Source organism: Loxodonta africana, chromosome 7, assembly GCF_030014295.1.
Source record: "Loxodonta africana isolate mLoxAfr1 chromosome 7, mLoxAfr1.hap2, whole genome shotgun sequence".
Lineage (NCBI taxonomy): Eukaryota > Metazoa > Chordata > Mammalia > Proboscidea > Elephantidae > Loxodonta > Loxodonta africana.
Genome location: NC_087348.1, coordinates 84311987 through 84384075, shown reverse-complemented (window position 1 = coordinate 84384075; position 72089 = coordinate 84311987). Strand labels below are relative to the sequence as shown.

General features: G+C 36.8%; 5 protein-coding genes and 1 pseudogene across 5 annotated transcripts; 3 read left to right on the top strand and 3 right to left on the bottom strand.

The window, feature by feature from the left end:
• Positions 1-16582: 16582 nt before the first annotated feature.
• On the top strand, positions 16583-17572 carry LOC100673240 (olfactory receptor 52E2-like). The gene has a single exon (XM_003421542.3). The coding sequence runs from the start codon at positions 16637-16639 to the stop codon at positions 17570-17572; it is 936 nt and encodes a 311-aa protein (XP_003421590.2). The 5' UTR covers positions 16583-16636.
• A 10356-nt stretch (positions 17573-27928) lies between these two features.
• On the bottom strand, positions 27929-29718 carry LOC100673533 (olfactory receptor 52E2-like). Its single transcript, XM_003421543.3, is given in 1 exon segment — positions 27929-29718. A coding segment is annotated over 1 exon segment (1044 nt). The 5' UTR covers positions 29413-29718; the 3' UTR covers positions 27929-28368.
• A 9817-nt stretch (positions 29719-39535) lies between these two features.
• On the top strand, positions 39536-40674 carry LOC100673828 (olfactory receptor 52E2-like). Its single transcript, XM_003421544.2, has one exon. It carries the CDS (start codon positions 39573-39575, stop codon positions 40506-40508), a length of 936 nt encoding a protein of 311 aa, XP_003421592.1. The 5' UTR covers positions 39536-39572; the 3' UTR covers positions 40509-40674.
• Positions 40675-44887: 4213 nt separating this feature from the next.
• Positions 44888-45833, bottom strand: LOC100656254 (olfactory receptor 52A5-like). Its single transcript, XM_003421443.3, has one exon. The coding sequence runs from the start codon at positions 45830-45832 to the stop codon at positions 44888-44890; it is 945 nt and encodes a 314-aa protein (XP_003421491.2). The 5' UTR covers position 45833.
• Positions 45834-61726: 15893 nt separating this feature from the next.
• Positions 61727-63123, top strand: LOC100674108 (olfactory receptor 52E4-like). Its single transcript, XM_003421545.3, has one exon. The coding sequence runs from the start codon at positions 62033-62035 to the stop codon at positions 62969-62971; it is 939 nt and encodes a 312-aa protein (XP_003421593.2). The 5' UTR covers positions 61727-62032; the 3' UTR covers positions 62972-63123.
• An 8102-nt stretch (positions 63124-71225) lies between these two features.
• The window catches only part of LOC100656541 (olfactory receptor 52E4-like), a 1191-nt pseudogene continuing 327 nt past the window's right edge, over positions 71226-72089 (bottom strand).

Below are 72089 nucleotides of genomic sequence, written 5' to 3'. Positions count from 1 at the left end.
CCATAGAAGAAAAAATAGGATCAACACTAGAGGCCCTAATACACAGCATTATCAGGATACAAACCATAACCAACACCACACAAACTCTAGAAGGTAAGCTAGATAACTGGGATCTTCTAATAATTAAACACTTATGCTCATCAAAGACTTCACCAAAAGAGTAAAAAGAGAACCTACAGACTGGAAAAAAATTTTAGGCTACTACAAATCAGACCAAGGTCTAATCTCTAAAATCTACAGGAGAATCGAACACCTCTACAACAGAAAGACAAATAATTCAATTAAAAATAGGCAAATGAGGGATGGGAGGATAGAGTGAGTTGGAAGCTGGCAAAATTGTCACAAAAGGAGAGACTGGAAGGGCTGACTCATTAGGGGGAGAGCAAGTGGGAGTACGGAGTAAGGTGTATATAAACTTATATATGACAGTCTGACTTGATTTGTAAACGTTCATTTGAAGCTCAATAAAACTTAATAAAAAAAATAGGCAAAGGAAATGAACCGACACTTCATCAAAGAAGTTATTAAAGTGGCCAACAGTCACAAGAGGAAATGCTCCAGATCACTGAACGTTAGAGAAATGCAAATCAAAACCAAAATGAGATACCATCTCACTCTGGCATTACTGGCAAGAATCAAAAATACAGGAAATAAGTGTTGGAGAGGTTGTGGGGAGATCAGAACTCTAATGCACTGCTGGTGGGAATGCAAAACGCTACAAACGTTTTGGAAAATGATATGGCGCTTCCTTAGAAAGCTAGAAATAGAAAAACCATATGATCTAGCAATCCCACTCCTAGAAATATACCAAACCAAAATAAATAAATAAACCCAGTGCCATCGAGTCAATTCCAACTCACAGCAACTGTATAGGACAGAGTAGAACTGCCCCATAGAGTGTCCAAGGAGCGCCTGGCGGATTCGAACTGCCGACCCTTTGGTTAGCAGCGGTAGCACTTAACCACCATGCCACCAGGGTTTACCCTAGAAATATGTCCTAGAGAAATTAGTTGTCACACAAAGAAAGATATGCGCACCCATGTTGATTGCAGCATTGTTCACAATAGCAAAAAGATGGAAACAATCCAGATGTCCATCAACTGATGAATGCATAGACAAATTATGGTATATATACACAATGGAGTACTACACAATGATAAAGAACAATGATGAATCTGTGGAGCATCTCATAACATGGATGAATTTGGAGGGCATCAGGCTGAGTTAAATAAGTTAATCACAAAAGGACAAATATATGAGATCACTACTGTAAAAATTCATGGAAATGTTTACACACAAAAAGAAACAATATTTGATGGTTATCAGGGAGGGGAGAGGTGGGGATGGAAAAACACTAAATAGACAATAATTAAGTGATAACTTTGTTGAAGGGTAAGACACTATACAATACTGGGGAAGCCAGCACAACTTGTACAAGGCGAGGTCATGGAAGCTCCGTAGGCACACCCAAACTCCCTGAGGGACATAATTGCTGGGCTGAGGACCTAAAGGATCGTGATCTCAAGGAATATCTAGCTCAATTGGCATAACATAATTTTTAAATAAAATGTTCTACATTCTACTTTGGTGAGTGGCATCTCTGGTCTCAAAAGCCTGTGAGCTGCCATCTAAGATACTCCACAGGTCTCACCTTGTCGGGAGCAAGGGAGAATGAAGAAAACTAAAGATACAAGGGAAAGATTAGTCCAAAGCACTAATGGACCATAGCTACCATGGCCTCCACCAGACTGAGTCCAGTAAAACTAGATGGTGCCTGGCTACCACCATTGACTGCTCTGACAGGGATCACAATACAGGGTCCCAGACAGAGCTGGGCAAAATGTAGAACAAAATTCTAACTCATAAAAAAAGACCAGATTTACTGGCCTGAAAGAGACGAGAAACTCTGGACACCCTTTTAGCTCAGTAATGAAGTCATTTCCAAGGTTCGTTCTTCATCCAAAGATTAGCCAGGCCCATAAAACAAAATGAGGCTGAAAGTGCACACCAGCCTAGGGCGAGGGCTAGAACGCAGGAGAGGACAGTCATGCAGGTAATAAGAAACCCAAGGTTGAGAAGGCAGTGTGTTGACATGTCATCGGGTTGTTAACCAATGTCATAAAACAATAGGTGTACTAACTGTTTAATAAGAAACTAGTTTGCTCCGTAAACCTTCATCTAAAATACAATTTAAAAAGTTTTCAAGGAGAGGCGGGGCCAAGATGGCGGACTAGGTGGGCGCTACCGCAGATCCCTCTTGCAACAAAGACTCAGAAAAACAAGTGAATCAATCACATACGTAACAATCTACAAACCCTGAACAACAAACACAGATTTAGAGATGGAGAACGAACAAATACGGGGAGGCAGCGATTGTTTTCAGAGCCTGGAGCCAGCGTACCAGTCAGGTGACCTTCAGCGCCCGATTTGGGGCAGAGCCCAGGGGGGCAGACTGCACAAATAAGGGGCCCAGCCCTGGCCCCCGAACTCATTCCGGGAGGGGGCCCAGCTGGTTCGCGCGGGCGGTGTGGCAACGCAGCCGGTGGGAGAAGTCCCCAGGAGGCAGTGACTGGTCTTGGAGCGGGGAGAGCAGCGTCCTGGCCGGGGAACCATCCCGCTGGGATTTTGGCGGGGCGCGGTACGGCATAAACGCGGGGAGCAGCTCCACCCCCCTGAACTGACCCGGGGGGGGCCCAGCCAGTTAGCGTGGGCTGCGTGGCGATGCGGCCGGTGGGGGAGGTCCCGGGGGGCAGCGACTGGTCTTGGAGCGGGGAAAGCGGCGTCCCAGCCGCGACGCACGGTTGCGGTGCAGGCGCAGGGAGCTGCTCCGCTCTCCTGAGCTGACCGCGGGGGGGTCCCAGCCGGTTCTCAGGGGCAGTGTGGCGACGCGGCTGGCGGGACGGGGAGTCCCTGGGAGGCAGAGACTGATTTTGGAGTCAGGAGTGCACCATCCCAGTAGGGGAACCTTGGTGTTGGGCGTGGGGCTGGCAACAGAGGATCTGATCGTGACTCCAGCGGGACAGACCCCCCGGGGGCAATCTCCACACAGCCAGCACACATAGGCGACGCGCCCCACAGAAATCTCAGATATAATAGTCATTCCAAGCAAGACAAGCAACTCTGGCTATATTCTGAGGTGCTACTCTCCTATCTCTGTGATCCCTCCCCCACCCTCCCCAGGCAGCTTCATTAACATCCGAATAGCCTGAGCCAGAGGGAGAACTCTGATAGGGGTCTGACTGCATTTTTTTTTAGCGGATTTTCTGGAAAAACTAGTTTCCCAGTGATGGCTCGGAGACAGCAGTCAATATCAAACCACATAAAGAAGCAGACCATGACAGCTTCTCCAACCCCCCAAACAAAAGAATCAAAATCTTTCCCAAATGAAGATACAATCCTGGAATTATCAGATACAGAATATAAAAAACTAATTTACAGAATGCTTCAAGACATCACAAACGAAATAAGACAAACTGCAGAAAAAGCCAAGGAACACACTGATAAAACTGTTGAAGAACTCAAAAATATTATTCAAGAACATAGTGGAAAAATTAATAAGTTGCAAGAATCCATAGAGAGACAGCATGTAGAAATCCAAAAGATTAACAATAAAATTACAGAATTAGACAACGCAATAGGAAGTCAGAGGAGCAGACTCGAGCAATTAGAATGCAGACTGGGACATCTGGAGGACCAGGGAATCAACACAAACATAGCTGAAAAAAAATCAGATAAAAGAATTAAAAAAATGAAGAAACCCTAAGAATCATGTGGGACTCTATCAAGAAGGATAACTTGCTGGTGATTGGAGTCCCAGAACAGGGAGCGGGGACAGAAAACACAGAGAAAATAGTTGAAGAACTCCTGACAGAAAACTTCCCTGACATCATGAAAGACGAAAGGATATCTATCCAAGATGCTCATCGAACCCCATTTAAGATTGATCCAAAAAGAAAAACACCAAGACATATTATCATCAAACTCGCCAAAACCAAAGATAAACAGAAAATTTTAAAAGCAGCCAGGGAGAAAAGAAAGGTTTCCTTCAAGGGAGAATCAATAAGAATAAGTTCAGACTACTCAGCAGAAACCACGCAGGCAAGAAGGGAATGGGACGACGTATACAGAGCACTGAAGGAGAAAAACTGCCAGCCAAGGATCATATATCCAGCAAAACTCTCTCCGAAATATGAAGGCAAAATTAAGATATTTACAGACAAACACAAGTTTAGAGAATTTGCAAAAACCAAACCAAAGCTACAAGAAATACTAAAGGATATTGTTTGGTCAGAAGACCAATAATATCAGATACCAGCACAATACAAGGTCACAAAACAGAACGTCCTGATATCAACTCAAATAGGGAAATCACAAAAACAAACAAATTAAGATTAATTAAAAAAAATAATAATACACATAACAGGGAATCATGGAAGTCAATAGGTAAAAGATCACAATAATCAAAAAGAGGGACTAAATACAGGAGGCATTGAACTGCCAAATGGAGAGTGACACAAGGCGGTATAGAACCATACAAGTTAGGTTTTTACTTAGAAAAATAGGGGTAAATAATAAGGTAACCACAAAAAGGTGTAACAACTCCATAACTCAAGATAAAAGCCAAGAAAAACGTAACGACTAAACTAACATAAAGTCAAACACTATGAAAATGAGGATCTCACAATTTACTAAGAAAAACGCCTCAGCACAAAAAAATATGTGGAAAAACGAAATTGTCAACAACAGACATGAAAAGGCATCAAAATGACAGCACTAAAAACTTATTTATCTATAATTACCCTGAATGTAAATGGACTAAATGCACCAATAAAGAGACAGAGAGTCACGGACTGGATAAAGAAACACGATCCATCTATATGCTGCCTACAAGAGACACACCTTAGACTTAGAAACACAAACAAACTAAAACTCAAAGGATGGAAAAAAATATATCAAGCAAACAATAAGCAAAAAAGAAGAGGAGTAGCAATATTAATTTCCGACAAAAGAGACTTTAGACTTAAACCGACCACAAAGGATAAAGAAGGACACTATATAATGATAAAAAGGACAATTGATCAGGAAGACATAACCATATTAAATATTTATGCACCCAATGGCAGGGCTGCAAGATACATAAATCAAATTTTAACAGAATTGAAAAGTGAGATAGACACCTCCACAATTATAGTAGGAGACTTCAACACAACACTTTCGGAGAAGGACAGGACATCCAGTAAGAAGCTCAATAGAGACACGGAAGACCTAATTACAACAATCAACCAACTTGACCTCATTGACTTATACAGAACTCTCCACCCAACTGCTGCAAAGTATACTTTTTTTTCTAGCGCACTTGGAACATTCTCTAGAATAGACCACATATTAGGTCATAAAACAAACATTTGCAGAGTCCAAAACATCGAAATATTACAAAGCATCTTCTCAGACCACAAGGCAATAAAACTAGAAATCAATAACAGAAAAACTAGGGAAAAGAAATCAAATACTTGGAAACTGAACAATACCCTCCTGAAAAAAGACTGGGTTATAGAAGACATCAAGGAGGGAATAAGGAAATTCATAGAATGCAACGAGAATGAAAATACTTCCTATCAAAACCTCTGCGACACAGCAAAAGCAGTGCTCAGAGGCCAATTTATATCGATAAATACACACATACAAAAAGAAGAAAGAGCCAAAAGCAGAGAACTGTCCCTACAACTTGAACAAATAGAAAGTGAGCAATAAAAGAATCCATCAGGCACCAGAAGAAAACAAAGAATAAAAATTAGAGCTGAACTAAATGAATTTAGAGAACAGAAAAACAACTGAAAGAATTAACAAAGCCAAAAGCTGGTTCTTTGAAAAAATTAACAAAATTGATAAACCATTGGCTAAGACTGACTAAAGAAAAACAGGAAAGGAAACAAATAACCCGAATAAGAAACGAGAAGGACCACATCACAACAGAACCAAATGAAATTAAAAGAATCATTTCAGATTACTATGAAAAATTGTACTCTAACAAATTTGAAAACCTAGAAGAAATGGATGAATTCTTGAAAAAACACTACCTACCTAAACTAACACATTCAGAAGTAGAACAACTAAATAGACCCATAACAAAAAAAGAGATTGAAATGGTAATCAAAAAACTGCCAACAAAAAAGAGCCCTGGCCTGGACGGCTTCACTGCAGGGTTCTACCAAACTTTCAGAGAAGAGTTAACACCACTACTACTGAAGGTATTTCAAAGCACAGAAAATGACGGAATACTACCCAACTCATTCTATGAAGCCACCATCTCCCTGTTACCAAAACCAGGTAAAGACATTACAAAAAAAGAAAATTATAGACCTATATCCCTCATGAACATAGATGCAAAAATCCTCAACAAAATTCTAGCCAATAAAATCCAACAACACATCAAAAACATAATTCACCATGATCAAGTGGGATTTATACCAGGTATGCAAGGCTGGTTTAATATCAGAAAAACCATTAATGTAATCCATCACATAAATAAAACAAAAGACAAAAACCACATGATCTTATCAATCGATGCAGAAAAGGCATTTGACAAAGTCCAACACCCACTTATGATAAAAACTCTTACCAAAATAGGAATTGAAGGAAAATTCCTCAACATAATAAAGGGCATCTATGCAAAGCCAACAGCCAATATCACTCTAAATGGAGAGAACCTGAAAGCATTTCCCTTGAGAACGGGAACCAGACAAGGATGCCCTTTATCACCGCTCTTATTCAACATCGTACTTGAAGTCCTAGCCAGGGCAATTAGGCTAGACAAAGAAATAAAAGGCATCCAGATTGGCAAGGAGGAAGTAAAGTTATCACTATTTGCAGATGACATGATCTTATGCACAGAAAAACCTAAGGAATCCTTCAGAAATCTACTGAAACTAATAGAAGAGTTTGGTAGAGTCTCAGGTTATAAAATAAACATACAAAAATCACTTGGATTCCTCTACATCAACAAAAAGAACACCGAAGAGGAAATAACCAAATCAATACCATTCACAGTAGCCCCCAAGAAGATAAAATACTTAGGAATAAATCTTACCAAAGATGTAAAAGACCTATACAAAGAAAACTACAAAGCTCTACTATAAGAAATTCAAAAGGACATACTTAAGTGGAAAAACATACCCTGCTCATGGATAGGAAGACTTAACATAGTAAAATTGTCTATTCTACCAAAAGCCATCTATACATATAACGAACTTCCGATCCAAATTTCAATGTCATATTTTAAGGGGATAGAGAAACAAATCACTAATTTCATATGGAAGGGAAAGAAGCCCCGGATAAGCAAAGCATTACTGAAAAAGAAGAAGAAAGTGGGAGGCCTCACTCTACCTAATTTCAGAACCGATTATACACCCACAGTAGTCAAAACAGCCTGGTACTGGTACAACAACAGGCACATAGACCAATGGAACAGAATTGAGAACCCAGATAAAAATCCATCCATGTATGAGCAGCTGATATTTGACAAAGGCCCAGTGTCAGTTAATTGGGGAAAAGATAGTCTTTTTAACAAATGGTGCTGGCATAACTGGATATCCATTTGCAAAAAAATGAAACAGAACCCATACCTCACACCATGCACAAAAACTAACTCCAAGTGGATCAAAGACATAAACATAAAGACTAAAACGATAAAGATCATGGAAGAAAAAATAGGGACAACCCTAGGAGCCCTAATACAAGGCATAAACAGAATACAAAACATTACCAAAAATGATGAAGAGAAACCAGATAACTGGGAGCTCCTAAAAATCAAACACCTATGCTCATCTAAAGACTTCACCAAAAGAGTAAAAAGACCACCTACAGACTGGGAAAGAATTTTCAGCTATGACATCTCAGACCAGCGCCTGTCTCTAAAATCTACATGATTCTGTCAAAACTCAACCACAAAAAGACAAACAACCCAATCAAGAAGTGGGCAAAGGATATGAACACACATTTCACTAAAGAAGATATTCAGGCAGCCAACAGATACATGAGAAAATGCTCCCGATCATTAGCCATTAGAGAAATGCAAATTAAAACTACGATGAGATTCCATCTCACACCAACAAGGCTGGCATTAATCCAAAAAACACAAAATAATAAATGTTGGAGAGGCTGCGGAGAGATTAGAACTCTTATACACTGCTGGTGGGAATGTAAAATGGTACAACCACTTTGGAAATCTATCTGGCATTATCTTAAACAGTTAGAAATAGAACTACCATACAACCCAGAAATCCCACTCCTCGGAATATACCCTAGAGATACAAGAGCCTTCACACAAACAGATATATGCACACCCATGTTTATTGCAGCTCTGTTTACAATAGCAAAAAGCTGGAAGCAACCAAGGTGTCCATCAATGGATGAATGGGTAAATAAATTGTGGTATATTCACACAATAGAATACTACGCATCGATAAAGAACAGTGACGAATCTCTGAAACATTTCATAACATGGAGGAACCTGGAAGGCATTATGCTGAGCGAAATGAGTCAGAGGCAAAAGGACAAATATTGTATAAGACCACTATTATAAGATCTTGAGAAATAGTAAAAACTGAGAAGAACACATACTTTTGTGGTTACGAGGAGGGGAGGGAGGGAGGGAGGGAGAGGGTTTTTTATTGATTGATTAATCAGTAGATAAGAACTGCTTTAGGTGAAGGGAAAGAGAACACTCAATACATGGAAGGTCAGCTCAACTGGACTGGACCAAAAGCAAAGAAGTTTCCGGGATAAAATGAATGCTTCAAAGGTCAGTGGAGCAGTGGCGGAGAGTCTGGGGAACATGGTTTGAGGGGACTTCTAAGTCAATTGGCAAAATAATTCTAGTATGAAAACATTCTGCATCCCACTTTGAAATGTGACGTCTGGGGACTTAAATGCTAACAAGCGGCCATCTAAGATTCATCAATTGGTCTCAACCCACCTGGAGCAAAGGAAAATGAAGAACACCAAGGTCACACGACAACTAAGAGCCCAAGAGACAGAAAGGGCCACATGAACCAGAGACCTACATCACCCGGAGACCAGAAGAACTAGTTGGTGCCCGGCCACAACCGATGACTGCCCTGACAGGGAGCACAACAGAGAACTCCTGAGGGAACAGGAGATCAGTGGGATGCAGACCCCAAATTCTCATAAAAAGACCCTACTGAATGGTCTGACTGAGACTAGAGGAATCCCGGCGGCCATGGTCCCCAGACCTTCTGTTGGCACAGGACAGGAACCATCCCCGAAGACAACTCATCAGACGTGAAAGGGACTGGACAGTGGGTAGGAGAGAGATGCTGATGAAGAGTGAGCTAATTATATCAGGTGGTCACTTGAGAGTGTGTTGGCAACTCTTGTCTGGAGGGGGGATGGGAGGACAGAGAGAGAGGGAAGCTGGCAAAATTGTCACGAAAGGAGAGACTGAAAGGGCTGACTCAATAGGGGGAGAGCAAGTGGGAGTACGGAGTAAGATGTATGTCAACTTATATGTGACAGACTGATTGGATTTGTAAACGTTCACTTGAAGCTTAATAAAAGTTAATAAAAAAAAGTTTTCAAAAAAATAAAGTTATTTTGAAAAAAGTAGATAATATTCAGTAACAGATGAATAAAGTAAGCAGAGAGATGGAAACTCTAAGAAAGAATCAAAAGAAAATAATGGAAATTAAAAATTAAAAAAAAAGAGCCCCCTTCCTCTCACTGTATAACAGAAATAAAAATGTTCTTCATGCAAGCTCGGCTCTGCCTAGGAAAGAATCAGTGAACTTGAAGATATGAACAGAAACTTCTTAAACCAAACGGCAATATATATATATATATATATAACAACAATAATGAAACAGAATATTGAACTGTGTGACAGTTTCAAAAGTTGTAACATAAATGTAACTGGCGTGCCAGAGGGAAAAAAAGGAAAGAATGCAGCAGAATATATTTCATGGTAAAATTGGTTGAAATTTTCCAAAATTATTTATTTATTTATTTTTTACCAAAGGACAGGTCCAGAAGACCGAGATAACACCAGGCAGGGTAAATACCAAAATATCTACATCTATACTTTTCATATTTAAACTACAGAAAACCAAAGACAACAAGAAAATCTTAAAATCAGTTCAGAGGGGAGGCTTTTATGGAGAAAGAGTGATTAAAATTAAGTACGATTTCAAAGCAAATCAGAAGACAGAGTAGTAATATACGTAAAGTATCAAAAGAAAGTAAACATCATCCTAAAATTCTACATACAGAAAAAATTATCCTTCAGAAGTCAACGAGAGATAGACTTTCTCAGAAAAACAAAAATTGAGAAAATTCATCACCAGTAGATCTGCCCTGCAAATAATGTTAAAAGCTCTTTAGGGAAATGAAAAAAATGTATACAATGAAGGCAAGAATGTCAGAGTAAGAAAAGTGAATACAAAATAAAATATTTTATTTTCTTACTTTTAAGAAAGTCAAGTTCAGATTAGTAGTAGAACTGTATACAAATGGAATAGGCAGCAGAGAATTAGTGGCGTGTTAAATTGCATTTGGTAGCTCAGCACTTTTTTTACTCTGAAGAAAACATGAAGGTATTTATTTGAAATAAAATGAATGGCCAACATCTACAAAGCCAGGGGAATTTTCTAATTATGGTAATATCTAATATTTATTATGTACTGTAGCACAGCACTCAGCTGCTAATCCAAAGATCGGTGGTTCAAACCCACCCCCCTCTCTGTGGGTGAAAGACGTGCCAGTCTGCTTTCATAAAGATTTATAGCCTTGGAAACCCAGTGGGACAGTTCTCCTCTGTCCTGTCGGGTTGCTATGAGTTGGGATTCACTCGATGGCAGTAGGTTTGGTTTGGTATGGTATTATGTACTCATTGTGTAAAAGGCATAGTATCAGGGGCACTACATGTTACTTCTCATTTAAACTTTACATAAACACCATGAGATAGGTATGCTTTTATTCCTTTTCTCCTTTATAAGAATATTAGATCTTAGAGATATTAAAGTAGCTTACTCAATGCCACATGGGTAGTAAAGCAGACAAGCTCGGATGGGGACATAGGCAATTAAATTCCACTGTGTTAGAGCCCTGGTGGCGCCGTGGTTAAAGCGATTGACTGCTAACTGAAATGTTGGTGGTTTGAAGCCACCAGTGGCTCCACAGGAGAAAGATATGGCAGTCTGCTTCTGTAGAGGTTTAGAGCCTTGGAAAGCCTGTGGGGTCACTATGAGTTGGAATCAACTAGATAGCACTAGATTTTTAATTTTGGTTCTTGGTCTCAATCATATTACCATACTGGCTTTGAGGTGCTGAGTATTTCGTGATTTATTATGTGCTATCTTCCTTCCAGACAAGAAGCATTTGAATTGTGGCATTGGCAAAGAATATTGACTATACAGCAGTCTGCAAGAAGAATGAACAAATCAGTCTTGGAGGAAGTATAGCCAGAATGCTTTTTATAAGTGAGGTTCCTCTTGCTTACTTTGGACACATCATCAGGAAAGGCTAATTGTTAGAAAAGGACATCATGTTTGGTTAAGTAGCGAGTCAGCAAAAACGAGGGAAACCCTCCAGAAAAGGATTGACATAATAGCCGCAACAATGGACTCAAACATACCAACAATTGTGAGGATGGCGTAGCACCTGGCAATGTTTCATTCTGTTGTACGTAAGGTTGTCATGAGGCAGAGTCAACTTGATGGGTGGCAACCAACAACAACAACACATTCCAGGCAAGAAGTAGATTTGATTGACATAGGCTCAGATGAGCATCACTGATTCTGAATGGTCTGCCTTCTTAGCTCGGGAGGAGGGCAGAACTCCCTGGTGGACTCACCTACTCTGCTCAGAGCCTGGATGAGAAACAGGCACCTCTGGGCCTGCCTGCCCTTCACAAATATGGCCTCAGGGAGTTTTGTTTAGAAGCTCCTCCTCCAGAAGCATCAGCTAAAGAAAAAATCCTTCATTCCTCATTTGGCTATGTGTGAAAATATAGCAACCAAGGCAGGCTCAGGATTGCTTATGGTACACAGCTTGGTGAGTCTACTACAGCTTGGTGAGTCTACTACATCTTTTTTCCAGGCTGCAGCCAGGATGACAGACAGAGAAGATGGAAGGAGAGGATGTAGAAACGTCAGAAAGTAGAGGAGAACATAGGGTCTGAGACTAGGTTTATGACATAAACGAACTGATACGTTTATATGTGGCAGCAAAAATATCACTAATTCCTGTTTGAATTTGTATCTGTTCAGCCATTACAAGGTCAGATGTTCCAATCCAGGAAGATCTGATAATCGTTTTTTATTAGGATGAAGTTAAGGACAACAAAACAAAAACCCTAAATAAGTACTCTCAAGTCTTAAGTCCAATGTTATTACAAGTAAATTGCTGTTGTTCTTAGGTGCTGCCCAGTAGATACTGACTCACCATGACGCCATGTGACAGAGTAGAACTGCCCCATAGGGGTTTCTAGGCTGTAATCTTTACTGGAGCAGATCGATAGGTCTTTCTCCTGTGGAGTCTCTGGGTGAGTTGGACTTGCCAATCTTTTGTTTAGCAGCTAAGTACTTAACTTTTGGGCCACCAAGGCTCTTATTATAAGTAAAGGAAGTATAAACTAACCATAGAAATAGCTAGCACATTTCCGAGCACCACTTTATGCAGTGCAGATCAAGATTCAATCCACCATCAAGAGAGGGCATGGTGCTGTATAAACAGTACAGCAGATGTGGACACTAGAAAATATCATGTTACATCTCTAGAAGTCACAAGGTTTTGCTAAGAAATTTCCTTGTCTTCTCTAACTCTTAAGATCCATGATTTTGAGTTTTCAGTTCTTTGGAGCAGGCGTCCTGTATCTCAAATATTTACTGTTTCCTGAAATGTAAATACTTCCCTCTTTTATATTATTTTGAATATCCAAGGTAGGCAATAAAACTTGGGCCCTCTTTACTGATTATCGTACAAGTTTTAAGTCTCTCTTAGAAGATGTTCTATAATAATTGGGATATATTTTATACATTTTTCTCCAAAAAAACTTATAAATTATTTCTTTTGTTATTTACTTGAGTGAATAACAGAATAAAAAGGTCACAGTTAAGTAATCACTGAATTGGACCACTTTGCATTCACTTAAAAAAAATTCCCTTAAAATATGTATTCATGTTTTCTGTAACTAGCATGGAAAGCTGAGTACTAGATTTTGGTGTCAAAAGATAATGTATCAAAGATGCCAATAAGATAAGATCTTTTTAACATTAAAGAGTTCACTGCCTAAAAATTAAAGAGATAGGTAAATACAATTTTAATTAATTTTGTTAAATGCAATTCTAAAGTTAACAGGTATGTAGAGGAGACCTACACTCTCACTATTCCAGTCTCTCCAAGTTTACATGGTATTTATTTCTTCTCTCTTTCTCTCTACCTGAAGCTACCACTGAGTCTCCCTATATTGCTTTTCTCTTCTTTCATAATCATACATGGCACACATTTGCGTGAAGTACTTCCTTTGTGATAAACTTGTGCTCTTTTTAAAAATCATCGACTGACTCTACATCCTGCTAAGGAGGAGATTGTAAGAAAAGCAGCTAAAACAAAACAAACAAAAAACAAAGAACTCAAAGGGATAAATTTTTCTTTTACCCTGAGAGAAAAGAGGGAAAGTTTATTTGAGTATCATTTAGCAGGTGTCTTTCATCAAGTGAAGCTTCTTTTATCCTTATCATGTCATTGTTCAGCTCAAGTTTATAGGCAGGGGCTTAAAAAAAAAGATGTGGTTAATGGTGTTATCTACCTCCTCTGCATTGCACATAAGTGAAAGATGTAGAGAGAGTTCCATAAATTCAACAAATGTGAAAAAGCATACATAATGCTGACAGACTGATTAAACCCCAATATCAAACTTGTAGCTGTCAAGTAAATTCTGACTCGTAGTGATCCTACAGGACAGAGCAGAACTTCCTCATAGAGTTTCCAAGGAGTGTCTGTGGATTCGAACTGCCAACCTTTTGGTCAGCTGCTGTAGCTCTTAACCACTACACCACCAGGGTTTCCACAGACTGATTAGTAAGGCTAAAAAGCAGAAGTTTCCCTTCTGGCATCACGATAAGGAGCTAAGTATTCTAAGCTCTGCTGAATCATAGAAAGATATGGAAAAACACACACACAAATTGTTTTTCCTTTGGAATTATATTAAAAACGGTTAAAAACGCTCTAGAGAGCATTTAAAAACACATCTGAGGGCGAAACTGTTTAAATGAATCATCTTTAAACAATGATCCTCAAAGCTTTTAATGTAGTCATCTCCAAAGCAGGCTACATTCAAAATCGAGTGATACATGAAATTTTAATATGTTGTTTTTCTCATTTATGCACATTAGGTGCCAGTGGTTCAAATATACTTAGCCTCCTAACCAAGGCATTAAAGAGGAGATCAAGTGAAGAAAATATTGAAGATGCTGAACTATGAAGGACTTTCTGTCTCATAATATTTATGCAGCGTATGATCTACTTCAGATATGATCTACTTAGAGCTAGTAAAATGTCCCAAATCTGAAGAGGGTCATTATAAGGCTCTCACTGTTATAGTGGAAAGCCAGGTAAAGCAAGATCCCCTCTTCCAATATTTGGAGGTTTTTCATCCTATTTTTTTTAGGCAAAGTAAATATGACAGACATTCTTGGAACAGAAAAACATGGTGTGCAATTGAAAGTCAAGGAAACTGAGTCAAAAGAAAAAAGGCTCCCCACCTCCCAAAAAGGTTTTGTTTAGATGCTTAATCATGATAAGCTTGGTGGTTTGAGAAATGTTTTCAGAGAGAGAGAAATAAATGGAAATTGGAGTGATTTTAATGGAGTCTTTTCATTGTGAGCCAGTATTGAGTGTGTCAGATGGCTGAAAAACGTGTGCTTCCTGCCAAGAACATGGAGTGGTAAGAAGGGAGGCTAGAGGAATAGAAGGGGTATTCACCATTGGGTAACAGAAAATTACAATAGTACAGCACCAGGCAGTGATTCCCTCTGTTGCACAGAGGGTAATTATGGGTTGGAGCCCACTCGAGGGCACCTAACAACAACAACATCAAGGTTAAGTGAAACAATACTCTATCACAGGTCTTTCTGTGTGTGGGGGGGGGAGTACTCTTTTCCTGCTGGTTTGGTTTCCATTACTCTGAATTCTAGGTCAACGTCTTGCACTTTTAAACTTCAAATTTTGTAAACTTCAAATTTGTAAACTTCAAACCATAATTTTGTCTATTGAGAGTCGAAAGAATTCTTTAGGCAAAAAGAACTTCAAGAGGGGGTAATGTATGGTGGTCATCATCCATTCCAGTTTGTAACTTTGTCTCTAAGGAATCTCCTCTTGAGAGCCTTGAACATGTTTCTTGGCCTCTTAAAGCCATTTGTTTCTAATTTGAAAAAATAAATGTGCTAACATTATTTTCTTATTATTTTTGTCTTGTGCTCATTGGTTATTCTGTACCCCATTTTAGAGATTACTGCCTCAGAATCACCAATTAATTGATGCTTAACTTCAACATTTTAACATACATTTTTAATTAAATTTTAAAAGCAAATATATTATTATTCACTTATTTAAATGTGTCCCAAGAGGTAAGTAAATATCTGTATTCAGAACAGAAACACTCAATCCATCCAGAGGTATTAATGGGTTTGAGAAACAGCTTACTGTGAGGTTTGGTTTGCACAGAGGGATTCTACTGGTAACTCATCAATTTGTGATATTGAAGTTTAGGATTGAGACCTAATTGACAATCGTAATGGAAGATCAATATACTACTGATGAAATAAGGTAAAAATAAAAATGTATAAAATAAAATGGAAGAGGATCAAGTATGGTCATATTAAAATTTTAAAAATCAAGAATCATATTAATCTAAATATTTGAGACATCCATAAAAAGTGTACATGGACAGAGATATAACAATATGAAACAGTATAGATGAGGTTTGTGGTGAAGAAGATGGTTAAAAAAATGAGTAGTTACATAGGCATTAGTATTATTTTTTTTAATTTTCTGCAAATACCATGCTACTCATTCCATTTCTTGATCAATCAGTATTTACAAATATGGAGGGTGAACTTTAATGGCTGAGGTCCCTGGGTGGCTAGAACAGTTAACGTGCTCAGCTGCTAACAGAAAGTTTGGTGGTTCACATTCTGCCAGTGGTACCACAGAAAAAAGGCTTGGTGATCAACTTGCAGAAGATTACAGCCGATGAAAACTCTACGAAGTGCAGTCCTACTCGGAAACTCGTGGGGTTGCTGTGTGTAAGAATCCACTCGATTGACAATCTGCTATCTGTAATGGCTTAAAAAAAATGAGAAATTTGCGTTGGTACATGTCACAATTGCTCAGATCTTTTTCTTGGGCCTCTGTCTTTGGCAGGTCCTAGAACTCTGCATATGTATATGATGTGTGTGTAAGTTTTAATTTTTAGGTAATTGAGAACTTAATTTTATAAAGACATAAGATGGAGTAATATCTCTGTTCCTTTTTAGGATTAATCTGAAAATATCAGGGTGACTGGTTCCTCTATAGTGGAATAGCAACCCTAACAACATGTTCATATGCCATTTTGGAGAAGATGTCCCTACCAAATGACAGCCAGTTTCACCCACCCTCCTTCCTACTGCTGGGAATCCCAGGACTGGAAAACATCCACATCTGGATCGGCTTTCCCTTTTGTGCCGTGTATTTGATTGCGCTCGTTGGAAACTTCACCATCTTGTTTGTGATCCAGACTGAGCACAGCCTCAACCAGCCCATGTTCTACTTCCTGGCTATGCTGGCTACCATTGACCTGGGCCTGTCCACAGCCACCATCCCGAAGATGCTCGGCATATTCTGGTTCAGCCTCAAGGAGATACTTTTTGATGCCTGCCTCACTCAGATGTTTTTCATCCACATCTTTACTGGCATGGAATCTGTAGTCCTCCTTGCCATGGCTTATGACCGCTATGTAGCTGTTTGTAACCCTCTTCGCTATAGCACAATCCTTACTGACAAGATAGTATCTCTCATTGGTTTTGGAGTAATGGGGAGATCTTTCCTCTGTGTATTCCCCCTTGTATTTCTCATCCTGAGATTACCTTTCTGTGGGCACTATGTCATCCCCCACACCTACTGTGAGCACATGGGTCTTTCTCGCCTGGCCTGTGCCAGTATCAGGGTCAACATTATATATGGGCTGGTAACCATTGCTATCTTGGGGTTTGACATCACGGCCATTGCCCTTTCCTATGTCCAGATTCTCTATGCTGTTTTCCGTCTTCCCTCCTATGAGGCCAGACTCAAGTCTCCCGGTACCTGTGGTTCCCATGTCTGTGTAATTTTAGCATTTTACACTCCAGCCTTCTTCTCTTTTATGACTCACCGCTTTGGCCGAAATGTTCCCCGTTACATCCACATCCTTCTGGCCAATCTGTATGTAGTTATTCCACCTATGCTGAGCCCTGTCATTTATGGAGTCAGGACTAAGCAGATCCGTGAAAGAGTGCTCAGAATATTTCTTCAGAAATAAGGAATAAAAAGAGAACTCCAGCTTTTGTCTAAAGGATTAAAAGCAAATATATGTAAGTCTGAGGAAGGAGGAGAGGTCTTTGAAAGGGTAAATGAAATAAGGACATACTGATTAATGGAAAAGATGCTTTTTTGTTCATTTCATTCATTTAGTTGGTGAGAATAGAAACTTTGGAGTTTAAGTCTCAAGGTGGAGAACCAGTGGATATGATTATTTTGACAGTGAACATGAACTATATTCATAACACCCAGGGATCTAAGCCTTGCCTCTTTCCCTTTTGGCACCAGGTATTTCCCCATTCTCGTCTTCCTTCTTTTGTTGCATCTCCTTCCCTTCATTTACCACCTTGTTGTTGTTGTTCTTCTTCTCTGCCTCTTTCTTAATCCCTCCTTCCCAAAATTTTCTGCTCTATTGGACTTTCATGTATTTGTTCCCTTTTTTCTCTCTAGCTTCCTACCTTCATTTATGATTTTATTTCATACACTTTTAAAGTATAAAAAACTATGTAGTAGTTGATTTCCTGTGTAACTTGATTGAGTTACTAGATCATCTGATTTGATAAAAAAAATTTTCCATTATGATCTAAGTGCCCAAAATGAGGAACTCTCCACAAGAGTCATGGCGGTCACATGGAACAAAATACCAATACAGACAAAGATCAATATTGAAGAGCTATATCAGGAGGATTTTGATACAAGAAGATAAAAGTAAAGGCAAGAGACCTGAGGACTAAGCAGAATGTTGTTAGGTGCTGTCGAGTGTATTCCGACTCATAGTGACCTTATGTACAACAGAACGAAACACTGCCTGGTCCTGTGCCGTCCTCACAATCCTTGTTATGCTTGATGCCATTGTTGCAGCCACTGTGTCAATCCATCTCATTGAAGGTCTTCATCTTTTTCACTGACCCTCTACTTTATCAGCATGATGTCCTTCTCCAGGGACTGATCCCTCCTGATAACATGTCCAAAGTATGTGAGATGAAATCTCCCCATCCTTGCTTCTAAGGAGCATTCTGATTATACTTTTACAAGACATATTTGTTAGCACTTTTGGCAGTCCATGGTGTATTCAATATTCTTCACCAATACCACAATTCAAAAACATCAATTCTTCTTCAGTCTTCCTTATTCATTGTCCAGCTTTCACATGCATATGAAGAGACTAAAACCACCATAGCTGGGGTCAGGCACACTTTAGTCTTCAGGGTGACATCTTTTTTTTTTTTTTAACATTTTAAAGAGGTCTCTAGTTGCAGATTTGATCAATGCAATGCATTATTCTTTGATTTCTTGACTGCTGCCTACATGTGTGTTTTTGTAGATCCAGGTAAAATGAAATCCTTGACAATGTCAATCTCTTCTCTGTTTACCATAATGTTGTTTATTGGTCCAATCATGAGAATTTTTGTTTTCTTGGAGTGAAGGTGTAACCTATACTGAAGACTGTGGTCTTTGATCTTCATCAGCAAGTGCTTCATGTCCTCTTCACTTTCAGCAAGCAAGGTTGAGTCATTTGCATAACGTGGGTTGTTAATGAGTCTTCCTCCAATCTTGATACCTTGTTCTTCTTCATATAGTCTAGATTCTTGGATTGGTTGCTCAGCATACAGACTGAATAAGTATAGTGAAAGGATACAACTCTGATACACACCTTTCCTGACTTTAAACCAAGCAGTATCCCCCTGCTGTTTGAACAACTGCCTCTTGATCTATGTTCCTCATGAGCACAATTAAGTGTTCTGGAACTCCCATTCTCCACAATGTTATCAATAATTTGTTATGATCCACACAATTGAATGCCTTTGCACAGTCAGTAAAACACAGGTAAACATCTTTCTGATAGTCCCTGCTTTCAGTGAGGGTCCATATGACAGAATGTTAAGAGATAACTATTACAGCATAAAAAGTTCTCCTATTCTGGTTTTCCTCTTACTTTTGTGACCACTTTTTTTCAGTTTTCTTTAGATGCTTCTCTTCATCTACACTCCTTTCCTTCATGGTTTGATATTCCCAAGTTCAATCTTTGTAACTCCAGCTACATTCTCACAGACATCGAAGTTCCGCATATACAAACGTAAACATCCACTCCACTAAAAAAAAAAAAAAAAACAGTTTCTTACATGATTTATAGAGGCATTATTGATTTAGAAGTCAGTTCTGGATGTGCTTTTGTTCATATCAATTATCAATTTGATTTGAAACAGCATTTCAGAATATTTGTCCATAAATAAGGAATGGAAAAAGAACTGCAGGGTTTGTCTAGTCATTTTTAAAATAATTTCTCAGTTGCCTGGTGTTATTTGTACACTTTGGTTGAGAATTAACTTGCCTCCCCAAATTGGCTGTAGGTTTCTTAAGAAAACATAGAATCTATGAAGTGAAGTATGTTGACAAGCAAATACATACAAATCTATGAAATATTCCTGGGTCTGAATAGGGAGAGGTTAGTTCTGTTAACAGAGTAAATCACCACCCATGGAAGCATCATACATAAGTTACTGATTTATGTAGGTTCTATAACAGGACTTTCATGAAGGGAAAATATTGCGAGGATTATAAGACAGGTTTGATAAAACCTTGTGTTTATATATCCACATGTAGGTTAGAGCACTATCATTAATAAAGAGGGTGAAATGGGGACCAAGGATGGTCAAGGGGAATAGATGAGGTCGTGTATCACTTTTTCATGGCAAAGCATTTGGTATTTAATCTGCAATAATTAGGTCTGTATCATTGTAAATTGTTTCAACTGTGATCTAGGGTCAAATTGTATTTGTTGTGAGAAGAGATAATAGAAACCAAAAGTTTAATACTGAATCTGACACATAAGCTCAACTTAAAATGCAAAATATCATTATTTTCATGATCTCAGAATCCATGCTTCTTTTGGTTGAAGATTATTGCTTTTACATTATTCCCATATAATTGGAAAATTATTTTCTGTTTTATTTTTAGTTAAAACTATATGTAAGTAGATGTTCTACTGTCCTGTGAAGTACCATGATGCCCTTTAAAGACTGATGGTCAGGGGTGAAAGAGAGGTGGCCAAATATTTATATGAAACCAGGACGATCTTAAATCTGTGATTAATAAAAAAAAGAAATAAATCATTTGAAATTAGGTAATAACAAATGCTTCTAAAACAATCATTGTGTATCAGACACTGTTCCAAACACTACATATATTAACTGAAATAACTTTCATAACAATCCTATGATTTAGGTGCTATTTTGATTCTTGTTTAACAGTTGGGGAAACTTAGGGACAGAGACATTAAGCACTTTGCCCAAGGTCACATAACTACTAATATGTTGGACTTGGATTTCACACCAGGCTGTGTGGTTCCACAGTTTGTGTTTTACAACTATGCTATAATGTAGAAATATGTATGATATTTTAAAAATTACTCTAAAATATTTTATTTGCATTGGAAATTTTACATGACTCAGTGTTAAGTAAAGAATGTTATAAAGTTATATACAGTATGCAAAATATCAAGAAAAATAATACTTTTGCAATTAAATTGATGAGATAGTAAATTATTTATACCCAGATAACGACATTTGTTTTTTATATATTACTGATTTTATAGAATGTCTACTGCTGAGAATATGTAATCTTTATTATTACAAAATATCACTAAGCCACAAAAAATTAAGAAGAAAAAAACACTAAAAGAAAATAAAACTGAATATCTAATGTTTCATTATAGCTTTCTTTCCACATCTGTCTGGTCTCTTTTAAACTTCACTTATACAATAAAGACTGTTAATGCCAAGGTACCTAAATACACATGACACCTTTTATTTTCATTATGAATTGTTAATAATTACTATTTTATTTCTAATTTACTAATAAAAATAAAACGTGGAGCAATCCTTAAATTCATATTAAAAAAATAAAAACTATCATATAATCTCATTAACTCTACCTTCAAAACAGAGCCAAGAATCTGAGTATTTTCATCCACTACTCTCTGGCAAATGTTGTCCAAGCCATCATCACTTCTTGCCAGCCTTTCTGAAATAGCCTATTACTTGATTTCCCTGTGCTTATCTTGCTTCATCTATCCCCGTACTCTATTCTCAAAACAGCAACCACAGTCATCCTTTTCAAACATAAGTCGTATAATGCCATTGTTCTCCACTCTCAACCTTCCAATGGAAAACCATCTATTTGCAGTAAATTCTCATCTGTTTATTGCAACTGGCTCTCCTTATTTCTCTGATTTCTTCTCCTGTTGTAACTCTTCCCTGTATTCATCCTACTCCATTCCACACAGAACTCCTGCTGTTCTTTGGACATAGTAGTTATGGTCCATGAATAAGGAAGACCGAAGAAGAATTACTGCCTTTGAATTGTGGTATTGGCAAAGAATATTGAATATATACCATGGACTGCCAAAAGAATGAACAAATCTGTCTTGGAAGAAGTATAACCAGAATGCTCCTTGGAAACAAGGATGGCAAGACTGCATCTCACATACTTAGGACATGTTGTCAGGAGGGATCAGTCCCTGGAGAAGGACATCATGTTTGGTAAGGCAGAGGGTCATCCTAATAGAGGAAGACCCTAGATGAGATGGATTGATACAGTGGCTGCAACAATGGGCTCATGTACAGCAACAATTGTGAGGATGGTGCAGGACCAGGCAGCGTTTTGTTTTGTTGTGCATAGGGTTGCTATGAATCGGAACCGACCGTCGGCATCTAACAACAGCAACAACCGTTATGCTCCTGTCTCAATACGTTTTCACTAGCTATCCCCTGGAATGCTCTTCCATAGTTTATCCATGTGGCTTGCTCCTTAAACTCATATCATTTCTCAAATGTGACTTTCTCAGTGAAGCTTTTCTTGATTACTCTATTAAAATCTAAATCCTCACCCTCTTTTATGGATTGAATTGTATCCATCCAAAATATATGTTGAATTCCTGACCTTCTGACCTTTGTACCTTTGGGTATGATCCTGTTCCAAAATACAGTTTTACTCGTGTTATGTTAAGGAGGGAATGCCAGCATAAGGTGGATCTTAAACTTAATCACTTCTGAGATATTTCCTGCCTGTGTTAAGTAAACTTGAAATGTTTAAATATCGGGAACACATTCCAAAATTGATGAAATTATTAGACATCGAAAGCTCAGTCATGAGAATTTGCTGTAGAGAGTATGAACAAATATAGGAAGGACCAAAACAAAGAAGACATCCACTGTGCTAAAGGTCTCCTGCACTTAACTTTCACATATTTTTCAAATCATGACAGTCTCTTCTCCTGTTTTTTTCTCTGTTATCCATTACTACATAATTTTATTTTTCCAAGATCTGTCATTTTTATCTATACTTTTCATTACATATATTCTATGATACATGACATTTTTTTCTAATCCTAAGGTTTGAATGCAGTCAATTGTGCTAGATTACTGAGTTTCTCATGGCACTTTTTTCTTCCTCTCTTAATATAATCAAGATGTTTTAATCAGTCAATTTTCCAAACAGTTTAATGCTGAGAATACAATGATGATTAGACCAGTTCCCCTGATCTCAAGGAATTTATGTAGTTTCAAATTATTTTGCTAAAATGTAACATAGCAAAGGTGCAATGGATGTGATTGCAAACATTTGGAGAATGGTGAGTAAATTAATTCAGCTGAGGTACAGGGTAGACAATCAAAGAAGCTGAGCATTTGACCTGGGTTGGGAAGGATGTCTAGGTTTCAACTTAGGCTAAAACAATGTTCCACGGTGAGTGAAAATATGAGGGAACAGGAATTATGACAGCTCTGGTTATGTTTGAAGTGCAGCCAACCCTCGGGGTCCCGCACCAGTCGGTTCCGCACCCACGCAGATTAGAAAATATTCTGAAATAAAAAGTTCCAAAGAGCAAAGCTTGAATTTGCCATGCTGTGAGCACTACACTGAATCCACATGAATGAAGTCATGTATAGACATACCCTGCTGTAGCCTCCTCTTATTTCACAGATCCTCAATCTCCAGCACTTTTCTTTGAGCATTGTTCACCTAAGTCTCACTCATTTGCTACTTGAGTCGTGTGCACCCTTAGTTTAGTGCAAATTGCTAGAAGAAGTTTCAGGCTAGTAAGAGGTGGCTAGCTAGTTATATGTAAAGTTCTACAGCTTCAAGAAATTCAAGAACTTCAAGATCACAGCATGAGCCTTTCCAGAGAGCTCAAGAAACTCAGAGAAAAGAAAGGCTATCTTCCACAGCAAGTCTTCAATTGTGATGAAACAACTATTTACATAACATTTACCTTGTAGTGAGCATTATAAGTAATACAGAGATGATCTGAAGTATATGGGATGATGTGTGTAGGTTATATGCCATTTTATACAAGAGACTTTAGTATCCACAGTCCTGGAACCAATCCCCTGAGGAAACTGAGGGACAACAGTATTTCATTTATTGAATGATATCTTTAGAAAAGGTTTCAGGAGGTAATAAAACTGATTAAGAGGAGAAATGACGCTTGCCATGGTAAAGAATGTAAGCTTTTCATCATAATAAAGCGTTGTATCACCTCTTGTGTAGCCAAATTACTTAACCTTTCTGAGTTTATATTTTTTCATTTCATATATCAGGATAATAACAGTAACCATTAGAGTTGTTCAAATGTTTTTTAATATACTTATTGCACAACACATACTATAGTACATGCTACATTAAAAAAAAAACACCAAAAACTAATGTTTTTTTATTTACCATAAATTTTGAGACAGCTAAAAAAAAAAATTTTTTTTTTTTAATGTTCTGAGACATCTCCATAAAACAGCATTTTCTTCACTTCAAGCCTTCACATACTCTTTCATTTTTCCACATTCGATTCAACAATTAACAGTTTTACTATATTATGCCTACCATCAAGTACAGTTTTAAGAATATTTCAGTCCTGCCTCAGTCATACAACTGCAAAGAACTAGAATCTTCCAAGAACCTAGATGAGCAGATTCTTCTCCAAATCTCCAGATGAGAGCCCAGGCCAGTTGATACCTTGATTCTGGCTATAGGAGACCCTAAGCAGAGAGCCCAGAGCTTCTGGACTTCTCACCTATATAACTGTGGGGTACTAATGGCTGTTTTATTTTTTGTTTGTTTGTTTCATTTTGTTTTTTTAAACTCTGGGGTTGTGGTAATTTGTTATCATGCCGCAATAGAAAACTAATACAGCTGTGGCCTTTTCACCTCTTATGCTTTCTATGGGACATAGTTCCTGAGTTATTGTAAGTACTCAACAAATGTTTGTCCATGGAATATTAGATTACTTCTTCAATTTCTGTACTTACCCTTCAAGAAAAGCCTTCTTTTCATTATTTGTTATGGATCTTACTGATGAAACTTTAGGTTTGCAAAAACTCAAAGAAACATATTTCTGTATCATTATCTAGAGACACTACTGCTGGTTTCCTCTGTATATTCAGATTTTTAAATAAGCCAGTTCAAAGGTACCTTGATATAATTCCTGATATACCTCACACTATCTAGTATATCTAAATTTTTTATCTAGTATATCTAAATTATATGTAAGTAAAGTTTCAATTCTAAAGTTAAAAAAATAAAAGAATATTTCAGTCCTGTACAAGAGATTAAATTAATTAACTTTATTGTAATGTTTTTATTATGCTGCTCATTATATTACCATACCACGACCTGTCTGCCATTTTGTTGTTCTGTGGTGGCTTGCCTCTGGCTATCGTGCTGAAACCTATACCACTGGTATTTTAAATACCGGCAGGGTCACCCCTGATGGTTTCAGTAGAGCTTCCAGGCTAAGACAGGTTAGGAAAGAACACCTTAGTCATCTACTTTGGAAAATGCTCATTGCTGTCGAGTTGATTGTGACTCATAGAAACCCTATAGGACGGAGTAGAACTGTTCCATAAGGTTTCCAAGAAGCGCCTGGTGGATTTGAACTGCCTACAATTTAGTTAGCAGCCGAACTCTTAATCACTATGCCACCATGGTTTCTGCTTTAGAAAATAGTCAATAAAAACCCTATGGATCACAGCAGATATATAGTGCTGGAAGATGAGACCTCTTGGTTGGAAGGCACTCAAAATACACAGTGGCTAAAACAATGGCCCTGAGCATACCAATGATTGTGAAGATGATGCAGGACCAGGCAACATTTTGTTCTGTTGTACATAAGATTACCATGAGTCAGGGACAGCTCAGGCAATTAATAACAACAACATACTAATGAGCAATGCAGAAGGGGAAAATCATGGTGTGATAGCAATCCATGATGTTTCAGTTCAGAAACACTTCATAAGTTATGAGACTAGTAAATATAGATAGTTGTGATGCTGATTTGATAGAAGAAGATAATTTAATGATGGTGAAATAGATAAGTGACATAAGTTTTTACACCAAGAAAAAACTAGAAACCAAGCTAAAAGTCTCTGAAGGCAAACAGGAATAAAAGCATTAAATAATCACAGAGTCAAGTTATAGGAGAACAGTAACACAGAGAGTTAAGTCTAGCAAGTAGGATACCATTATCTCTAGGGGAAATGGACAATTACAAAAGAGCAAGTTGAGAGGATGAAAGGCTGAGCAGAAATTTGTACAGAGTTATTGGACAGGGGTGATTAAAATTGGAAATCAGCATCTGGGAAACAACCCAGGTGTTGGACCTGAGCCCTGCCGGGCTAAACCACAGGAGTAAGGAAGATGCCAAATGGTTCAGCCCCTACAGAGGCTGAAGTGATTCAGGAAACCTGAGTCCTCTAGTCTTCTACAAGAAAGCAAGAATGAAGATGTTTTGAAGGAATATGACATTCCTCTAAGTCTCAAAGAACGTCTGTATTTTTAATATACCATATCTAGAACAACCTAAAAAATCCAGTTATACAATGAGACAATAATAATAATAATAATATATCAAAAAGAGAAAACATAAGCAATAGATTTATATGCACAGGTCATATGTATAACAGAGAAAACAGATTTTTAAAATGTATGTATTTAAATTACAGAAAATAAAATATTAAAATTATTGGCAGAGATTTGGAACTATGGTAAAATAAAGGATTTAGGAAAATATCTCAGAATAAAACAGGTTGGTTTAACCACATATTAGACACAGGTTAAGTGAGAATTAGGAAAATAGAATATGCGTTATAAAACATGTACCTAGAGTTTCAGATACAAAAGGGTGGGAATTTTAAAATGTTGATAGAGTAATGGAGAGAATGAAATCTATCTGTGAACTTGTAAGTCAAATAGGAAAACACATAGAAAATGGAATGGGGGAATATTTATGGAAAAAATGACTAAGCATTTAGTGAAACTTTCAAAAGAAATTAAGTAAAATATTCTATAAGGAATAAAAACTTAAAAAAGAAAAATACAAATAAATCCACACCACAAAAGATATTATAAATGCAAACAAAGGGAAAAGATATATTATCTTTAAAACAGCAACGTTAAAATTGACACCTGACACCTCACCAAAAAAAGGAAAGCCAGAATGCAAGAAAATAATATTTTCAAAGTTCTTAAAGAAAGGACAAACCAAAAATCTAAGTTAGGATTCTATAACATCAAAATGACTTTAAAATAAAGATGAAATAAAGCCATTTTTAGGCAAACAAAATTTATTACCAGCAAAATAATATCAAAGGAAGTATCAAAGTTTATTTCTCAGGCATGAGTAAGATTGTTACAAGATAGGAGTTTAGAGATCAGGGAGGAATGAGTAACAATGGAGAAGTAAATACGCACAACCGTTGAAATGAGCACTGACTATATAAAACAATAACTATAATGTGTTTAAGGTATAAACTTTATAAGAAGCAAAATGCTCCACCAATATTATATGTAAGAAAGTGGGTAAATGGGCTAAAATTGTTCTAAGATCCTTTCTTCACCCAAAGGGGTAATACTACTAATTTATATTAGACGTTGTTTGTTTGACAAGTTATGTGGGGATCTCTATGACAGTGGCTAAAATAAGTGTAAAATGATGTATAAAATCAAAGCAAAGGGGTATGCTGTAGTAACAATAAGAAAATAATCCTAAAATGGAAAATCATCGTTGTGACAATGGCTCACAGGTCATGTGGGTGTAACAGACTGTAAATATATAAGGTAAGATATTAGATAGAAAACACGAGTAACTATCTTAAATGTACATAAGTAGTCTATTTTTAAAAGTAAAAAAAAAATTTTTAAAGTAGCACATTTAAAAGACAAAAACTGTCAGATTGCCTTAAATAGGAATTCAATGCTGCTTTATTTTTTTGTAAGGGGAGGCAAATAAAATATAATTATATAAAAAATGCTAAAAGGAAAATATGGATGTTTATAAGTTAAGATGGCTGATCAATTTTAAACTCTGTAAATTCAACAAAATCAGGAAAGCAACATAGTCACCATTGTATTCCTACTATACTGCACTTCTGAAAAAAAAGAGACACTTTAAAAATGATCTTAATTATATTGGGAGAAGAAAAAAAGCTCCACGAAAAACCAATTAATCTAGCAACAATGTGTCCATTCAAATCTGTTGATATCAAAACATCAAAAAGGCATTGAAACGAATAAAATGGTCAAATAAAAGGAATAGAATATGGTCAAGAGAATGTAGCAAAAGTAATAAGAAAAGTAGTTGGAAATACAGATGGGAATTTGGTGCATTGAAATACTTATAGAAGGCAGCAATCATAAATACCCACTGAATATGTTTCTATAACAAATCATTTCTCTGCCTAAAGTTCCATAAAAGTGCATACCGAATCTCATCCATATCGAATAATACTCCTCGTGTTTTCCTTTTTTCTACATTAATATTTTCTTCACATGGTCATAAATCTGCTTGGTTCTGACTCCATAGATAACAGGATTGAGCATCGGTGGCACTATGACATAGAGATTGGCCAGAAGTATGTGGATACAGTGGGGGACATTCTGGCCAAAACGATGTGTCATAAAGGAAAACAGGGCTGGTGTATAGAAGGCAAGAATTACAAAAACATGTGAACCACACGTTCTGAGAGACTTGAGGCGGGCTTCATGGGAAGGTAGATGGAAAACAGCACTGAGTATTTGGACATAGGAAATAGTAATGGTTATGATGTCAAACAGGAGATTACAAATGGCACATAAACCATAAATAATATTGATCTTGATACTGGCACAAGACAAGCGAGCAAGACCCATGTGTTCACAATAGGTGTGGGGGATGATGTGATTCCCACAGAAGGGCAATCGTATAATAAGAAATATAAATGGAAACACAAAAACAAATGACCTCACTAATATGCCAAGACCAATGACAGAAACAACCTTGTTAGTGAGAATGGTGCTATATCAGAGTGGGTTGCAGATGGCCACATGGCGGTCATAAGCCATTGCCAAGAGAAGTGCTGATTCCATAACTGTGAAGTTGTGGATAAAAAACATCTGGGTGAGGCAGGCATTAAAAATGATCTCTCTAAGGTTGAACCAGAAGATACCGAGCATCTTAGGGACGGTAGCTGTGGAGAGGCCCAAGTCAATGGTGGCCAACATGGCTAGGAAGTAGAACATGGGCTGATGGAGGCTGTTCTCAGCCCGGATCACAAACAGAATGGTGATGTTCCCTAAGAGTGCAATCATGTACACAGCACAGAAGGGAAAGCCGATCCAGATGGGGAGCGTTTCCATTCCTGGGATTCCCAGCAGCAGGAAAGACGAGGGGTGGAATTGAGTGTCATTGATAGGCAACATTCTATATGGTAATGGATAAGTTTCAGTTGTCAGAAATGTGTGCTCACCCAGTCTGCAAGGCACCAGATATAATCCTGCAGTGTCGGAGACGTAAAGATAACATAATAACATCATAAAATTATGTACATTCTCTTCTGCAGACAATTCTATCAACTTGAAATTTATTATGTACAGAGCACTAGCTATGAGTGAAATCTCAAGGATAAGGCCCTAAAGAAAGTTGTATAGTGAATTAAAATAAAATGTTCTACACGGTACTTTCAATTTTGCTAGCATCCTCTTCTCTGTTAGTTTAATAAAAAAGTCTTATCACTGATACTACACAAAAATTTTTCCTGAACATTCCATTCTTTAGTTACCTTCTCTAATCACCAACATCATCACTAACAAAATCCCTTTTAAATTTTGAACAACTTGATATTCTCCTATCCCCTAAATATAAAACCAAAAAAAAAAAAAGAATACCCTTTGCTGTCAAGTCAATTCCAACTCATAGGAACCCTATGGCACAGAGTAGAACTGCCCCATAGAGCTTCCAAGGAGCGCCTGGTAGATTTGAACTGCCGACCATTTGGTTAGCAGCCATAGCAGTTGACCACTACGCCACCAGGGTCTTAAATATAAAGGTGGCCATTATTTTCGGTTGATTGAATAACAGTACACAGGGATTAACATACAAGACGTATAATAAATATTCAATAAATGTGCAGGCTGGTAAAAATTTATACCAAAATGTTAAAAATCATTTTAAATAATTAAAATTGGTCCTCTTTTAATATTTGATCATTACAGAATACCACAACCCATTTGTCACTTTCTTGTACCTTGATGGCTTGTGTGTTGCTATGATGCCGGAAGCTGTACCACCAATATTTCAAGTACCAGCAGGGTTACTCAAGATGGATAAGTTTCAGAAGAGTTTCCAAACTAAGACTAGGAAGAAAGGCCTGTTAGTATACTTCTGAAAAGTAGCCAAATAAGCCCTGGGTCTCACGACACAATATTGTCTAGTATAGTACTGGAAGATGAATCCACTGTGTTAGAAGACACTCAAAACACATAGTAGCTGAAACAGTGGACTTGAATATGCCAACTACCTTGAAGATGGTGCAGGACTGGGCAACATTATGTTCTGTTAGACATGGGATCACCGTAAGTCAGAGCTGACTTGAGGGCAACAACAACAAATTAGTAGTCTCAAAGCCTGATTCTAGAACTCAGAGCTTTCCAAATATTCATATAGGCTATTAGGAAAATAAAGGAGCCCTGAGGTCTTTATCAGAATGCATTGTATATTTGGGGACCTGGTATTTGCCACTGTGCCAAACATTCACGGAAATGATTCTGATTATACAAATATTCACTATGTTCAAACAGGGAATTGCATTTTATTTATTTTAATGAAATTTAATGAGATAATTACATATGGAGTTATGAGAAATGATACAGAAACATCCCTTGTAATTATAATCACGTTTTCATAAAGCTACTACAACTTAAATACTTCTAAAATTTAATTTCTTACCGTGCCTTTGACAAACCCAATCCTAAATTTAATTTTACTTTTGCTGTTGTCTGTCTAAACAAACATCATTACCATTCAATGAATTGTACAATTCAGACATATGAAAATCGTCTTTTCCCTTCTCCACCCATTTGAATTGAAGCCTTTGAATTATGGTGTTGGTGAAGAATACTAAGCATACCATGGACTGCCAGAGAAAAAACAAATCTGTCTTAGAAGGAGTAGAGCCAGAATGCTCCTTAGGAGCGAGGATGATGAGACTTCCTCTCATGTGCTTTGGACATGTTACCAGGAGGGACCAGTCCCCGGAGAAGGACATCATGCTTGGAAAAGCAGAGGATCAGCAGAGAAGAGGAAAGCCTTCAACAGGATGGATTGACAATGTGGTTGCAACAATAGGCTCAAGTGTAACAACTATTGTGAGGATGTCACAGAACAGGGCAGTGTTTCATTCTGGTGAACATATGTCTCTATGAGTCGGAACCAACTTGATGGTACCGAATAACAACCATCCATTTGAAGAAAAATACTATTGATCAATAAAATAAGTACATTTGTCTCTACCCTAATGGGATTGGTTTAAACTATAGTCGTTTCTTTGGTTGATTGTTGTTTGTTGTTGGTTGATTACAGGACAGTATTTTCTAATGCTTAAGAGTCTGCAGTCAGACTAATTGTGCTGTAGCCCAGTTTCACTATTTTCTCTGTTGTCAAAGGAAAATAAATAATAGGAATTGCTTATTAGCTGTGTGACCTTTCACAAGGAAGTTAACATCTATAATCCTCAATTTCTTTATCTGTGAAATATAAATAATAGAGATATACAACCCTTTAACTAATCGTTAATGTTAAAACAGATAATCTCTTTAAAGCACTTCAAATTATATTCTGTAGACATTGTTATCCATCGTTCTTTAGACAGCAGGCAGACTGATTTTTCTAAAATGCCCACCAAATGGATTCAGGCTGAAATCCAAATGCTTTCAGTAGTATTAGGGCCCTTTCTAATTGTGACCCTCTTCATTCCCTAAGCTTCATCCTTAGTCTTCTTTTCCCAAAGCTTGCCCCTTGTCTTCTCACCTTCTCTTCCATCTCCCCTCCTCTTTACCTTTGTTCATCAACAGGACCTAATGGTGCCCAATAGGCTGAGATACAGGGAAGACTCACCAGACTGAGCACCAGGATGGAGTCCTCTCTCCGTTTTGTCTTCCTCTTCTCAGTCTTTATGAAGACACTGCTCTTTGCCTGTGAAGAGCTTTCAAAAGAAAATTCCCTAGAGCTAGTTTTGTAAAGGCCACTGACTCTGAGAATTCTAGTTTCTAATCTGGCTCTGAGTCAGGGACGGAAAGGCATTGGGGAGCTGTCAGCCAACAGCTGACCTGTGGTGCTCTGTCCCCAGTGTGTGTGTGAGAATGCATGGCATCTGAAACAAGAGCTCCAGGTAGGATCAGCCCTTCTCACCAACACTACCAGAGTTTTTCCTCCTATCCCTAAAACCTTAGGTTTTGTTGACTAGAGATTCTGATTCCCAGGGGGTGATTACATTCACCAAGAAATGCAGGAAGGGTCAGGAGGAACTTGAAGCTGTTATTAGTACCTAGTCTGATTAGGCGGAGCCCTGGTGGTCGAGTGGTTAAGCCTTTGGCTGCTAACCAAAAGATCAGCAGTTCGAATCCACCAGGTGCTGCTTGGAAACACCGTGGAGTAGTTCCACTCTGTCTTGTAGTGTCGCTATGAGTCAGAACTAGCTTTATGACAATGGGTTTTATGGGTTAGTCTGATAGGGCACTTCTTACTATTGCCACGGGGTCAATTCTGATTCATTGCGACCCATGTGTGACAGAGGATCCACGTGTTACTGGGAAAATCTATAAGATTTTCTTGCTGTAATCTCTATGGAAGCAGATTGCCAGGCCATTCTTCATGGTGCCACTGAGTAGGTCAAACCATCAAATTTTAGGTTAGTAGTTGAGTGCAAATCATCTGCACCACCGAGGGACAAAGACAAGTAAAGGATTTGCTCTACAGGTGGTGGTAATTAACCCTAATTTTCATAAGAAGCCAGAATTGCTGCTACATAAGAGGGACAGAGAGATGTATGTCTGAAATTCTGGGAAATCATTGGGATATTTCTTGATGCTTCCATGCCCAATGATTGCAGGCAATGGGCAATTGCCAACCCCACAGCCTAACTAGTGGCACCCACCATGCAAACAACCCAGACTGTTGGACTTGCCAGCTCTGGGTCACGAAAATCTAGAATGGGTAATTGAGGGGGAGGGAGATGAATAATAATAATTACTCCCTTATTACCCTATGTATGAGCAAGGAATGCAGTTTACTTCACTAAACTTCTGCCTTGATTCTTAGACTACTTTTTTTTTTTTGCTAACTTGAAGAAGACTCTATGACTAAATAGACTGGTACTCCCACTCTTGGAAAACAAGTGAGAACATCTTGTTTTCACAAAAACTTGGCCCCATGCTGTAGCATGGATTCCAATATAATGCAAAAAAAGAAAAAGTCGGTTTGAGTGGTACAAGGAATGTACTGCATAAGGAACCTCTGTCCTTGTTTTTCTGAATAGTTTTCTCACCACTTTTTTGTTCCATCTACCACTGCAGCAACCAGCACGGTATGTGCTCCATCTCACTTCACACAACTGCAACCGGAAATAGCCACACCTTTTACCTGAGCCAAGCACCTTATGTCTCACATGTCATAGCTTCTTTGTTCGTGACATCTTGGGACTACCCCCAGTGCTTAAGGGCAGTCAGGAAGTCTGGAGGAAGTCATGCCAGTGCAACTAATTCGGCCAATTGGAGGCAGGCTTGGCTGCTTAAATCACTATCTGTTTTCACCACTTTTGTCTCTATTGTACAATCATGAGAAGAACTCTCAGGTAATTGTCTCAGAAATTGAGCTATCCTTTGCACCTGTTGTGGGCTTCTTTCTAATGCCTCCTTGTCCTATGAATCAGTGTTTTTCATTTTGTTCCTAAACTTGTATACCTTAAAGGAGCCCGAGAACTCAGTTTTTATTGGTTTGCTTGTTTTTGTTTGTTTTACTTTTCCTGTGAAATGTAGGCTAAGGCATGTATTTCTTACACATGTCTTGTAAACAGATCTATTTTAAGTCCCCATGAAATAAACCAAAAAAAAAAAAAAAGTAAGTGGATCCTATCTGTCAAGGCCAGCTAAGTCTTCTCTCATAGACCTATCAATTCATCTTACAAAATTGATCACATGGATGAGTCAATTTGGCCTCTTTTTTTTATGGTGTGACCAGGTTCAGTTCTAAGTTGGGGAAAATAGGTAGTATACTCTGATGCATTTAAGTATAAGCAAGATTATTTGAACTGGATGTATGGTTTGGCTTCTTGCTTTTTTCTTGTTTTATTTGAATTTTTCAGAGTAGGTCAAGGTGAGGACTAAGGGAAAATTGGGTAAATAAATAGGAATCTGGAGAACCAATATTAAATGGTTAATATTTGGCTGCTAACTGAAAAGCTGGTGGCTGAAGTCCTCCCAGAGGCACCTTAGAAGAAAGGCATGGCAATCTACTTCCAAAACATTAGCCATTGAAAACTCTATGAAGTACAGTCATACTTAGACACAGATGGGGTCAACAGGAGTCAGAATGGACAAGAGGTAACTGGCTTTAAATAGAGAGCTACCCTCTAAACTTAAATGCACATAGGTGTGTAACACAGATTTAAGGACTACGGAGAGTCCATGAGAAAGTGACTTTTAAAAAAAAAAAAAAACTGAAGGAGGTATAAGATATAAAGGGAGACAGGATAATACTCCAGGCAGAGTACATTGTTCAATTTTGGAAAGAGTCTTGCCAATTGGGTACATTCATATACACTCAACTTTTGATATATATTGGTAGGTTATCATTTCTGGGGAGGAAGGAATAGGAAAAAGACTGTAGGGGCATACATGCCCCTGTAAATTTTTTTTTTTTTTCAGTGTTAAGTAGTGTTTGCTGAAACAAATAAAACAAACTGCAACATCAGCTTAAACTTAGTGGTGAGTACATAGGGATTGATTATATACTTTTCTGTTATTTTTGCACATTAGAAAACATCTACAAATTTAATCACAGCATTACAAATCCTTAAAATATATGGAAGAGTAAATGATTGCAATTTGAGGTTAACCATAAATGAGAAATGGGTTAGCCAGACATAAAAAGGGAGTGACAGGAAAAAAAAAAAAAAAAAGAGAGAGGCAGCAGAGTTAAGAAATTATTACCTACCCAATGCCACTTTAGTTAGTAAAATGATAGAGCTACAAGCAGAACAGAGAATTTCTGCTCAGGTGACCTTGTTCTTGAACACACATCCCTAAATGATGGTCAGGGATGGTGAGATAATGTGCTGTGTCAATCACTGTGTGCTCTAAGCAGCGTTTAAAACTCATTCATTTCAGTTGGACTCCCTGAGGAGAATTTGCATTTTCACCCCAGATATACTATATCAAAATCTACATTTTAACAAGATCCCCAGGTGATTCTTATGGATCCTCAGGTAATTCTTATAGATCCCCAGGTGATTCTTATATATCCATTATGTACAGAATGTTAAATGTACATTCTGATTCAGTATATCTGGGGCGGAAATGCAAATTCTCAACAGGGTGTCAAAACAGAATGGACAGGTTAGAAGCCCTGGCTCTAACACAGAGTGAGTAACAAAATATCCTTGGACATATCCAAGATGATCATGAAGCATCGCTCTTCTGCCTTCGTTTCCTTAATTGCTGTGGAGTTGATTCCCATTCATAATGACCATATAGAACAGAGTAGAACTGCTCCATAGATTTTCCAGGACTATAATCTTTAAGGAAGTCGACTGCCACATCTTTCTCTTGTGGAGTGAGGCTGGTGGGTTTGAAACTGTGATCATTTCAGTTAGCAGCCAAGTGCTTAACCATTGCACCACCATGACCCCTTACTTAGAAACCAGGGCTCCCTAATAGCCTTCTGTCCCTGATTGAGAGCGAGATTAGAAATCAGAATCCTCAGAGACTCTGTGACCTTTACAAAACTAGCTCTAGGGGATTTTCTTGTGAAAATTTCTCCCAGGCAAAGTGCAGTGTCCTCATAAAGACTGAGGAGAGGGAGACAAAACGGAGACAGGACACTAGCCTGGTGCTCAGTCTGGTGAGTCTTCCCTGGCTCCCAGCTCACTGGGGCACTTCTAGGGCTTGGTGACAGACAAAGGGAAAGAGAAGGGATAGAAGAGGAGAGGAAACAAGGGGCAAGCTTTGGGAAAAGAAGACAAAGGATAAAGCTTGGGGAATGAATAGGATCACAAGTAAAAAGGACCCTAACACTACTGAAAGCATTTGGATTTCAGCCTGAATCTATTTGATACACGTTTTAGAAGAAACAGTCTGTCTGCTCTCTAAAGAATGATGGATAACATAACATTTTTGTTCTAAAGATTTTAAAATATCACCAGTTTTAAAACTAACAACGGATATACTGGTTATTTATCTTCATTATCTGTATTTTATAAATGAAAACTTTAGGAATATAGATGTTAATTTACTTTGAAAGGTCCCATAGCTAAAATGTAATGTTTGTTACTGACTTTTCTTCAACTACACATGAAAATCTAGTAAAACTGGGTTTCACCACGAGTTGTCTGACAGCAGAGCTCATGGTCTGAAGCGCTAGAAAATACTGTGCTGTTATCAACCCAAGAAATGGTGGTGCTTTAAACTAGCCCATTAGGATGAGACAGATGTACCATTTTCTTTTTTTGCTCTGATGATAAATTTATTTATTTTAATAGCTTTATTAAGATACAATTTACAATTTAAAGTGTACAAGTCAATGGCTTTTAGTGTATTCACAAAGTTGTGAGTTCATCACCACAATCAATTTTAGAACAAACTTATTACCCCTGAAAGAAATCTCACACTCCTTAGCCATCAACACCTAAATCCCCTACACCACTTCATCTCCTGGGAACCACTAATCTACTTTATACCTCTGTGAATTTGCCTATTGTGGACATTTTATATAAGTGGAATCCTGCAATATGTGATTCTCTCTGTGTCTGGCTTCTTTCACTTAGCAAAATGTTTTCAAGATTCATGTTATAGAATATATCAGTACTTCACTTATTTTTATTGCTCAGTGATATTCCACTGTATGGGTACACCACGTTTTATTTATGTTTATCAGTTGATGGACTTTTGTGTTTTTTTGAGTTTTGGCTATTTTGGGTAATTTTTATTATTTAAAAAAATATTTTGTTGAGAATATACACAACAAGACATACCACTTCAAGAGTTTCTACAAGTACTTTTTAGTGACATTGATTACATTCTTTGAGTTGTGCAACAATGCTCACCCTCCTTTTCTGAGTTATTGGTCCTCCATTAATACAAATTCACTGCCCCCCAAGGTTCCCATCTAATCTTTTGAGCTGCTGTTGTCACTTTGATCCTGTGTAAGTAGTTCTTAAAAGAGCATAATGCTCAAGGCAGACATTTTGTACTAAACTATTGCTTGGTTTTAAGAAGACATTGGTGGATATTTTTGATTTAAGGTTTAATGATTATCTCAGGGCAATACTTACAGGGGTTCTTCCAACCTTCATGGCTCCAGGGGGACTGGAGTCTTTTGAAAGATACGGGAGAAGTGAAATCAGTAGTATACTTTTGAATGTATGGGAAGTGGGGAAGACATATGTTCAGAATTCTGATTTAGTCAGTTCACTAAATGCTAATGACATAAAACAGACAACCTCAAAATTTCCTCGGTCTGTAATTATCTTCCAATTATTTCTGCTTGGTTATTCATATAATGCTCTCCCTGTATACCAACTGCTCACATGCTGCCCCATTTTAGAATATAATTATCTGAATTGAGAGACATAATTTCCCCATATTTTACTTACAAACACAGATTATAGGGTTATATCTCTTACAAAAAACCAGAGCCGTTTCTTATTTTTCTCCTTTTCTGCATCTGTTACCTAAATTTTCCATGAACTGAGAATCTACTGTGTATATGTATGCTGAAAAAAGGAAAAACACTAGTGTTTATAACTTTCTCAGACTAATGTCTAGATTTATGGTCTTCAGAGATGTCATTCAAAGAATACAGAAAATTTTAATTAATAAGACAGCCTGTCATTGATACTTATATTAATAATTTTCAGAAAATTTTGCCTCAATGAGTGAATCCTTTTGTTATCCTTCATTACACCTTTTAAAAATATTTAGTATTCCATTAAAAGGCCATAAAATTATGGAATAAACTTCTGTTCCTATGGAACTTCCACAGGGTGTCTTCTGCAAATAGCATCTCCTGCTCTTAGCTTTGCTAATGTTCAACATTTCCTACTAGGAGTTTCCTGCTTCCCTATCTACATTGTATGTTTCTTCTATTACCTATTTCTTCTATTACTCTTCTTGGCTTTGCTTCCCACATATCAATGACTAGGTAATCACCTGATCATCTTACTGAAATTGTGGTCATAATTAATATGGCTCCCATGGAATCCTCACATGACCTGAGATGATCAGAAGAGATAATTTTGTACTACAAAATAGTTGCACATACTGGATGATTAAATGCTTTGGAAATACCCATCTAGCAAACACTAAGGTGTATGAAAACATGTAAGAACCATTTAGGTAACTTTGAAAATGATAGATTTGGCTTCCTCCTGATAATTTATAGCTCAGGTTTTTTTTTTTTTTTTTTCCTATGTAGTCTTTTCTTCAAACTTTTTGCCATGTGTTTTAAACTCTTTAAATCTCAATTGCTTCAACTTCAAAATAAAGATACTAATATGCCTTATTCAAAAGGATGTGAGTTAAAAAAAAGAAAGATCTTGTGTTTGAGTGAACATGTGTGGGGAGAAGAGGAGCTGTGTATATGTGACATGAATAAGGCATGAATTGTCTTTTTGCTTACTCTCTATTCTCCCTCCATTTTAATTAATTTCTTTCTTCCCTGGCTTCTTTTCCAATCTCTATTACTCTAAGCGTTTTGAGTATTTGTCAATTCTCTTAAACTATTTGAGATTCAGATCCTGTACACAAAATAGGGCTAAAATACGTCCTCGTATATGTATTATTTGCACAGGTTCTGATATAAAGAATTGCAAATATTAGGTAGTCCCTCGATAAGTGGTAGTTAGGTATATTGTAGTAACACATGGGCCAGTTTTAATCCTTTAAAAAGTGATATTTAATATTATAGGGTACATTTTAATGAGTCCGTGTGTTCAGGGACAAGTTATTACCAATGCTGTGTGTTCACACCTGTGCTATCATCCAACCAACTGGAATCAATAGAGGTCACTATGTATAGGGTCTAGAAAAGACCTAAGTTGTCAGAACTGAACATGGTTTTGTTCATGATGATGACAGAAGGGAAATAATAAGGAGTTATTAAGGCATAATGAAGTGATGAGGCCAATGCAAACAAACAGAGAAGAAGGATACTAACAAAAATAAATATATATCATGGAGGACTTTTATTGTAATCTATTACATAACTTCTTCCAGAGCTTTCTCATTGAGATATCCCTTCTTCACTGTTCCCTATACGTAGTACATTTCTAAATGTGTGAATTAACTAAGGACGAGAATTTACACAAACATATGACATTCTTATTTCTCTTTAGGTCTCCAAAGCTTCAGGTTCTATCTAGTGCCATAAAAGTTGGCCAACCACATACTTACAAGAACCATGGACTTATGCATTACCAGGCAGGATGTTTCTTACAAATGACACCCAATTCCATCCCTCATCCTTCCTACTGCTGGGAATCCCAGGACTAGAAACTTTCCATATCTGGATTGGCTTTCCTTTTTTTGCTGTATACCTGACTGCACTCTTAGGGAACTTCACAATTCTGTTTGTGATCCAGGCTGAGAACAGCCTCCATCGGCCCATGTTCTACTTCCTAGCCATGTTGGCCACCATTGATTTGGGTCTCTCCACAGCTACCATCCCTACGATGCTCAGTATCTTCTGGTTCAACCTTAGAGAGATCATCTTCAATGCCTGCCTCACCCAGATGTTTTTCATCCACAACTTCACTGGCATGGAGTCAGCAGTTCTCTTGGCAATGGCTTATGACGGCTACGTGGCCATCTGCAACCCACTCCGATATAGCATCATCCTCACTAACAAGGTCGTTTCTGTGATTGGTCTTGGTGTACTAGTGAGATCATTTCTTTCTGTTATTCCATTTGTATTTCTCATATTGCGACTACCCTTCTGTGGGAATCACGTCATTCCCCACACCTATTGTGAACACATGGGTCTTGCTCGTTTGTCTTGTGCCAGTATCAAGGTCAATATTATCTATGGCCTGGGTGCTATTTCCATCTTGGTGTTTGACATCATAGCCATTGCTATTTCTTATGTCCAGATACTCCGTACTGTTTTCTGTCTTCCTTCCCGTGAAGCCCGGCTCAAGTCCCTCAGCACATGTGGTTCACATGTATGTGTAATTCTTGCTTTCTATACCCCAGCCCTCTTTTCCTTTATGACACATCGCTTTGGCCAGGAGGTCCCCCGCTATATCCACATACTTCTGGCCAATCTCTATGTCATAGTGCCACCGATGCTCAACCCTGTTATCTATGGAGTCAGAACCAAGCAGATCTATGACCATGTGAAGATAATATTATTACAGAAATAAAGAGGGAAAGAGAAATAAAACCAAATACATATGAGATGGACCTTTTGGGAAGAGAAATGCCTTGTCATAGTAACTAGGTTTAATTGTACTTAACAGAAAGGCTTGTTTATATTGGCTCCCTTCTGTAAATATTTAATGGGTATAGGGTCTGTATGAGTTGGAATCCACTCAATGGCAACCTTTTTTTTTTTTTTTTACAGACTGAAAATATACGGTTTAATATCCAATTATATGGTAAATAACAACAGAGAACCTTATATGTGCATTTTGATCACTACATTCATAGAGTTAAATTTTGATTTAGAAAGTTTTCCATATTCTTTTGTGCGCTAGTCACTTTGTCTCATGCCTGTGGATATTTGCACATTTTGGTTAGGCATCACTGCAAACAAAGTTAACATTGGGTAAGTTTTAGAAAAATTAAGATATATATCCTAGTTTAAAATTTTGTATTGTAAATCTATGAAGCTATAGAACAGCTTTCTAGTCCAAATATCCCTAAAAATGTTGACATATACTTCCATAGCTTGTTTTTTGTTCCAAAAATCTTTCAAGTTTGGAAAATTCATAACCCTGCTGTAGACAACTCAAAACATTTTCCCTTCATTATAGGTAAGAGATAAATAGCTTTGATTATGGAAGCAGAAAAAATTGGTTTAGATTTATGGGTCTACAAATAATGACCAGCAGGTCCTAAGGCAAGTTTGTCATTGTCTTAAATCTTCATTTTCTCACCTGAATATGGGAAGTTACTGTTATTTACCTTATATGTTACAATGAATATCAAATGAGAGATTATGTTTATAAACTAAGCAGAGCCACTCAATTATATATTATTATTTGTATTGTTAAATGTATTTTCTATATATTTTCCATTTGTTTCCTGCAAATTCATCTCAAATAAAGAAACATAAATGGTTATATTTATAGCCTCAGTTTTTAGAAGTTAATATTGCATTTTTGGGTTTCTAAGCAGAAATGATGATAACACTGTTTTTAGTATGATGATAAAAATAATTATCTAAAAAATTCCTACTAATTTGCATGTGTATATCAGCTCTGAACATACATTATGCTGACTGATATTTTAGATTTGATGCCATATTTCTTTGGATGCTGCAATCACTAGCAATATTTATGCAGAATTTAGAGTTAGTATGAAAGAAGAGTGGGAGTTAAATACTGACCAAATTTGTCAAGTTTCCAGACTCTAAGTGATAGTGTAAAATGTAAAAATAAAAATTTTTTCCATAAATATTGTCGTTTTATAATTACTTTATTATAAAATTTTGAAAATATTGCAATGTTCTTCAGAAGTAATTTATGACAAATCAACAAAAGTGAGAAACTCAGTATTATGGATTCAAAGAAGTAGGTCCGATCACTTTGTACCAGGTTGATCAGGAAGACTTCATGGAAGATATGGTAGTTTATATTGACTAACCATGGACTGCCAGAAGAAGGAACAAATATGTCTTAGAAGAGGTATAGACAGAATGCTCCTCAGAATCGAGGATTCTGAAACTTCATCTCATGTACTTTGGACATGTTATCAGGAGAGACCAGTCCCTGGAGAAGGACATCATTCTTGGTAGAGGATCATCAAAAAAGAGGAAGACCCTCAACACAATGGATTGACACAGTAGCTGAAACAATAGACTCAAACATAGCAACAATTGTGAGAATGGTGCAGGACCGGGCAGTGTTTTGTTTTGTTGTACATAGGGTCACTATGGGTGGGAACTGACTCAATGGTACCTAACAACAACACAGTAGTTTAGTGTGTAGAAGGGTTGGAAGAATTTCAGTAGGCAGATACCGCGTTATGGCTTAAACCCCTATGAAAACTCATGTTCATATAGTGACCTATATTTTAATGTTTATTGGAGCCTTATCTATAAATACTAGAAACTGAAAACAATCTAAATGTCCTTCTACTGGTGAATGGATAAGCCAATTTTAGTAACACTAATACTCATGATGAGTATTATAGATACTTGTGATGCTCTACAATTGATTTCCTCATAAAGGGCCTAAATACACCTAAGTGTTCTGTATTTAGTCCATGCCTCACCAAATATCTTCATATTTTTAATCATGTAATTGTTCTTTATTTTACTCGATTGTCTCTGTCTACCCTCTATCTTCCTCAGTCTCTATACACCTAAACATCTCAAAATGTTAGGTATAGCCTGTGATTACTTGCTTGTGTGGTTGAATAACTAACATTCATCTCTCAGCTCACGACAAAACATATTGAATCCACATCATTTTATTAAACCTTTGCAAATTGCCTCTACTAAAAAAAATCATTATTATTTGCCTCTCTCCAGCATTTTTAAGTGCTTTTCTCTTCACTCTTAATTTTTTTTTATCACTTTGAATTCAACATGTTTCTCAGTCTCTTTTCCTGGTTTGATTTTACACTTGCCCCTTAAATGTCAACATTCCTTGGAATTTTAATACTCATCTACTTCTTCATAACTAGGCTTTCACCTCCAGACCCACTCTGTACCAACACATGCACTCACAGAAACACAATCACATGAAAACTTTGAACATCTTTTTATTGGCCATGGAGAAATATTGTGTTTGTATGCAAATAATGCATGCCTTCTACGTTTGTTTGCCACCTGTGCCCTCCCCCGACAGAGGTATTTTCTTAAGAATATTATGCTAATTTTTTTACAGCAGCATATAAAAAAAAATTGGCATAGCAGCACTTACAAAAATACCTTGGGGAGTGGTGGGGAGGGCGCAGTTGGCAATCAAGGAGGTGTGTGTTATTTGTCTAAAAATATGGTATGAGAACCAATACCATGCTTAGGCAAACTCTAAAACATAAGATATAAATAAGAAATGGAATCTTCTGATTTAAATCTTATCATTTTATTTTAGCTGTTCAGTAAGCAAACTGTAGCAATTAGGAGACATATGCAGAATGCAAAAGAAGCCCTTCTAAAGGGGGCTTTGTGAATAATGTGCATTTTTAGCCTATATACAAAGGGAGAGTAGACAAAGAGAAAAGTTAAATGACAGTGGTAAAAAGATGTTGATAGAAATTAAAAAAAAAAAAGAGTATGTTACCGTTATCCTGAACTTCTAGAAGAGAAAAATATAAAATGTGCATTCTGAGGCATTACTTCACTACAGTTTGACCATCCTTTTTTTTTTTTAAACATATTTCCACTCATTAAGTGTTCACTGAGTGCAGGAACTGATAATCCAATAATCAGGCAAATGTGTGCCTTCTAGAAATTTAAGATAAGAATAACATCAATAATTCAAATTATTTTAATGCACATGTACTAGATGAGGAAACCCTGGTGGCATAGTGGTTTATTCCTACGGCTGCTAACCAAAGGGTTGGCAGTTCAAATCCACCAGGTGCTCCTTGGAAATTCTGTGGGGCAGTTCTACGCTGTCCTATAGGGTCGCTATGAGTCAGAATTGACTCGACAACACTGAGTTTGGTTTTTTGGTTTACACTACATGAGAGTGATAATCTTTGAGAGCATTGAGAAATGCATTCACTGATACATGAACAATTAGCTTTCTGAGCAACTCAGCAAAATGATTATAGTAACACAGAGAGAGTAAGTGATGCTCCCATGTTCATGGGCTTATTAGGTGGTATACTAGAAAGACACATGGCTCTTATCTCTTGATAATTTCTCAAAAACACAATTTTGTAAGGGTACACTGAGTAGAATAAATGTAAAGATTTCAATGACGAGAAGTCATTTCCAGAAAATTTAAGTGATTAAAAAAAAAAAAAAAGATTTAACAAGATTTAGTTTTTGCTTTCACAGGAAACATTTGATTCCAACAAAGAATATAGAACCCACAGTGAGTACAAAAAGATCAGAAATGAGATAAGAAATTTACATACATATTATACCATGTTATTTGCAAATTTATGATAGCAATGGGATCTCAGAGAATTGGGAATTTACCAATAATTAAAATACGAACACTGTCATTATGCATCCATACTTCAGAATCTAGTAGTAAAAAGTATGAGAACAAGTATGATAGTTGTACCAAGTGAAAACCAGGCAAACTCAGGGTAACATTCTGTGACATCGAGCCTTATTCAAAGACAGAGGATATCATATATATATATTTATATATATATATATATATCTTATAACGTTAATGAAACTTTTCATGGTAAATATCATGTTGAAAGGGGTTCAAGGTTCTGAAATGGTGTCTGAAAATTGGTATAAGAATTACTGGCAATTTTTTTACTAAATTTATAACTAACCCTATGTGAGCTAAAAAATACAAAGGCTATTATAATAACACTATGTATGACAAGAATTGGTAGGCATAGCACTATGAAGAGTGAATGCAGCACTGGAGCGTGTATCATTTTAACTCTTGGTAGTGAACATTTTGATAACCCTCTTTTGGATCTGTTTGGTTTTTACTCCATAGACAATAGGGTTAAGCAAGGGTGGAACAAGCAAGTAAAGATTGGACAGTAGAATATGTACGTAAGGAGCAACATTGAAGCCAAATCTGTGTATGAAGGATGTAAAAAATGTGAGGATATAGAATTGGAGAAAGACGAAGATGTGGGCTGTGCATGTGTTGAATGCCTTGAATCGTGCCTCCTTCTGTGGCAGTTTGAAGACAGCATGGAAGATAAAGGCATAGGACAAGAAGATGAAGACTACATCAAATCCAAGGACTGAGAAAGCCACAAACAATCCATATGCTTTATTGGCCCTGACATTTTCTGAGGCCAGCTTTACCACAGCCATGTGCTCACAATAGGAATGAGAGATAACTGTAGTTCTGAAATGCTTCAGACGCAGTTTTATTAGAAGTGGACACATGATGATGATAACAGACGCTCGTATGATCACCACCAATATAATGCTGATTAACGCTTTCTTAGTGAGGATAGCAGAATGCCTCAGAGGCTCACAAATAGCAACATATCGGTCAAAGGCCATGGCAAGGAGAATGCCAGACTCCATGCACTGGAAAGTGTGAGTGAAATACATCTGGATTAGACAGGAGTCAAAGCAAATCTCCCTTGACTGTAGCCAAAAGATAGCCAGCATTTTAGGGGTAATGCAAAGAGTCAGACCCAGGTCAGTTGCTGCCAACACAGCTAAAAAGATATACATGGGCTCATGGAGACTACGCTCAGTGCGGATAATGGTGATGAGGAGGCTATTTCCAATCATGGCCAAGATAAAGGAGATGAAGAATGGGATCCCAATCCAGTGTTGCATGAATTCAAGGCCTGGAACTCCAATTAGTGTGAAGATAGACGGCTTGAAGAAGGTGTCATTGGTATGTGGCATGACAGGGCAATGATGGTAAATCCGTTCAGACTTCAAGTCTAGTTAGAAAGAATGCATAATTTATTAATAGCATCCATAGTGCTGGAACATATTTCGGAGAATAATGTAATTTATTGCATCCTACTATGCTAAACTGAAGTTCAACTGATTCATTAAGAAGGGAATTTTTTAAAGGATTTTTGTAAGATAAAGTAAAATACCATGTAATTTTATGTAGCTTTTGAAAAAGTCCTTAAATAAAACATATGTACAAAAATACAATGAAGATAAAAGTTAGCAGTGACTCCTTCAAATAATTTATATTCCAATTTTCAAGTATGTCTCTGCTTTAAAGAGTATTAAAAATTTAATGATTTGAAGCATATGTTTTATTTTGTAAAATGTAAAAATATACCAAATCAAATATATAAAGATGAGTTTTAAATAATATCTATTAAAATATAAAATAGTTACACTTTTTAACTGTTTTCTGCTCTTCTTCCTTGTGTACCCATTGCCGTCGAGTCAATTTAGACTCATAGCAACCCTATAGGACAGAGTAGACCTGCCCCAAAGGGTTTTAAAGGAGTGGCTGGTAGATTAGAACTGCTGACCTTTTGGTTAGCAGCCACAGGTCTTAAGTACTACACCACCAGGTTTTCCACTCTGTCCTATAGGGTCTCTATAGGTTGGAATCGACTCTATGACAATGGGTTTTCCTCAAGAACAATTCTGGTTTCTCTGAGTATTCAACTTTTCAAATATAAGAGCTCAGTTGCTTACCAAAAAGTCTGCAGTTCGAATCTACAAGCCGCTCCTTGGAAACGCTACTCTGTCCTATAAAAAACCAAGCGAAACCCGTTGCTGTTGAGTCAATGCCAACTCATAGCGACCCTGTAGGTCTCTACTGTGTCATCTGCAAAGTAAAGGTGATAACATAGTAACAGAGCTTTTGCTTTTCTCTGTTCATCTCAGCATTGTGAAGGAAAGACCTTGTCAGGCCCTAAGGTCACTGGATGGTGCAAGCTGTTTGTGAAGTTGCAAACCTAAAGGTTAGTGGTTCAAACCCAGCCAGTGGCTTTGTGGAAGAAAAGCCTGGTGAACTGCTTTTGTAAAAATTACAGCTAAGAAAACCCTATGGAGTAGTTCTACTCTGTAACATACAAGGCTGCCATGAGTCGGAATTGATTCACGGCAACAGCTTTGGTTTTGGTATGGTAATATTATATTGCCACTATATAATGGTGCTCTGGTAGCAGTAGAGGGCAAATTTTATCTTCTTTTCACTTTCTGCTGCCCACACAACTCTAAATGGGACAGTGCACTAAGAAGATCACAGATTTACAAAAGTTTGTTTCCTCTCTTTTTGAGCAGAGCCTTCCCTCTGCCCACTTTAAAGGGATATTTGAGGAAAGGAGTCAAAGCAACAAAACAAAAAGAGGGGGGCTATATGCCACTTCTTCATATAAGTGAACAAGGGCTCTAGAAAAATTAGGGGTGGCCTATACTTGGAATGGAAGCCCTGGTGGTATAGTGGTTAAGAGCTGCAGCTGCCAACCAGAAGGTCGGTGGTTTGAATCCGCCAGGCACTCCTTGGAAACACTACGGGGCAGTTCTACTCTGTCCTATATGGTTGCCAGGAGTCAGAACTGACTAGAAGGTAAGGGCTTTATACTTGGAATGCTGAATAAGACAGACACAGCTTGGACTGGCTCTAATCTACGTAAAAGCTAAAAATACACAAATGTTTATTTCTACTGTGTCTACTAGGGTAATGTACAAATAGGAAATCAGGAAAAAAAGTAATGTTCATGAATAAATATTTTAAATTAATCTGAAGTTGTCCCTGTGCTATATGTCTTTGTGGATAAGGAGAGGGGCAACTTGGTGTTGTTTGGATATTTTGATGGCGCAAATGGTTAAGCACTGGACTATAAACCAAAAGGTTGGCAGTACAAACCCAACAAGAGGCACCTCAGAAGTAAAGCCTGGAGATCTGCTTATGAAAAGTCACAGCCTTGAAAACCCTATGGAGTATAGTTCCACTCGGCAACATATGGGGTCACCCTGGGTCGGAATCAACTAGACAGCAAATAACAATAACAACAGATATTTCAGATTGCAGAATTAAATTATGTTATATTCATTTGACGAACTTAGCCACTAACAAAGTGTTTCAATATCATGGACAATCTTTATAAAGAATCAGAATACTAACAAATGCTTAATATGTTTTTGTTTCTTACTGTATAACTGGCAATGTCCAATTTTATAATTGATAAAAATGAACCACAGGGAAGTAAAATAGCTGGGGCATTGTCTCCCAGGTAACCAGCAGTGAGGTCACTTTTATCCAAAAAGCCAGAGGGAGTACATTTAATCACTAGATGAATCTGTCTTTGGATATATAGTATGATAACTTTAATGAAAAATACATACTTGCACAAGAAAACTGACAGGAATTACATTGAATTTGTATTAAATTACATTGAATAGGAATGATAGAAATTTCTAGGTTGTGGGATTTTGGGACATTTTATTAGTGTTTCTTTATTGTGTTGCATTAAAATTTAAAAACACTCAAAAGAAGAATAAAAATCAAACAGGTCAGGCAGAAATTTGTGTTTCTCTATGCAAAAGAAAAAAAAAACTACAGTGAAACTTCAGAAAAACCAGCGTTTTTCAATAAAGCTACCACCAATAAAATATTTATGAGTTCTATCTCTCCCAACGTGTTATTGTTTCTGATTCCTAAGAACTCTAATTTACAAATGAGTTAATGATGATGGCTGATAAAAAGTAAATGTAATAACATGGACTAAAGGAAAACAGACCAGGCTGTACTTACATGTAGAACAGTAGATTTCAACTCCGATGTGAATTGGGAAGAGAATTTGGAAGTCATTGAATACTGTCCCTTATAATTTAGCTCAATGAGTTATCCATTATTTCAATCAATGAACAACAAATTCATTATACATTTTCTTTCTGAGGCACTACTCAAATGCTTAGAAATATAGCCTTGAAAAGCACAAGAACAAAACTTCCTCCCATATAATATTCATGGCATGACAGGCATCAACAGAATGAGATAAACAGGTGACCATAAAGAGATATCTGGAAATCTCAACACTTGCCTAATGGTTTCAAACCAAAAGGAATCTATAATTCTACAAGGTTATGCTTAAAATAACAATAATAGCACCTATCACTACCAAGTCAAAAATACAGAGTTAGTGTGTAATACAGTGTTACAGGCTTTACACGAATTTGCATTTTTCATAGCATATAATTGTAAACATATCAACTCTGTGTATGAGGTATTATCACCATGAAATTTTTCCTTCATAGAAGTTAAGTAACTTGATCATATGTCTAGTAATTGGCTAAAGTGAGATTTAAAACAAGATCAAGCTGACATCAATGCAGCTAGAAATATACAATTTTCTATCAATATTGTCTTTCTTACATACAAGAGTCTTCAGTTTTTTCAAAGTATTGTTTCAAAGCCCACCTTGGTGTGTCAGGAAAGGAGCATAAACAGGGACAAATATCCCTGAGTGCATCAACACAGTTACTTACGCTTTGGTTCTTCATCATATCCCTTGTTTAGCACTGTGCACTGATATCCATATATTTAATCGCTATCATGCTAATCACTTCTCTTCTACTTATCTTCTCTATTACAGTGAGGAACAGACCAACTGTTCACAACATGTTGAGTGTCTAAATGCCCCTTCTAGTGTGTGCTAAAATACTCACACAAATCTGAACTTCAGAAAAAGAATGCATGTGTGTGTGTTGTGTGACACTGAGAAGTGTGTCTCAGGTCAGCAAGGATCATGACTGAGTGGGGTTTATAACATAGAGGACACTTCCCTCGGGAATCTGGTGGTACTCTAGAGACATAATATTTCTTTCTTTCTACAAAGTTATCCATACCATCTGAGGCCTTAATTTTCTCATCACTCACTGAGAGCTTAAGAAAAAGCCTCAGGAACCAGAAAACGGGAAAAGAAGGAGCAATACAGGAACAAGGCAAAAACAAGAAAAACAACGAAGTATCTCCCCCTCATCAATAAACACTTCTTAAGAATTCTTGAACTGAGTTACAATAAATATTTGATAAACATTTGAATATGAAATGACCTTGCTTAAATGTTTCATTTTTTCAGTGCAGAAAAATTGCTAAGATGCATTAAACAAACTATTTTGCATTCACTTATTCAATACTTATACGGCAGTAGTTACATGTGAGACGTTCTTCTAGGAATTGTGTAAATAATGAATTTTAAAATGCTAAGACCTCTGCCCATATGCCACTTAAATTTTCAACTCTTTTGTTGTTGTGAGTTGTAATCTTGTCAGCTCTGACTCATAGAGACATAATGTAGAACAGAATGAAACATTGTCCTGTCTCGTGCTATCCTCACAATCTTCAGTATGTTGGAGCCCATTGTTGCAGACACCATGTCAATTCACTTCATGGAGGGTATTTCTCATTTTTTCTAACCCTCTACTTGATGAAATATGATGTCATTTTCCAGCCATTGGTCTTTCCTTATGACCTGTCCAAAGTGAGTAAGCCAAAGTCTCCCTATCTTTGTTTCTAGGGAATATTCTGATTGTATTTCTTCTAAGACTGATATGTTTGTTCTTCTGGTAGTCCATGGTATAGTCAATATTCTTCACCAACATCACAGTTCTTCTGTCTTCTGTTTTCCTTGTTCAGCTCTTGCATGCATATGAGGTGACTGAAAAGACCATAGCTTGGGTCAGTCACGCCTTAGTCATCTCTTTACTTTTTAAGATTTTGAAGAGGTTTTTTTGTAGCAGGCTTGCCCAATGCAATCCATTTTTTTGTTTGTTTATTTCTTTTCTTGACTGCTGGTTTCATGGATTAAATCCTTGACAATTTCAGTTTCTTCAACTTTTGTCATGATTTTCATTTTCTTTATGGTCAGTGGTAATCCATATTGAAGGCTCTAGTCTTTGTCCTTTATCGGTAAATGTTTCAAGTCATCTTAATTTTCCAACTATTACCCTAGCCTTTATTACTAAGGCATACAAAATTCATCCAGGACAATCCACACCTGGTTTATATTCATTTTATTTTTAAACATGAAGACTTTCCTATAATTCGTATTATTGCTTCTTCTAAATTAGTAATTCTAAATATTTCAAGGCTCATCTCAATCTTCCTTCCAAAAAAAATCCCATGTTTCTCTTTTTTACAGTCTTATTATAATTTGTTTCCATATTTCTGATGTCATTTATATTAATACTTTTCTACATAAAAGGAACATCTTTTATTTATTATTATTTATTTTGTTAATAAACACATTTTCTAAACCAAGAACAGTCTTAGAAAGAAGATAGACAAACCATGAAAAGTGTACTATCTAATCAGCAAAACATGGATATTCCAATCCATGGGTATAATATTGGTCTGCATTTATGCATTGTGTAGGTCTTTCTTAAATTCTGTCTCTAATGTTCTGTAGTTTCCAGTGTATACATTTTGAACATGTTTTGCAAATGTTTCCTAGTATTTCATGTCTTATTTTCTATTGGGACCTGATTTTTGAAATTCTAGTTTTAATTATTTATTGCTAAAATATATAACCCCAGGCCTCTGTCAGATTGTCATAATATGGTGACTTGCGTGTTGCTGTGATGTAGCCTTCAGTATGGATTATATCTCAACATTAAGAAAAAAAAATCCTCACAACTGGACCAATAAGCAATATCACGATAAACAGAGAAAAGATTGAAATTGTCAATGATTTCGGTTTACTTGGATCTACGATCAACGCCAACAGAAGCAGCATTCCAGAAATCAAATAATGCACTGTATTGAGCAAATCTGCTGCAAAAGACCTCTTTAAAAAGGTATCATGTTAAGGACAAAGGTGCACCCGATCAAGCCATGGTGTTTTCATTAGCCTTATATGCGTGCAAAAAATGGATGATGAATAAGGAAGGCTAAAGAAAAATTGGGAAACCCTGGTGGTGTAGTGGTTAAGAGCTACAGCTGCTAAATTTTGAATTATGGTGTTGGAAAAGAATATTGAATATACTATGGACTGCCGAAAGAATGAACAAATCTGTCTTGGAAGACGTACAACCAGAATGCTCCTTAGAAGTGAGGATGTCTCACATACTTTGGACATGTTATCAGGAGGGACCTATCCCTGGAGAAGGACATCACATATGGTAAAGTAGAGGGTCAGCAAAGAAGAGGAAAACCCTCAATGAGATGAACTGACACAGTGGCTGCAACAATGGCCTCAAGCATAACAACAATTATGAGGATGGTGCAGGACCAGGCAGTGTTTCCTTCTGTTGTACATAGGGTCACTATGCCTTAGAATCAATTTGATGGCACCTAACAGCAACAAAATATGTAAAATATATTTGATTTTTGAGTTTGGATCTTGTATTCTCCAAACTTGCTAAATTTATTCATCAGTATTATAAAAGTGTCTGTAGTTCTTTAGAATTATCTGCTTCAAGCATGAGATTCTATTTATTTTAGCTACCTTATTTCACTGGTTATGAAGGACAATATGAAAAAAAAAAAAACCCATTACCATCGAGTCAATTCCGACTCATAGCGACCCCATAGGACAGAGTAGAACTGCCCCATAGTGTTTCCTCACCTGGTAGATTCGAACTGCCAACCTTTAGTTTAGTAGCTGTAGCTCTTAACCCCTATGCCACCAGGGTTTCCATGAAGGACAATACAATGGTGAATAAAAAGATTGAAAGTGGACATTATTGTTGCATTCCTGATATGCTATTGATAATTTACCTCTGCTTTCTTTTTGTCTTAATCGGTCTAGGAATGATTTTATCATGTAAAATGATATTTTCCTAGAATTGACTTTTGAGTTTATCTACTTTCTCTTCTGCCCACCCACTTTCTATTTTATTGGTTTTCACACTAAAAATGTTATTTCTTTCCTTATAAAAACTTTAATTTTCCTTTCCCCTTACTTTCCTGGCTTCTTAAGGTGGAAACATGTAAGTTATTGGTGTTATACCTTTTTTCTTTTCCAGTGTATGCATTTTAGACTATAAATTTTCTTCTCAATATGGTTTTGGCTGCATCCCAACATTTCAATATGTTGCATTTTCAATTTCATTTTATTCAGATTATTTTAATATCCCATGAGACTTCCTTACTGACCCATGAGCTATTTAAATATGTCATTTAAACTACAAATATTTGATGATTTTCCAGATACCTTTTCTCTAGTTTCCTAGTTTAATCCCTTTATTGTCAGAGAGCATATTTTGTATGATTTTTATTTGTTGAGACTTGTTTTATTGTCAAGATGTTCTGTCTTGGTAAATTTTCTTGTGTGCTTGAAAATAAATTATGTTCTTAGGTTGTTGGAAGGAGCCATCTATAAATGTCAACAGTGTCTAGTTGGTTGATAATGTTATTCAGGTTTTCTACAGCACCTGTCTACATGTTTGTTCAATTACTGAGAAAGGAGTAAATTAAGGAGAACAACCAACCATCTCTGAGTACCCTGGACTTTCCGAGATTTATCAGTGGAAGTTCCGTGCCCCCAGGAAATTTCTCAGTGCTAGGCAAAGCTGTGTGGTTGGTCATACTAGGTGAAACCTCCAACTATAATTATTGTCGTGTTGCTGTTCATTGCCTCCAGTCAGTTCCAACTCATGGCAACCCAATATGTGTAAAGTAAAATTGCTCCATAGGGTTTCCAAGGGTGTGATCTTTGGGAAATATGTCATCAGGCCTGTCTTCTGAGGTGCCTCTGTGTGGGTCTGCAGCACCAAACTTTTGGCTAGTGGCCGAGAGCTTAAAAATTTTCACCACTTTGGAAATCCTAAGTATAATTACAAATGTGTCTAATTTTCCTTTAGTTCCACTAGTTCTTAAATTTTTTTTTTGTTCATGTATATTGAAGATTGTTTAAAATTATTTTTTCTTAAAAATTATTTCTTTATTGTATAATATCCTTTATCTCTGAAAATATTAATTAGCCCAAAATCTCTCTTATTTGATGTTAATATAGATATTCCAGTCTTTGGGTTATTGTTAGCATAATCTACATTTATCTGTTTTTTAAACATATTTAAGTATTTATGTTTAAAGAAGGATTCTTAAAGGCCATATATAATGAAGTCTTATTTTTTTAATCCAGCCTGACAATCTCAGACTTTGACTGGTTTGTTTAAATAATTCATATTTAATGTGATGATTCATATGGCTAGGTTAAAACTGACCATGTTGATAGCTATCTCCTAATTGTTCCATCTATTCTTTCTCTTTCCCTCATTTCTGCCTTCATTTTTCCTAACCGAACATATTTTATTTCTTCTATTGACTTATTATTTATTACTATTTTAATAAACATTTTAGTGGCTGAGATAGAGTTTAAAACATATTTTTGAATGTATTAGAGTGTACTTTCAAATAACATTATACCTCATATGTGCAACATAACTACAGGCAGTCCCTGGGGTATGGATGTCCAATTTATAGATGCCTTGTACTTGCCCTTTAATGTTATGTAAACTTGCCCTGACTTTGAAATGATTGAACCAATCACAACTCAAAACAAATTGTTCATCACAATCACCTTCACTCACAGCACATGCAGCTTTTAAATAATTGAAAAGGCTTTGAGCCTTTTTCTTGCACTGAAGTAAGGCTAAGTAAGAACTCTGTGCTACTATTTCAACTCACCTACAATTCTACTTAAAGACACTGTTAGGAACGGATCTTGTCTATAACCCAGGGTCTGCCTGTAATTTAAAATATTACATTTCCAATTCCTCCCTCACATAATTTATACCATTGTCCTACTCCATATTTTCACACATGCTATAAACAAATGACACAACTAAGCCATTATCAACAAACGTATGAATTTCTTACTATGTATCAGGATGTTTTAAGTGCTGTACAAGTATGTATATATTCTTAACCTTCACAATAATATTTGTGCCAGGTGTTTATTCTGCTTATTTTACAGATGACGAAATGGAGACACCATTTAAATTTCTTGCCCAAACTCACATATCCAGTAAACAGACAAACTGAGTTTCAGACCCATATTGTCTGACTCAGAGTCTTTCCATTAAATCATTTCCCTGTATTTCACATTTCTTTCTCTAAGTCTTTGTCCCTTTCCTAGAAAAAAGAAACACAAAATAAAACAAAACACCACCACGACCACCACAACCACCACCAACAAAGCAATTTTGCTTTTCTGTTAATTACAACCAGTGAGGAATGAGGATTTGTGGTGCGTCAAGACAAATGTTCTTTGTTTTAATATATAATCGCTCCCCGTTTAGTTTTTCCAATGAATGTTCTACTCCACAGTTCCAGAAAGATGGTCATTTTAAACCTAGTTCTTTTGGCATTATTTTTTTTTCCAGGATTATATTTACAGTAGATTTGGTTTTAGCATTGGAATGGGATAAAGAAGGTATGTAAGTTTAGAAAAAAAAGTGGCTAGAGAAGATCAATGTAAGCAACCATATACTGGGGAAAACAAAAAGTAGAGATGACCCGCCTAACCCTTACACCATCATCTCAGATTCTTTGTGACCCGGACGTGTACCTGGGTCCATGACAGGAAATGTAGAACTAGAGGTGCCTTGAAGAGAAAAAATGTGAGTCAATCCCTTCTCATAGACTCTCCTGCCTAGAGATATAACAATAGTTCCAAGAATTCTTGAACCACTAAAACTGCTAAAGTCTTCAAAAGAAAGCAGCTACACACCATCTTGTCTCAAGTCTATTCTCTTCATGATTTTCCAGTGGAGTGGGTATCCCCTTTAACAGAGGAAGCTTGTGTACTGGAGAATCCAATGGAAAGCTTTACTAGCCTATTAAAATTATTATTATTATTAACCATATGATGTCCTTCTCCAGGGACTGGTCCCTTCTAACAACATATCTAAAGTATGTAAGACGTAGTCTCGCCATCCTTGCTTCTAGGGAGCATTCTGGCTATATTTTTTCCAGGACAGATTTGTTCGTTCTCCTGGTAGTCCACAGTATATTTTATTTACCAACACCATAAATCAAAGGCATCACTTCTTTGGTCTTCCTTATTCATTGTCCAGCTTTCAAATTCATATGAAGAGAATGAATACACTGTGGCTTGGGTCAGGTGCACCTTAGTACTTAAAGGGAAATCTTTGTCTTTTAACACTTAAAAGAGATCTTTTGCAGCAGATTTATCCAACGCAATGTGTCTTTTGATTTCTTGACTGCTGCTTCCATGAGCGTTGATTGCGGATCTAAGTAAAATGAAATCCTTGACTTCAATCTTTTCTACCTTTACACTTGGTGTTGCTTATTGGTCCAGTTGTGAGAATTTTTGTTACCTTTATGTTGAGGTGCAATCCATACTGAAGGCTGTAGTCTTTGATCTTCATCAGTAACTGCTTCAAATCCTTATCACTTTCAGCAAGCAAAGTTGTGTTATCTGTATATCGCATATGATTCTTTCTCCAATCCTGATTCCCCCTTCTTATTCTTATAGTACACTTTCTCAGATTATTTGTTCAGTATACAGATTGAAAAAATATGGTGAAAGGATACAAACCTGATACACACCTTTCCTGACTTTAAACCACTCAGTATGCCCTTGTTCTGTTCGAATGACTGCTTGCCTCTTGGTCTACATACAGGTACCGCATGAGTACAGTTAAGTGTTCTGGATCTACAAACTGGATACAAATCCATAATTTGTTATGGTCCACAAAGTCAAATGCCTTTGCATAGACAATAAAACAGAGATAAACATCTCTCTGGTATTCTCTGCATTCAGCCAAGATGCATCTGACATCAACAATGATATCACCTGTTTGGAACCCTGTTCTGAATTTTGAATCCAGCTTGAATTTCTGGCAATTCCCTGTTGTTGTACCACTGCAACTGCTTTTGAATGATTTTAAGCACAATTTTACTTACATGTGGTATTTATGATATTGTCTGATAATCCCCCATTCCAGAATCAACACATAAAAGAGAAATTTTGGATATTTGAAAATACATATATTGTTGAACTGCCTTCACCCATAGCTTAGTAAACTTACTGGAATGGAAAAAAATATCATTTAGTCATTTACTTCTGGATCCAATCTTGTGTTCCCCTTCCTTATAGCTGAGTTTATGCCCAGATAGGCTGCTACGTTGACCAGTAAGGACAGTAGACATGATCATAGGAGAGTGTAGGAAATAGATTTCCAGTAATGTCGGTTTGAAATGAGATGAGATGAGAGGCTTCGTAATGCTTAGCATAAACTCTCAAATGCTCTTATTCCCGAGAGAGACTAGCAAAGGACATGCTTCCCAAGGGAGCTACATCCCCTGCATAAAGGGTTCCTCTTGAGGGGTCCTAAGCAGGGCCAGCCTGACACTGCAGGGACAGGCAGAATGCTGTACCTGAAAAGGGAGTCCAGGTCATAGTTTGTGATTGTGGTTATCCCCCAACAGGAAGGCTCTAACAGGTGGGGCAGACCAGCACTGTGGACATTGAGGAGACTTTCTGGAAGTCACATCAGGTAGTATCACTTAAGATATTTTGCAGATTTAAGTGCCAGGGTCTCTTTATGACAGCTAACACTATAGACTAGGAGCATTCAGACAACAGATGGATATACTTTCAATGCAGATATGAGCATAACGAATGACCAGATTCCAGAACTATAGACTGTGTCAGGGAGAACAATGTGTTGTTCAGTAAAGTGACATCTTTGAGATAGTTTATGGATCTTATTAGCCGTACAGCTTTGGGAAAGTTCTTCATACTCTGAGCTACAAACCAAGAGTGACAGTACCAGTTCACCTGAGTCTGAGGTGTGTTTGAGGACCAAATTCTGTAAATGTGTTTGTCATCAGTACAGTGACACAAAATACAAGTTACTCTGACTTAAAGAATCCTGTTTTTTTCTGTTTTTTGTTCCAACAAACAGAGTCCATGTATCAGGGTTATTTCCCAGGAATTTGTATATTCGTCCCAGGCTAAACATCTTTCATAAGTGAAAGCATGTTAATACATTATAAAAATATTTCCATAATTGTCCTGAATATATAGGCTTTAAATAACTGTGCAATGGAAAATAGACTCTTTTCCTTTTTAACTTAGAATTACTTCATCCTTCTAGACCTACTTAATCAAAAGAAATATTGAACAAAGTTTATGAGATTTAATAATATGGAGACAAAGCCACTTTTGAAACCCAGCCGTACAACTGACTTTTATGAGTTACCTTAGACAAGTTTTTTAGATTCCTTTAATCTCAGCTGTTTTTATGTAAAGTTGGTTGTTAAGAAATCTGAGTGAGAATATTTGTATAAATAATTTAGCAGAGTGTTTGGCAAATATTATTGTCTTTGATGGACCCTTTTTCTAGAATAAAGATTCAATTAAATGAAAGAGAACAACGAGAGTGTTTATATTTCAAGCGGAGGAAAAAAATGCACCCTGGAGGCCATCCAATTGGGTTATTTCCCATCGAGAAAACCGTTGGCTCCCAGACATTAGATTTGAATTTTCCAAAGGTAATATAGAATTTTGTTCAATTTGGCATAAATATATACTGTAACTCTTGTAAAATAAAGGGTAAACTCTAAAGAAATCTTGGAGAGAACTGTAGGGCACAGCCTAAGACACTACTCTGGCCTTTGGTCTGGCTTTGTAATTCTACGCAGTCCATCATCATTCAGAGGAATGGCGGTTATCAATGAGCTTGTTGCGAACAGTCATAAATAATGTACTATGGTTAGCATTTCACTGAGAAGCTGATGAGTGTGTATAAGAAGGAAAATATGAGGAATAAAAAGCTTAGATCATATTAATAATGGAAGTCATTACATAATATTTGATCTTCACAAATGTTTATTTTATGCTCTTTGAATGTGATTATGAAATATGGTACTTATTTTAGGATTCTGGAGTTTTGTATTAATTTGGTGCGATTATTTAATGTCTCATTCAAAGTGAATATCATCGCTAAAATAAGATCCAAATTGAATAATTCGTTAAATCGAAGTTTCACTTTTTCTCTAAAAAAAAACCTTTTTTTCTCTTACTAGGTCGATTTCTTTATAGCATTTCATTATGAAGGACTTCAAACATATACAACTAAAAAGAGTATTATAATGTACGCATCACTTAATTTCAACAACCATAAATACTCTTCTTTTCTCTGTAGGCTTGGATTTGATTATTTTAGATAAAATTTGTGCACATATAAATGCACATATATTAAGTGCACATTTTAAACAAATGAATATACGCATTTATCCCGTACTCTATTACGATTTAGAACTTTTCCATCACCTCAAAAAATCCTCTTGTGTTCCTTTTCAGTGAACTTTTGTTTTCTCTTACGGCACAAACACCGACCTGATATTTTTCACCATAGATTTTTTTGCATATTCTAGAAGTTAATATAGACTCTTGTAACTAGCCGCCATCGTTAGCATAACTATTTTGAGATTCATCTCTGCTGTCGATCTGCTGTTATCTGCAGTTGATGTATTTTTATTGCCGAATAGAATTTCATTGGGTAAATATTCCAAAATTTGTGTGATTACCCATCTTTTGATGAACATTTGTGTTTGTTTTCCCACTTTAGGAAAATCATAAAATAAAGTTGTTAACGAACAATTGTGTACAATTAGTTTAAACAGAAGTTTTATTTTATCTTGGGTAAAACCTAGGAATTCAATTGTTGTATACAATGATTGGTGTGGTTTATGAGAAATTTTTAAGAAATGACTTGTTTATCCCCCAACATTGCTTTATATTCAATTTATAGTCAATTTCTACTATCAGTGTAAGAGCTCCTACCACTCCACATCCTGGCCAGAATTTGGTGCTGTCATTCTTTCTACTTTTAGTGACATTTCATTTCAGTTTACTGTTCATTCCCTGATGACTAGTAACTTTGACAATCTTATGTCATTTGTGTATTTTCCTTTGTGAAGTGTCAATTTAGGTCTCTTTGCTTCCTTTTCTATGATTTGTTTTTCTTATTTTTTAGTTGTAAAACAAAAACAAACACATTACCTTCGAGTCGATTCCGTCTCACAGTGACCCTGTCGGACAGAGTACAACTACCCCACAGGGTTTCCAAGGAGCAGCTGGTGGATTTGAACTGCCAACCTTTTGATTAGCAGCCAACCTTTTGGTTAGCAGATGAGCACTTAACCACTGCACCACTGGGCTTCTTTAGTTGTGAACATGTTTTATACAAGTTTGACACAAGCCCATTGTCAGAAATAGGGATTGAAAATATTTTCTCTCAGCATGTACCTTCTAAATTCACTTTCTTAATGGAAAGTTTTTAATTTGATGACATCTATTTGATTAGTTTTTGTCTGGTTATTGCTTTTTATGTCTTAAGAAACCATTGCTTTCCACTGGGTTGCACATATATTCTTCTATGCAGTATGTTAATGACTAGAGTTTGATATTTTTGTCTAAGTCTATGACAGAAATATGATTAATATTTTATGTGTGTTGTGAGGTTGAGTCCAAAGGTCATGTTTTCCTAGGCATATTCAGTTGCACTAGCACCATTGGACGGACGACTTACCTATCCTCATGGAATTACTATATTGAAGTGTTTATAAAAATTTAATTGAGCATAGATATTGATTAATTTTTATCCTGCTCTAGTAGGCACTGTTTTTTTTTTTTTTTTTTAAGTAGGTAGGTTTTTTTAGGTAGATAGGTATTTATCTATTTGCTTATCATTGTGAAATAATTACACTGACTTGATTGCTGTACCTTTATAACTTTGAAGATCTTTAATATAAAACATCAGTTTTGTTATTCCTTTTCCAAGGTGTTTTGGGTATTCACATAATTAGTTTAGAATCAACATAAATTTATTGGTATTAACTGAAACTGTTTTGAATGTGTTTACCAATTTTGAAAGAGTTGACATACTAAGAGCAATTTGAATCTTGCAAACCATTGATATGATATGGTACATTTGAAAATTTATTTAGTCCTTCTTTCATTTCTTTATCCGTGTTTTATAATTTTCAGTAGTTATTCCTAAATACTTCAGTTTTTTATGTCATTGTACATGTTCTTGTAAAATTTTAAAAAATGAACCATTTGTTTACTAATAGTATATAGAAATATTCATTCTGATATACAGATAAGTAATAAGTAAGCTACATGGTTAGCTGTAGAACACAATTTTTTTTATATAAACATAACTTTCCATTTAGGAGTAGGGCAAGTATACTTCTCTCATTCCAATCTTTGTCTTTTTTTTTTTTTTTTGCCATATTGAATAGTTAGAATCTCCAGTAAAAATATCAAATAAATTGATGATAGTTGATATTCTTGCCTTCTCCTAATCCTAGTATGCAAATCACTCAGTGCTTTACCACTCAGCATGATGCTAGCTATAAGTTTTTCATAGATGTTTTTCACCAAACTGAGCAAGTTTTCCTTTTCATAGTTTTCTGAGATTTTTTTTTAATATCATATATGGATGCTAAATTTAATTAAATGCTTTTTCTTTTTCTACCTCTATTAAGATGTTTATGTGACTTTTGTGTTGTTTCTATGGTTAATTGTAATGTTTTTGACTAATGAGGAAATAATGAGTCAAGGAATATAAGTACGGTTTAATTGCCAAATGAATATCAACACAATCTTAGAAAGGCACATAAATAGAGCAGGCATGGCTAAAAAGAGGAAACTACGAAAGGCAGATGAACGTCACAGGTGGATATCTTCCTGAACTTCACATCCCACGTTTCCTCCTATTTCAATCCCTCCTCCTCATTTCATAGCATTTTGGGGAATTTTCCCTTAAGTGTCTTGCAACTAATAACAAAGTAACTTGAAGTACTTTGGAAAAGTCCTGGCCACCGAAAGAGTTTTCTGTTGGTACAAATGATCATAGAAGTATAGGCACTTCACAAAAGAATAAGCGCAATACCATAATGAATCACTACATTGTATTGCTAGAAAAGGCTGTTTCAATCCTTCTCAATTCCCACGGTAATGTTAAATGTGAAAGGCAAATTGAATGTCTCTGATAGTTTATTATGCTCCTAGTCCCTTCCATTATGTCTCAACAGTTTTATCAGCATGCTATTATATCTAGTTATATTCAACCATCATATATTTCCTTGTGTTTTCCCAGAAATATTGAAGAAGACAGTATTCTCCAAGAGTCCTCAACAGGATGTCCTCTGCCAATGGCACTGCCTCATATCCCTCCACCTTTCTTCTGCTGGGTATCCCAGGTCTGGAAGCTTTCCATGTCTGGTTTGCTTACCCTTTCTTTGTTGTTTATCTCATAGCACTTGTGGGGAATGTCACGATCCTGTTTGTGATCAAGGCTGAGCAGAGTCTTCATCAACCCATGTTTTACTTTCTAGCTCTACTCTCCTTTATTGATCTAGGCCTCTCCACTTCGACCATCCCCAAGGTGCTAGCCATTTTCTGGTTCAATCTTAGGGAGATAAGCTTTGAAGCCTGTCTCATTCAAATGTTCTTCATCCACACCTACACTGGTATGGAATCTGTTGTGCTCCTGGCCATGGCGATTGACCGTTTTGTGGCCATCTGCTACCCCTTGAGATACACCACCATCCTCACCAACAAGGCGGTAGCATTCATGGCCTCTGTTGTAGTGGGTAATTCAGTCCTTCTTGTCTTGCCCTTCTGCCCTCTTCTCAAGCGATTGCCCTTTTGTGGACACTACATTATCCCTCATACCTACTGTGAACACATGGGAATTGCTCGTCTTGCCTGTGCTAGCATAAGAGTCAACATTATCTATGGCTTGTTTACCATTGCCGTCCTCATCTTTGACTTGATCCTTATTGCCCTCTCTTATGTTCAGATTCTCCGTGCTGTTTTCCATCTTCCTTCTAGGGATGCCAGGCTCAAAGCACTTAGCACATGTGGTTCACATGTCTGTGTCATCTTGGCCTTTTACACACCAGCATTTTTCTCCTTTATGACTCATCGTTTTGGTAAAAATATTCCTCGCTACATTCACATCCTCTTGGCCAATCTGTATGTAGTTGTACCTCCTTGTTTAAATCCAGTCATTTATGGGGTCAGGACAAAGCAAATTCGGGACCGAGTTGTGAAAATATTTGTAAAGAAAGAGTGACTTAAATGTTTTCAGATATTGATGAATTCTTTCATGTTATCCTTCAGCATGTGTATCTTTTAGGATGTCCAAAATTGAGACTAGGTAATGGTCCCTTAAAGAGCCTTGGTAGCACAATGGCTAAGCTCTCAGTTGTTAACCAAAAGGTCAGAGGTTTGAATCCATAGCAGCTCTAAAGGAGAAAGATGTGGCAGTTCTGTGCATAAAGATTACATCCTTTGAAACCCTGTGGGGCCGTTCTACTCTATCCAATAAGATCTTTATAAGTTGAATCAACTCAAAGATAACTTTTCTCTTTCTTTCTTTCTTTTTTTTTTTTAATGGTCCCTCAGGCATTACTTCAGTCATTCTTAGGGGCTACTAAACTCACACTCAATGTTTCTTGTGTGCAATTTCCACTTTCACTTTCAACATATTATTGAAGTTCTTTTTCTCATTGTGAGAGAAGATTGTGGACACCAGTAAAATATTAATTTTTGTCCAGAGTATATGAGGATAGGAAACCCTGGTGGCGTAGTGGTTAAGTGCTACAGCTGCTAACCAAAAGGTCAGCAGTTTAAATCCACCAGGCACTCCATGGAAACTCTGTGGGGCAGTTCTACTCTGTCCTGTAGGGTCACTATGAGTCGGAATCAACTCGACGGCAATGGGTTTGGTTATGTACTAGGATAATGATGTTCCTATGTCACTGGTAAAATATGATATACAGATATGATAAAAAGGGAGTTTCTAGTGTTGACCTCTAGTGGTGCAGTGGTTAAGAGCTCAGCTACTAACTGAAAGGTGGGTGATTCAAATCTATCCGCTGTTCAGGGGAAGAAAGATGTGGCAGTCTGTTTCTCTAAAGCTTTTAGCCTTGGAAACCCTATAAGGCAGGTTTACTCTGTCATTTAGGCTCACTATGAGTTGGAATCGACTCAACAACAATGGTTTAGTATCATATAATTCTGCAGGCTGACTTTGACCTATGCATCACGATTTTGGATGTCATCCTTCTACCTATTATTAGCCTACCATTCTCAATTTTCTCTAAGCCATAATTTCTAACTTTCCCCAGGAGAAAATTGCCGCCTGCATGCTATTTGTCAATCAGTTCTGTGTCTGCAAGAAAAGTCTGTAAAATGTCAAGCTGATCAGAGAAGGAAAGAAACCATGCAGATAAACAAAGGGTGAAGGAAAAGAAAATCAGGAGGAACAAAAAACAACACAACAGGAGAGTATAGTAAGTGCCCCAGAATGTAACTTATCTTGGAGAAAATGTCGTAGATAGAAGAAGCAATATTGATTTTGGAGAACTAGCACTCTGGAACTCTTAGGGATCTCTGGGTCATCAGAAATGAGTGCTCTCATTTGTTCATTTGATTCTATTCTTTCTCTCTGTCATTTACTTCACCCTCTTTCTATTTAGATCTGTGTTGTCCCTCATGAAATCTGTCTATACACAAACATAAACACAAACTAGTGAGTTGGATGTGTGGAGAATAGTATTTGGAACTCCCTTTGCAGTCCATGTGCCTGAAGAGCCTAGTTCAGGCTCTGGGGTAATGAAACCAGAGTTGTTACATGAAGTTATTTTTAGCTCTCATGTTATCCTATCCAGTGAAGCAGGTAAAAGCACACTACTCTGGGTCAACATTCCATGCAAAGATAACAAGAATGTCCTGGGCTAGCATATTCACAATTGTATGGCTCTAGGAAACTTGAACTTGAAATTTGGGATATAAGTGTATAAAAGGATGAGATTTCAGCCCAATATAAGAAAAGTTGTCCTTTAAAAAAAAAAGAAATTTGGTGTATCTGTATAAGCTTGTCTTCTTTATTATTATTGTTAATTAAATAGTGGATACAGAAATGATTATATATTTTAGGCAAACAACTAGGCAAAACTATTGGGTTTATACACAATACAATTATTTGAATCAATTCTACTTTAGTTTGCAAATCAGAAGTAAATAGCCTAAGTAAATTTGGGGAATGTATAAATATGTGGAAATTAAATCACACACTCTTAAATAACCAATGGATCAAAGGAGAAATCACAAAGAAATTAGAAAATACTTACAATGAATGAAAAGGAAAACATGGTATACCAAATGGTGTGGGATGCTGCAAAATCAGTTCGTAAAAGAAAATGTATACTTCTAAATGTTTATATTAAAATAGAAGAAAAATCTCAAATAAATAACTTAGCTTTCCACCTTCAGAAATTAGATGTGGAAGCGTAAATTAAACCCAATGAAAGTTGAAAAAAGGAAATATTAATAATGGTGTGGAAACAAATGAAATGAAAATAGAATAACAGTAGAAAAATTAAATGTTGGTTCTATGAAATTAAATCAACAAACTGAGAATTCTTTATACCTAGACTGACAAGAAAAAAAAAAAAAATGAAAAAGAAGATCAATTTACTAAAGTCAGGAATAAAAGGGAGGGGGCAATATTAACGACCTTAAAGAAATAAAAGTAAAACAGGGTAGTATGAACCTAAATGAAATGCAAAAATACTTAGAATTACGCAAACTGCTGAAATGATTAAAGAAAAAATAGAAAATCAAATAAACTATAAAAATAAATAATATATTCATGCAATAAACAAAACACTTCCACAAAGAAAAGCCCATATGTCTTCGCTGGTGAATGCTACCAAACACTTAAAGAAGAATAACAACCAATTTTTCATAAACTTGTGCAAAAAATAGAAAAGGAAAGAACACTTACTAATTCATTCTATGAAGCCAGTATTACCCTGACAATAAAACCAGAGAAAGACATTGAAAGAAAAGTATAAACTGATATTTCATATAATTACAGACATAAATTGTTGCTATTCACTAAAGAAACACCAGTTTTGCTGGCCATCAAGTACTGAATGACATAGGAGGAAATGGAAATGTAATTGAAACTATTTAAAGAATATTGATTTTTTTTTTTCATATTATGGTTAACATCTCTCAAGAATATGAGGAGAAATTGATAACGGGAGAAATTGAAAATAAAAGAGAGAAATGGACAGACTGAGATGGACGTGCAGATGGGTATGGAGATGAAGATGGGAAGAGAGGTGAGGGAAGGAGGAGAGGGGAAAATGAATGTAGGATAAAGAGAGCTATCTGCAGCCTTGAAAGAATAAGACCCAAAGCAAACATTGAAAATATTAACCTCAGGCTGGAGTAAGAATACTTCTATAACTACTTAGCATGAGAGTTGAAAGAATGGAAATACTGCTAGCATGATCGTCTTAATAGTCTAGGGAGACTAGAGAAAATGCTTAGCATTAAAGAATGTGCATACATATGCTACCATGCGCAAGTTTAAAATAGCTGTTGAAGAAATGATCAAGGAAACTAAAGGACAAAAGAAAGGTTTACATGTAGTTTTAGATGGCCCAGTTAAGGAGCCTTCAATTGTAATAATGCAGTGAATGTCTTGCAACTGTTTTTATTGGAAGAAAAGTGGTTGCAGATTGCAGGACTGAGATTTAGGCACACAGGTTTGACAGAGATGAACGAAGGGGCTGCAGAGTCAATGGAAAGAAGACACAGTGATGGAATGGGATCCAGTGGATAGATGAAGTGAAAGATTCATGAAGTAAGCAATTTGGAAGGAAAAGAATGAGCTGGAGGCTACAGAACTTGAGCCAGAGACATTTGTGAGAGAACAAAGCTTTGAGGGGGCTGGAAATATGTGTGGTGCAGTCTGACAGAGATATAAAAAAAAAAAAATTTTTTTTTTTTTTTTAGAGTTTAACAATTCAAAGCTGAGGCAGGTGTATGTGCTGATAATATCCAGACTCTAAATATGGAAAAGATGGCAAAAGATGAGTGGACATGAACAAGAAGAAAAATTTAAACCAATCTGAAATTCATAACCAGACATTTTTTGACATATAGAAATGATGCTATGATACATAGAGAGTATTACTGTTGATTTTACTCTATATTAAATATTCTGTATAGTGCATTTTTATGCTAAACTCCTATGGTTTGGGAATGATTTGAAATTGGAAAAATTATTTTGAATCTTCCTACCCAGCCATTAAAAAATACCTTAGAGTAGAACTTATTAATGAAAACTGAGCACTGTGTACATTTTAATTTTTTTATGTTGTTACTGAGAGTTATACTGGAGTTGAAGAAACACACAAAAAAATTATTTCATGTATGCTTTTTAGAGAGAGAAGGAAGTAAAAAAAGAAATAATAAATATACATATATGGGCAGACTTCCAACCATACCGAACATTTAAAAATACAAAAAAAAATAAAGAAACCAGCTACCTGAGGTACTCTATAAAGTAAGCAAATCAGGCAGGTTGAAACAGGGTGTCAAACTTAAACAAGTGATTTGTACAGTTTAGATTCTAATTTTTTTTCCCTATCTCTTTCCTTCCATTGATTTGCGGGCAAGCCTCCAGCATATATACAACAGGTTGTACAAGAACAAAAACTGCAAGACTAACCCCATCTTTTCTGACCACAGGAAAAGGAGAAAGGATCCTTTCAGTTGGAGAGTAAGAGGGGAATTCCTTATTTGTTCTGTGCTTTTCTACTAGTCCTGCCCAGTGAGTCCTAGTGTCTTAATTACCTAGTACTGATGAAACAGAAATACCACAAGTGGGAGGTTTTAAATAAAGAAATTTATTTTCTCACAGTTCTGGGGCCTACAAATTTAAATCAGGGTCTTGGCCATTTTGAATCCCTCCCTGAAGGTAGTTTCTTCTCTCCTTGGTTCCTTGGCCTGTAGATGATTCTCACATACCATCTGTCTCCCCTCACACACATCCACAAACGTGCACACTTTTGTGTACACGTGTCTATGTCTATGCTGTTTTATAAATATTCTATATATGTCAGAAGAGATTTAAGCTCAGTTGAGGTCACTGGTATGACCTCAACTGATTGATCGATTCTTCAGGTTGAACAGTGATTATATAACAGTGGAAAAATTGGCAGGTCAGAGCAACAGTAATTATAATTTAATGGTTCAATGTAAGAGGCTAATTTCACAGTTAAATTATTTAAACTATGCATCACTCTTGAAAACAAACATTGTAACATTGTCTGGTGGGTTTTTCATGTAATACATATGACAGCTACTAAGTAAAATACACAGACAAAGGACACTAAAATTGTAAATTTTTTTCCATTTCACTAGAGGTGGTAAAATGTTAACTTTAAGTAGATTGTGAAATGTTAGACTCGTATATTGTAATCTCTAGAGCAGAAGATCTCAGCCAGGAGAGATGTTGCCCCCCCCGCCCCCCCAGGGAATTTGGTCACTTCTGGAGACAGTTTTGGTTGCTATTGGTATCTAGTAAGGAGAAACCAGAGATACTGCTAAATATTCTACACTGCACAGGGCAGCTTCACAACTAAGTATTATCTATGGCCAAAAATGGCAATAGTGGCAAGGTTTAACAATCGCTAAAAAATAAAAGAGACACGGGCAAAAACCAAAAGATACATGAAAATAAATACTAAAAAATTCAAATTTAAAAGTAGGCAACAAGGGGGAAACAAGAGTAAAATAAACAAGCAAACAAAAATACAGGTGAGACTTACATAAATTCAACCTTATTAATTACTTTAAATAGAAAGGGTCTGAAAACACCAATTAAAGATAGTGAAATCCAATAAAAAAGCAAGATCAAACTATTAGTTTTTGAAAAAAAGCCCACTTTAAATATAAAAACAGGGATAGGTTAAACTTAAAAGGATGGGAAAAATATACCATGCAAACAGTATTTGGAAGAAAGCTGAAGTGGCTATATTCATATAAGAAAATATAATTCAGGACAAGGAGTATTGGCAAGGATAAAGAAATATATATATATATGTATATATAAATAATCATAAGAGAGTTAATTCACCAGGAAGACATAACCATAGGAAATGTATATGCACTTAACAGAAAAACTTCAAAAAGCATGAAGCAAAAACTTATAAAACTGAAATGAAATACAGCCAAGACTTCAAGACTGTCCTCTCTGTATCCAAAGAAAAAGTGAAGAAAAAATCAGGAATCAAAATCTGTGAGATGCAGTCAAAGATTTTGACTAGAAGAAATGAACAGCATTAAATACTTTTAAGAAAGACTTATCATAATAAACCAAAAATCCAGATCTATTGCCATCAAGTTGATTCTGACTCCTAGCAACCCTCTATCATAAGTGTACATTATTTTTATTAAACATCTTTCCTTACTTAGTTGTGAAGTCTACCAAGGAAAGTGATTTTGTTTGTTTTGCTCATGGTTTTATCCCTTATGGCCAGATAAGTTCGTGGCACATAGCAAGTGATCACTAAATATTTATCAAATGAATGAATAAATGCATAAATTACTGTCATGATTTTACCTCATTTACTTACTCTGCTTCAGAGAAGAATAATTTCTGATTATTTGGAATTTTCTACAAGTTGGAAAGGTACACAATGTCTATACCAGCAGTGTAAATGATTCATTTTAGAGTCCATATTCATTCTCAAGGGAGTCCCCAAACTGCACCCTCCTCATCAGTTACAAAGTAAAAACTATTGGGCTTGTCACAATTTTTCTCTTCTAACCATTTATCACTGCTTCCAAAGCTTTTATTTATGGTTATGATAAGGCTACAAATCCATCATAGAATGACTCTGATTAATGTCAGGGTCATATACTTCCAAATTCCTTCATTTAAAAAAAAAAAGTCATACTCAGAAGAATGTTCTTTTTTGGTAAAAGCTTATAAAATAATAAACATGATTTATGAAGGCACTAAACAAATACATGTACAGAGAAGGAATGAGATTAAAACAATCTGATAACTTCCATTAAGTGCTTAAATGTGCTAGAAAGACAGGTGTAATTATATCCTTTCTAAGGATGCTCATATAATTTAAATACAATGTATATAACTTTCATTCTAATTCCTGTTTTTGCTGATTCTATAATACCAGAAATTTTCACTAAAGCATTCTAGGAGGGAGGAACTTAGAAGGAAAGTAGGGGCCATAAACCTCAGCTAATTTTGTTGTTGTTGTTAGGTGCCATTGAGTCAATTCTGACTCATAGTGACGCTATGAGTTGTCCACTCCTGCGCCATCCCCTCAATAGGTGGTATGTTTAACAACGACAATCATTTCTGTGTTTAAGCCAATTGTTGCAGCCACTGTGTCAATCAATCTCATTGAGGGTCTTCCTCTTTTTCACTGACCCTCTACTTTACCCAGCATGATGTCCTTTTCTAGGGACTGATACCCCCTGACAACATCTGAAGTCTGTAAGACACAGTCTCACCATCCTTGCTTCTAAGGAGCATCCTGGTTTTACTTCTTTCAAGACATATTTATTCACTCTTTTGGGAGTCCATGGTATATTCAATACTCTTCTCTAACACCACAATTCAAAGGTGTCAACTTTTTTTTTTTTATTGTGCTTTAGAGGAAGGTTTACAGAACTAGTTTGTCATTAAACAGACAGTGCACATATTGTTTTAATGCATTGGTTAACAACCCCACAACATGTCAACTTCCTCCTTTCTAAACCTTGGGTCCCTATTACCAGATTTCCTGTCCCTCCTGCCTTCTAATCCTTGCCCCTAGGATGTTGTGCCCCTTGAGTCTCGTTCTCTTTCATGGATCTGTCTAATCTTTGGGTGAAGGGTGAACCTCGGAAGTGACTTCATTACTGAGCTAAAAGGATGTCCAGGGACTGTACTCTTGGGATTTATTCAGTCTCTGTCAGGCCAGTAAGTCTGATCTTTCTTTGTGGATTAGAATTTTGTTCTATGTTTTCTCCAGCTCTGTCCGGGACCCACTATTGTGATCCCTGTCAGAGGAGTCCGTGGTGGTAGCTGGGTACCATCTAGCTGTACTGGACTCAGTCTGGTGGAGGCCATGGTAGTTGTGGTCTGTTAGTCCTTTAGACTAACCTTTCCCTTGTATCTTTAGTTTTCATCATTTTTCCTTGCTCCTAAAAGGGTGAGACCAGGGGAGTATCTTAGATGGCTGCTCACAAGCTTTTAAGACCCCAGATGCTACTCACCAAAGTAAAAGGCAGAACATTTTCTTTATAAACTATGTTATGACAGTTGAGCTAGATGTTCTCCAAGACCTTGGTCCCTGTAGCCCTCGGCCCAGCAATTCTGTCCCTCAGGCAGTTTGGTTGTGTCTATGGAGTCAAAGGAATCAATTCTTCTTTGGTTTTCCTTATTCATTGTCCAGCTTTCACATGCATAGGAGGCGATTGAAAACACCATGATTTGGGTCAGGCCCACCTTAACCTTCAAGATGATATCTTTCCTTTCCAATAGTTTTAAGAGATCTTTTGTAGTTGATTTTAGTTGTGAATAATTGTATAACCCATTCTCGGATCTGCTTACTCCTCACTCCATAAATGATAGGGTTCAGCGTAGAGGGTACCAGTAAGTACACGTTGGCCTGCAAAGTGTGGATGTGGCATGGGATATGCCTACTAAAACAGTGGGTGAGGAATGAAAAAAGAGCAGGGATGTAGAAAGTGAGGATGACACAAACATGGGATACACAAGTGCTGAGAGTCTTCAGTCTGGCATCTTTAGAAGGGTGGCTCAATACAGTATGGAGCATATGTATATAGGACAGAGAGATGCATGTCACATTCATTCCAACAATCAAGAGAATGACTGCCAAACTATAAAGACTATTGACAGAAATATCAGCACAAGCCAATTTCACCACAGCCATATGCTTGCAGTATGTGTGTGGGACCACATTGGTCTGGCAATATGGCCACCTCCTTAGTAAGAAGGGATACGGTGTCATCAGGACTAACCTCCGTAGAAGTGCCACTATGGCAAACTGGGCCACCACTACATTTGTAAGAATAGAAGAGTGTCTCAGAGGATTGCAGATTGCCACATACCAGTCCAGTGTCATGGCCACAAGAAGCCCTGACTCCACTCCAGAGAAAACATGGATGAAAAACATCTGAATAAGGCAGGCCTGGAAGCTGATCTCATGATAATTGGACCAGAAGATACTCAACATCTTGGGAAGGGTAGAGGTTGACAAGATGAGGTCTGTGATGGCCAACATGGAAAGAAAGTAGAACATGGGTTCATGGAGAACAGTCACTGTTTTGATGATGAAAAAGGATGACTA

What these genes read in the sequence shown, in the direction of transcription:
- LOC100673240 (XM_003421542.3), top strand. Translation starts at nt 16,637, where the DNA reads ATGTCCCTACCAAATGACAGCCAGTTTCACCCACCCTCCTTCCTACTG.
- LOC100673828 (XM_003421544.2), top strand. Translation starts at nt 39,573, where the DNA reads ATGTTTCTTACAAATGACACCCAATTCCATCCCTCATCCTTCCTACTG.
- LOC100674108 (XM_003421545.3), top strand. Translation starts at nt 62,033, where the DNA reads ATGTCCTCTGCCAATGGCACTGCCTCATATCCCTCCACCTTTCTTCTG.
- LOC100656254 (XM_003421443.3), bottom strand. Translation starts at nt 45,832, where the DNA reads ATGCCACATACCAATGACACCTTCTTCAAGCCGTCTATCTTCACACTA.